General features: G+C 42.4%; 1 protein-coding gene across 1 annotated transcript; it reads right to left on the bottom strand.

Moving 5' to 3' along the window:
• Positions 1-26,715: 26,715 nt before the first annotated feature.
• Positions 26,716-64,809, bottom strand: LOC124038759 (uncharacterized protein DDB_G0287625-like). The gene is made up of 5 exons (XM_046354830.1): positions 64,486-64,809; positions 46,791-47,146; positions 28,345-28,459; positions 27,066-28,206; positions 26,716-26,720 (listed from the first exon to the last, which is right to left on the bottom strand). The coding sequence occupies exons 1-5, from the start codon at positions 64,807-64,809 to the stop codon at positions 26,716-26,718; spliced, it is 1,941 nt and encodes a 646-aa protein (XP_046210786.1).
• Positions 64,810-72,089: the final 7,280 nt, after the last annotated feature.

The raw sequence follows: 72,089 nt of genomic DNA, 5'->3' as shown, positions 1-72,089 counted from the left end.
CTTTCTGTCTATCCCTCTACCTCTTTCTGTCTATCCCTCTACCTCTTTCTGTCTATCCCTCTACCGCATTATGTCTATCCCTCTACCACATTATGTCTATCCCTCTACCTCTTTCTGTCTATCCCTCTACCTCTTTCTGTCTATCCCTCTACCTCTTTCTGTCTATCCCTCTACCTCTTTCTGTCTATCTCTACCGCATTATGTCTATCTCTCTACCGCATTATGTCTATCCCTCTACCTCTTTCTGTCTATCCCTCTACCTCTTTCTGTCTATCCCTCTACCTCTTTCTGTCTATCCCTCTACCTCTTTCTGTCTATCCCTCTACCTCTTTCTGTCTATCCCTCTACCTCTTTCTGTCTATCCCTCTACCTCTTTCTGTCTATCCCTCTACCTCTTTCTGTCTATCCCTCTACCTCTTTCTGTCTATCCCTCTACCTCTTTCTGTCTATCCCTCTACCGCATTATGTCTATCCCTCTACCACATTATGTCTATCCCTCTACCTCTTTCTGTCTATCCCTCTACCTCTTTCTGTCTATCCCTCTACCTCTTTCTGTCTATCCCTCTACCTCTTTCTGTCTATCCCTCTACCTCTTTCTGTCTATCTCTCTACCGCATTATGTCTATCTCTCTACCGCATTATGTCTATCCCTCTACCTCTTTCTGTCTATCCCTCTACCTCTTTCTGTCTATCCCTCTACCTCTTTCTGTCTATTCCTCTACCGCATTATGTCTATCCCTCTACCTCTTTCTGTCTATCCCTCTACCGCTTTCTGTTTATCCCTCTACCTCTTTCTGTCTATCCCTCTACCTCTTTCTGTCTATCCCTCTACCGCCTTCTGTCTATCCCTCTAACTCTTTCTGTCTATCCCTCTAACTATTTATGTCTATCACTCTTTCTGTCGATCCCTCTACCTCTTTCTGTCTATCCCTCTACCTCTTTCTGTCTATCCCTCTACCTCTTTCTGTCTATCCCTCTACCTCTTTCTGTCTATCCCTCTACCGCATTATGTCTATCCCTCTACCACATTATGTCTATCCCTCTACCTCTTTCTGTCTATCCCTCTACCTCTTTCTGTCTATCCCTCTACCTCTTTCTGTCTATCCCTCTACCGCATTATGTCTATCCCTCTACCACATTATGTCTATCCCTCTACCTCTTTCTGTCTATCCCTCTACCTCTTTCTGTCTATCCCTCTACCTCTTTCTGTCTATCCCTCTACCTCTTTCTGTCTATCCATCTACCACATTATGTCTATCCCTCTACCTCTTTCTGTCTATCCCTCTACCGCATTATGTCTATCCCTCTACCTCTTTCTGTCTATCCCTCTACCTCTTTCTGTCTATCCCTCTACCTCTTTCTGTCTATCCCTCTACTTTTTTGTCTATCCCTCTACCTCTTTCTGTCTATCACTCTCTACCTCTTTCTGTCTATCCCTCTACTTCTTTGTCTATCCCTCTACCTCTTTCTGTCTATCACTCTCTACCTCTTTCTGTCTACCCCCTCTACCTCTTTCTGTCTATCCCTCTCTACCTCTTTCTGTCTATCCCTCTCTACCTCATTCTGTCTATCCCTCTACCTCTTGGCTATCCCTCTCTACCTCTTTCTGTCTATCCCTCTAACTCTTTCTGTCTATCCCTCTAACTCTTTCTGTCTATCCCTCTACCTCTTTCTGTCTATCCCTCTACCTCTTTCTGTCTATCCCTCTCTACCTCTTTCTGTCTATCCCTCTCTACCTCTTTCTGTCTATCACTCTCTACCTCTTTCTGTCTACCCCCTCTACCTCTTTCTGTCTATCCCTCTCTACCTCATTCTGTCTATCCCTCTACCTCTTGGCTATCCCTCTCTACCTCTTTCTGTCTATCCCTCTACCTCTTTCTGTCTATCCCTCTAAGTCTTTCTGTCTATCTCTCTAACTCTTTCTGTCTATCCCTCTCTAACTCTTTCTGTCTATCCCTCTCTAACTCTTTCTGTCTATCCCTCTACCTCTTTCTGTCTTCCCTCTACCTCTTTATGTCTATACCTCTTTCTGTCTATCCCTCTACCTCTTACTGTCTATCCCTCTAACTCTTTCTGTCTATCTCTCTACCGCATTATGTCTATCACTCTACCTCTTTCTGTCTATCCCTCTACCTCTTTCTGTCTATCCCTCTACCTCTTTCTGTCTATCCCTCTACCTCTTTCTGTCTATCCCTCTACCTCTTTCTGTCTATCCCTCTACCTCTTTCTGTCTATCCCTCTACCTCTTTCTGTCTATCCCTCTACCGCATTATGTCTATCCCTCTACCACATTATGTCTATCCCTCTACCTCTTTCTGTCTATCCCTCTACCTCTTTCTGTCTATCCCTCTACCTCTTTCTGTCTATCCCTCTACCTCTTTCTGTCTATCTCTCTACCGCATTATGTCTATCTCTCTACCGCATTATGTCTATCCCTCTACCTCTTTCTGTCTATCCCTCTACCTCTTTCTGTCTATCCCTCTACCTCTTTCTGTCTATCCCTCTACCTCTTTCTGTCTATCCCTCTACCTCTTTCTGTCTATCCCTCTACCTCTTTCTGTCTATCCATCTACCGCATTATGTCTATCCCTCTACCTCTTTCTGTCTATCCCTCTACCGCATTATGTCTATCCCTCTACCTCTTTCTGTCTATCCCTCTACCTCTTTCTGTCTATCCCTCTACCTCTTTCTGTCTATCCCTCTACTTTTTTGTCTATCCCTCTACCTCTTTCTGTCTATCACTCTCTACCTCTTTCTGTCTATCCCTCTACTTCTTTGTCTATCCCTCTACCTCTTTCTGTCTATCACTCTCTACCTCTTTCTGTCTACCCCCTCTACCTCTTTCTGTCTATCCCTCTCTACCTCTTTCTGTCTATCCCTCTCTACCTCATTCTGTCTATCCCTCTACCTCTTGGCTATCCCTCTCTACCTCTTTCTGTCTATCCCTCTAACTCTTTCTGTCTATCCCTCTAACTCTTTCTGTCTATCCCTCTACCTCTTTCTGTCTATCCCTCTACCTCTTTCTGTCTATCCCTCTCTACCTCTTTCTGTCTATCCCTCTCTACCTCTTTCTGTCTATCACTCTCTACCTCTTTCTGTCTACCCCCTCTACCTCTTTCTGTCTATCCCTCTCTACCTCATTCTGTCTATCCCTCTACCTCTTGGCTATCCCTCTCTACCTCTTTCTGTCTATCCCTCTACCTCTTTCTGTCTATCCCTCTAAGTCTTTCTGTCTATCTCTCTAACTCTTTCTGTCTATCCCTCTCTAACTCTTTCTGTCTATCCCTCTACCTCTTTCTGTCTTCCCTCTACCTCTTTATGTCTATACCTCTTTCTGTCTATCCCTCTACCTCTTTCTGTCTATCCCTCTCTACCTCTTACTGTCTATCCCTCTAACTCTTTCTGTCTATCTCTCTACCGCATTATGTCTATCTCTCTACCGCATTATGTCTATCCCTCTACCTCTTTCTGTCTATCCCTCTACCTCTTTCTGTCTATCCCTCTACCTCTTTCTGTCTATCCCTCTACCTCTTTCTGTCTATCCCTCTACCTCTTTCTGTCTATCCATCTACCGCATTATGTCTATCCCTCTACCTCTTTCTGTCTATCCCTCTACCGCATTATGTCTATCCCTCTACCTCTTTCTGTCTATCCCTCTACCTCTTTCTGTCTATCCCTCTACCTCTTTCTGTCTATCCCTCTACTTTTTTGTCTATCCCTCTACCTCTTTCTGTCTATCACTCTCTACCTCTTTCTGTCTATCCCTCTACTTCTTTGTCTATCCCTCTACCTCTTTCTGTCTATCACTCTCTACCTCTTTCTGTCTACCCCCTCTACCTCTTTCTGTCTATCCCTCTCTACCTCTTTCTGTCTATCCCTCTCTACCTCTTTCTGTCTATCCCTCTCTACCTCTTGGCTATCCCTCTCTACCTCTTTCTGTCTATCCCTCTAACTCTTTCTGTCTATCCCTCTAACTCTTTCTGTCTATCCCTCTAACTCTTTCTGTCTATCCCTCTACCTCTTTCTGTCTATCCCTCTCTACCTCTTTCTGTCTATCACTCTCTACCTCTTTCTGTCTACCCCCTCTACCTCTTTCTGTCTATCCCTCTCTACCTCTTTCTGTCTATCCCTCTCTACCTCATTCTGTCTATCCCTCTACCTCTTGGCTATCCCTCTCTACCTCTTTCTGTCTATCCCTCTACCTCTTTCTGTCTATCCCTCTAACTCTTTCTGTCTATCTCTCTAACTCTTTCTGTCTATCCCTCTCTAACTCTTTCTGTCTATCCCTCTACCTCTTTCTGTCTTCCCTCTACCTCTTTCTGTCTATCCCTCTACCGCATTATGTCTATCCCTCTACCTCTTTCTGTCTATCCCTCTACCTCTTTCTGTCTATCTCTCTACCGCATTATGTCTATCTCTCTACCGCATTATGTCTATCCCTCTACCTCTTTCAGTCTATCCCTCTACCTCTTTCTGTCTATCCCTCTACCTCTTTCAGTCTATCCCTCTACCTCTTTCTGTCTATCCCTCTACCTCTTTCTGTCTATCACTCTCTACCTCTTTCTGTCTATCCCTCTACTTCTTTGTCTATCCCTCTACCTCTTTCTGTCTATCACTCTCTACCTCTTTCTGTCTACCCCCTCTACCTCTTTCTGTCTATCCCTCTCTACCTCTTTCTGTCTATCCCTCTCTACCTCTTTCTGTCTATCCCTCTCTACCTCTTGGCTATCCCTCTCTACCTCTTTCTGTCTATCCCTCTAACTCTTTCTGTCTATCCCTCTAACTCTTTCTGTCTATCCCTCTACCTCTTTCTGTCTATCCCTCTACCTCTTTCTGTCTATCCCTCTCTACCTCTTTCTGTCTATCACTCTACCTCTTTCTCTCTACCCCCTCTACCTCTTTCTGTCTATCCCTCTCTACCTCTTTCTGTCTATCCCTCTCTACCTCATTCTGTCTATCCCTCTACCTCTTGGCTATCCCTCTCTACCTCTTTCTGTCTATCCCTCTACCTCTTTCTGTCTATCCCTCTAACTCTTTCTGTCTATCTCTCTAACTCTTTCTGTCTATCCCTCTCTAACTCTTTCTGTCTATCCCTCTACCTCTTTCTGTCTTCCCTCTACCTCTTTCTGTCTATCCCTCTACCGCATTATGTCTATCTCTCTACCGCATTATGTCTATCCCTCTACCTCTTTCAGTCTATCCCTCTACTTCTTTGTCTATCCCTCTACTTCTTTGTCTATCACTCTCTACCTCTTTCTGTCTACCCCCTCTACCTCTTTCTGTCTATCCCTCTCTACCTCTTTCTGTCTATCCCTCTACCTCTTTCTGTCTATACATCTACCTCTTTCTGTCTATCCCTCTACCTCTTTCTGTCTATCCCTCTACTTCTTTCTGTCTATCCCTCTACCTCTTTCTGTCTATCCCTCTACCGCATTATGTCTATCCCTCTACCTCTTTCTGTCTATCCCTCTACCTCTTTCTGTCTATCCCTCTACCTCTTTCTGTCTATCCCTCTACTTTTTTCTCTATCCCTCTACCTCTTTCTGTCTATCACTCTCTACCTCTTTCTGTCTATCCCTCTACTTCTTTGTCTATCACTCTCTACCTCTTTCTGTCTACCCCCTCTACCTCTTTCTGTCTATCCCTCTCTACCTCTTTCTGTCTATCCCTCTACCTCTTTCTGTCTATCACTCTCTACCTCTTTCTGTCTATACCTCTCCCTCATTCTGTCTATCCCTCTACCTCTTTCTGTCTATCCCTCTCTACCTCTTTCTGTCTATCCCTCTAACTCTTTCTGTCTATCCCTCTACCTCATTCTGTCTATCCCTCTACCTCTATCTGTCGATCCCTCTACCTCTTTCTGTCTATCCCCCCTACCTCTTTCTATCTATCCCTCTACCTCTATCTGTCGATCCCTCTACCTCTTTCTGTCTATCCCCCCTACCTCTTTCTATCTATCCCTCTACCTCTTTCTGTCTATCACTCTCTACCTCTTTCTGTCTATCCCTCTACTTCTTTGTCTATCCCTCTACTTCTTTGTCTATCACTCTCTACCTCTTTCTGTCTACCCCCTCTACCTCTTTCTGTCTATCCCTCTCTACCTCTTTCTGTCTATCCCTCTACCTCTTTCTGTCTATCACTCTCTACCTCTTTCTGTCTATACCTCTCCCTCATTCTGTCTATCCCTCTACCTCTTTCTGTCTATCCCTCTCTACCTCTTTCTGTCTATCCCTCTAACTCTTTCTGTCTATCCCTCTACCTCATTCTGTCTATCCCTCTACCTCTATCTGTCGATCCCTCTACCTCTTTCTGTCTATCCCCCCTACCTCTTTCTATCTATCCCTCTACCTCTATCTGTCGATCCCTCTACCTCATTCTGTCTATCCCTCTACCTCTTGGCTATCCCTCTCTACCTCTTTCTGTCTATCCCTCTACCTCTTTCTGTCTATCCCTCTAAGTCTTTCTGTCTATCTCTCTAACTCTTTCTGTCTATCCCTCTCTAACTCTTTCTGTCTATCCCTCTACCTCTTTCTGTCTTCCCTCTACCTCTTTATGTCTATACCTCTTTCTGTCTATCCCTCTACCTCTTTCTGTCTATCCCTCTCTACCTCTTACTGTCTATCCCTCTAACTCTTTCTGTCTATCTCTCTACCGCATTATGTCTATCTCTCTACCGCATTATGTCTATCCCTCTACCTCTTTCTGTCTATCCCTCTACCTCTTTCTGTCTATCCCTCTACCTCTTTCTGTCTATCCCTCTACCTCTTTCTGTCTATCCCTCTACCTCTTTCTGTCTATCCATCTACCGCATTATGTCTATCCCTCTACCTCTTTCTGTCTATCCCTCTACCGCATTATGTCTATCCCTCTACCTCTTTCTGTCTATCCCTCTACCTCTTTCTGTCTATCCCTCTACCTCTTTCTGTCTATCCCCCTACTTTTTTGTCTATCCCTCTACCTCTTTCTGTCTATCACTCTCTACCTCTTTCTGTCTATCCCTCTACTTCTTTGTCTATCCCTCTACCTCTTTCTGTCTATCACTCTCTACCTCTTTCTGTCTACCCCCTCTACCTCTTTCTGTCTATCCCTCTCTACCTCTTTCTGTCTATCCCTCTCTACCTCTTTCTGTCTATCCCTCTCTACCTCTTGGCTATCCCTCTCTACCTCTTTCTGTCTATCCCTCTAACTCTTTCTGTCTATCCCTCTAACTCTTTCTGTCTATCCCTCTAACTCTTTCTGTCTATCCCTCTACCTCTTTCTGTCTATCCTCTCTACCTCTTTCTGTCTATCACTCTCTACCTCTTTCTGTCTACCCCCTCTACCTCTTTCTGTCTATCCCTCTCTACCTCTTTCTGTCTATCCCTCTCTACCTCATTCTGTCTATCCCTCTACCTCTTGGCTATCCCTCTCTACCTCTTTCTGTCTATCCCTCTACCTCTTTCTGTCTATCCCTCTAACTCTTTCTGTCTATCTCTCTAACTCTTTCTGTCTATCCCTCTCTAACTCTTTCTGTCTATCCCTCTACCTCTTTCTGTCTTCCCTCTACCTCTTTCTGTCTATCCCTCTACCGCATTATGTCTATCCCTCTACCTCTTTCTGTCTATCCCTCTACCTCTTTCTGTCTATCTCTCTACCGCATTATGTCTATCTCTCTACCGCATTATGTCTATCCCTCTACCTCTTTCAGTCTATCCCTCTACCTCTTTCTGTCTATCCCTCTACCTCTTTCAGTCTATCCCTCTACCTCTTTCTGTCTATCCCTCTACCTCTTTCTGTCTATCACTCTCTACCTCTTTCTGTCTATCCCTCTACTTCTTTGTCTATCCCTCTACCTCTTTCTGTCTATCACTCTCTACCTCTTTCTGTCTACCCCCTCTACCTCTTTCTGTCTATCCCTCTCTACCTCTTTCTGTCTATCCCTCTCTACCTCTTTCTGTCTATCCCTCTCTACCTCTTGGCTATCCCTCTCTACCTCTTTCTGTCTATCCCTCTAACTCTTTCTGTCTATCCCTCTAACTCTTTCTGTCTATCCCTCTACCTCTTTCTGTCTATCCCTCTACCTCTTTCTGTCTATCCCTCTCTACCTCTTTCTGTCTATCACTCTACCTCTTTCTCTCTACCCCCTCTACCTCTTTCTGTCTATCCCTCTCTACCTCTTTCTGTCTATCCCTCTCTACCTCATTCTGTCTATCCCTCTACCTCTTGGCTATCCCTCTCTACCTCTTTCTGTCTATCCCTCTACCTCTTTCTGTCTATCCCTCTAACTCTTTCTGTCTATCTCTCTAACTCTTTCTGTCTATCCCTCTCTAACTCTTTCTGTCTATCCCTCTACCTCTTTCTGTCTTCCCTCTACCTCTTTCTGTCTATCCCTCTACCGCATTATGTCTATCTCTCTACCGCATTATGTCTATCCCTCTACCTCTTTCAGTCTATCCCTCTACTTCTTTGTCTATCCCTCTACTTCTTTGTCTATCTACCTCTTTCTCTCTACCTCTTTCTGTCTATCCCTCTCTACCTCTTTCTGTCTATCCCTCTACCTCTTTCTGTCTATCTATACATCTACCTCTTTCTGTCTATCCCTCTACCTCTTTCTGTCTTTACTTCTTTCTGTCTATCCCTCTACCTCTTTCTGTCTATCCCATTATGTCTATCCCTCTTTCTGTCTATCCCTCTACCTCTTTCTGTCTATCCCTCTACCTCTTTCTGTCTATCCCTCCCTCTACCTCTTTCTGTCTATCCTCTCTACCTCTTTCTGTCTATCCCTCTACTTCTTTGTCTATCACTCTCTACCTCTTTCTGTCTACCCCCTCTACCTCTTTCTGTCTATCCCTCTCTACCTCTTTCTGTCTATCCCTCTACCTCTTTCTGTCTATCACTCTCTACCTCTTTCTGTCTATACCTCTCCCTCATTCTGTCTATCCCTCTACCTCTTTCTGTCTATCCCTCTCTACCTCTTTCTGTCTATCCCTCTAACTCTTTCTGTCTATCCCTCTACCTCATTCTGTCTATCCCTCTACCTCTATCTGTCGATCCCTCTACCTCTTTCTGTCTATCCCCCCTACCTCTTTCTATCTATCCCTCTACCTCTATCTGTCGATCCCTCTACCTCTTTCTGTCTATCCCCCTACCTCTTTCTATCTATCCCTCTACCTCTTTCTGTCTATCACTCTCTACCTCTTTCTGTCTATCCCTCTACTTCTTTGTCTATCCCTCTACTTCTTTGTCTATCACTCTCTACCTCTTTCTGTCTACCCCCTCTACCTCTTTCTGTCTATCCCCTCTACCTCTTTCTGTCTATCCCTCTACCTCTTTCTGTCTATCACTCTCTACCTCTTTCTGTCTATACCTCTCCCTCATTCTGTCTATCCCTCTACCTCTTTCTGTCTATCCCTCTCTACCTCTTTCTGTCTATCCCTCTAACTCTTTCTGTCTATCCCTCTACCTCATTCTGTCTATCCCTCTACCTCTATCTGTCGATCCCTCTACCTCTTTCTGTCTATCCCCCCTACCTCTTTCTATCTATCCCTCTACCTCTATCTGTCGATCCCTCTACCTCTTTCTGTCTATCCCCCCTACCTCTTTCTATCTATCCCTCTACCTCTATCTGTCGATCCCTCTACCTCTTTCTGTCTATCCCTCTACCTCATTCTGTCTATCCCTCTACCTCTATCTGTCGATCCCTCTACCTCTTTCTGTCTATCCCCCCTACCTCTTTCTATCTATCCCTCTACCTCTATCTGTCTATCCCTCTACCTCTTTCTGTCTTCCCTCTACCTCTTTCTGTCTATCCCTCTACCGCATTATGTCTATCTCTCTACCGCATTATGTCTATCCCTCTACCTCTTTCAGTCTATCCCTCTACTTCTTTTGTCTATCCCTCTCTACTTTTTGTCTATCCTCTCTACCTCTTTCTGTCTATCCCTCTACCTCTTTCTGTCTATCCCTCTCTACCTCTTTCTGTCTATCCCTCTACCTCTTTCTGTCTATACATCTACCTCTTTCTGTCTATCCCTCTACCTCTTTGTCTATCCTCTCTACCTCTTTCTGTCTATCCCTCTAACTCTTTCTGTCTATCCCTCTAACTCTTTCTGTCTATCCCTCTACCTCTTTCTGTCTATCCCTCTACCTCTTTCTGTCTATCCCTCTCTACCTCTTTCTGTCTATCCCTCTACCTCTTTCTGTCTATCCCTCTACCTCTTTCTGTCTATCCCTCTCTACCTCTTTCTGTCTATCCCTCTACTTCTTTGTCTATCCCTCTACCTCTTTCTGTCCCCTCTACCTCTTTCTGTCTATCCCTCTACCTCTTTCTGTCTATCCCTCTAACTCTTTCTGTCTATCTCTCTAACTCTTTCTGTCTATACCTCTCTAACTCTTTCTGTCTATCCCTCTACCTCTTTCTGTCTTCCCTCTACCTCTTTCTGTCTATCCCTCTACCTCTTTCTGTCTATCTCTCTACCTCTTTCTGTCTATCCCTCTACCTCTTTCTGTCTATCCCTCTACCTCTTTCTGTCTATCCCTCTACCTCTTTCTGTCTATCCCTCTACCTCTTTCTGTCTATCCCTCTACCTCTTTCTGTCTATCCCTCTCTACCTCTTTCTGTCTATCCCTCTACCTCTTTCTGTCTATCCCTCTACCTCTTTCTGTCTATCCCTCTAACTCTTTCTGTCTATCCCTCTAACTCTTTCTGTCTATCCCTCTACCTCTTTCTGTCTATCCTTCTACCTCTTTCTGTCTATACTACCTCTTTCTGTCTATCCTCTCTACCTCTTTCTGTCTATCCCTCTCTACCTCTTTCTGTCTATCCCTCTAACTCTTTCTGTCTATCTCTCTACCTCATTCTGTCTATCCTCTACCTCTTTCTGTCTATCCTCTCTACCTCTTTCTGTCTATCCCTCTACCTCTTTCTGTCTATCCCTCTACCTCTTTCTGTCTATCCCTCTAACTCTTTCTGTCTATCCCCTCTACCTCTTTCTGTCTATCCCTCTACCTCTTTCTGTCTATCCATCTACCTCTTTCTGTCTATCCCTCTACCTCTTTCTGTCTATCCCTCTACCTCAGTCTGTCTATCCCTCTACCTCTTTCTGTCTATCCCTCTACCTCTTTCTGTCTATCCCTCTACCTCTTTCTGTCTATCCCTCTACTCTTTTTGTCTATCCCTCTACCTCTTTCTGTCTATCCTCTCTACCTCTTTCTGTCTATCCCTCTACTTCTTTTGTCTATCCCTCTACCTCTTTCTGTCTATCACTCTCTACCTCTTTCTGTCTATCCCTCTACCTCTTTCTGTCTATCCCTCTACCTCTTTCTGTCTATCCATCTACCGCATTATGTCTATCCCTCTACCTCTTTCTGTCTATCCCTCTACCTCTTTATGTCTATCTCTCTACCTCTTTCTGTCTATCCCTCTACCTCTTTCAGTCTATCCCTCTACCTCTTTCTGTCTATCCCTCTACCTCTTTCAGTCTATCCCTCTACCTCTTTCTGTCTATCCCTCTACCTCTTTCTGTCTATCACCTCTACCTCTTTCTGTCTATCCCTCTACTTCTTTGTCTATCCTCTACCTCTTTCTGTCTATCACTCTCTACCTCTTTCTGTCTACCCCCTCTACCTCTTTCTGTCTATCCCTCTCTACCTCTTTCTGTCTATCCCTCTCTACCTCTTGGCTATCCCTCTCTACCTCTTTCTGTCTATCCCTCTAACTCTTTCTGTCTATCCCTCTAACTCTTTCTGTCTATCCCTCTAACTCTTTCTGTCTATCCCTCTCTAACTCTTTATGTCTATCCCTCTACCTCTTTCTGTCTATCCCTCTACCTCTTTCTGTCTATCCCTCTACCGCATTATGTCTATCTCTCTACCGCATTATGTCTATCCCTCTACCTCTTTCAGTCTATCCCTCTACCTCTTTCTGTCTATCCCTCTACCTCTTTCAGTCTATCCCTCTACCTCTTTCTGTCTATCCCTCTACCTCTTTCTGTCTATCCCTCTCTACCTCTTTCTGTCTATCCCTCTACCTCTTTCTGTCTATCCTCTCTACCTCTTTCTGTCTATCCCTCTACCTCTTGGCTATCCCTCTCTACCTCTTTCTGTCTATCCCTCTAACTCTTTCTGTCTATCCCTCTAACTCTTTCTGTCTATCCCTCTACCTCTTTCTGTCTATCCCTCTACCTCTTTCTGTCTATCCCTCTCTACCTCTTTCTGTCTATCACTCTCTACCTCTTTCTGTCTACCCCCTCTACCTCTTTCTGTCTATCCCTCTCTACCTCTTTCTGTCTATCCCTCTCTACCTCATTCTGTCTATCCCTCTACCTCTTGGCTATCCCTCTCTACCTCTTTCTGTCTATCCCTCTACCTCTTTCTGTCTATCCCTCTAACTCTTTCTGTCTATCTCTCTAACTCTTTCTGTCTATCCCTCTCTAACTCTTTCTGTCTATCCCTCTACCTCTTTCTGTCTTCCCTCTACCTCTTTCTGTCTATCCCTCTACCGCATTATGTCTATCTCTCTACCGCATTATGTCTATCCCTCTACCTCTTTCAGTCTATCCCTCTACCTCTTTCTGTCTATCCCTCTACCTCTTTCTGTCTATCCCTCTACCTCATTCTGTCTATCCCTCTACCTCTTGGCTATCCCTCTCTACCTCTTTCTGTCTATCCCTCTACCTCTTTCTGTCTATCCCTCTAAGTCTGTCTGTCTATCTCTCTAACTCTTTCTGTCTATCCCTCTCTAACTCTTTCTGTCTATCCCTCTACCTCTTTCTGTCTTCCTTCTACCTCTTTATGTCTATACCTCTTTCTGTCTATCCCTCTACCTCTTTCTGTCTATCCCTCTACCTCTTTCTGTCTATCCCTCTAACTCTTTCTGTCTATCTCTCTACCGCATTATGTCTATCTCTCTACCTCTTTCTGTCTATCCCTCTACCTCTTTCTGTCTATCCCTCTACCTCTTTCTGTCTATCCCTCTACCTCTTTCTGTCTATCCCTCTACCTCTTTCTGTCTATCCCTCTACCTCTTTCTGTCTATCCCTCTACCTCTTTCTGTCTATCCATCTACCTCTTTCTGTCTATCCCTCTACCTCTTTCTGTCTATCCCTCTACCTCATTATGTCTATCCCTCTACCTCTTTCTGTCTATCCCCTCTACCTCTTTCTGTCTATCCCTCTACCTCTTTCTGTCTATCCCTCTACTTTTTGTCTATCCCTCTACCTCTTTCTGTCTATCACTCTCTAACTCTTTCTGTCTATCCCTCTACTTCTTTGTCTATCCCTCTACCTCTTTCTGTCTATCACTCTCTACCTCTTTCTGTCTACCCCCTCTACCTCTTTCTGTCTATCCCTCTCTACCTCTTTCTGTCTATCCCTCTCTACCTCTTTCTGTCTATCCCTCTCTACCTCTTGGCTATCCCTCTCTACCTCTTTCTGTCTATCCCTCTAACTCTTTCTGTCTATCCCTCTAACTCTTTCTGTCTATCCCTCTAACTCTTTCTGTCTATCCCTCTACCTCTTTCTGTCTATCCCTCTCTACCTCTTTCTGTCTATCCTCTCTACCTCTTTCTGTCTTCCCTCTACCTCTTTATGTCTATCCCTCTCTACCTCTTTCTGTCTATCCCTCTCTACCTCATTCTGTCTATCCCTCTACCTCTTGGCTATCCCTCTCTACCTCTTTCTGTCTATCCCTCTACCTCTTTCTGTCTATCCCTCTAACTCTTTCTGTCTATCTCTCTAACTCTTTCTGTCTATCCCTCTCTAACTCTTTCTGTCTATCCCTCTACCTCTTTCTGTCTCTACCTCCTGTCTACCTCTTTATGTCTATCCCTCTACCTCTTTCTGTCTATCCCTCTACCTCTTTCTGTCTATCCCTCTCTACCTCTTACTGTCTATCCCTCTAACTCTTTCTGTCTATCCCTCTAACTCTTTCTGACTATCCCTCTACCTCTTTATGTCTTCCCTCTAACTCTTTCTGTCTATCCCTCTAACTCTTTCTGACTATCCCTCTACCTCTTTCTGTCTATCCCTCTAACTCTTTCTGTCTATCTCTCTAACTCTTTCTGTCTATCCCTCTCTAACTCTTTCTGTCTATCCCTCTACCTCTTTCTGTCTTCCCTCTACCTCTTTCTGTCTATACCTCTTTCTGTCTCTCCCTCTACCTCTTTCTGTCTTCCCTCTACCTCTTTCTGTCTATACCTCTTTCTGTCTCTCCCTCTACCTCTTTCTGTCTCTCCCTCTACCTCTTTCTGTCTATCCCTCTCTACCTCTTACTGTCTATCCCTCTAACTCTTTCTGTCTATCCCTCTAACTCTTTCTGACTATCCCTCTACCTCTTTCTGTCTATCCCTCTCTAACTCTTTCTGTCTATCCCTCTAACTCTTTCTGTCTATCCCTCTACCTCTTTCTGTCTATACCTCTTCTTTCTGTCTATCCCTCTACCTCTTTCTGTCTATCTCCCTCTCTACCTCTTTCTGTCTATCCCTCTAACTCTTTCTGTCTATCCCTCTACCTCTTTCTGTCTATCCCTCTAACTCTTTTTCTGTCTCTACCTCTTTCTGTCTATCCCTCTACCTCTTTCTGTCTATCCCTCTCTACCTCTTACTGTCTATCCCTCTAACTCTTTCTGTCTATCCCTCTAACTCTTTCTGACTATCCCTCTACCTCTTTCTGTCTATCCCTCTAACTCTTTCTGTCTATACCTCTACCTCATTCTGTCTATCCCTCTACCTCTTTCTGTCTATCCCTCTCTAACTCTTTCTGTCTATCCCTCTAACTCTTTCTGTCTTCCCTCTACCTCTTTCTGTCTATACCTATTTCTGTCTATCCCTCTACCTCTTTCTGTCTATCCCTCTCTACCTCTTTCTGTCTATCCCTCTAACTCTTTCTGTCTATCCCTCTACCGCTTTCTGTCTTCCCTCTAACTCTTTCTGTCTATACCTCTTTCTGTCTATCCCTCTACCTCTTTCTGTCTATCCCTCTACCTCTTTCTGTCTATCCCTCTCTACCTCTTTCTGTCTATCCCTCTAACTCTTTCTGTCTATCCCTCTACCTCTTTCTGTCTATCCCTCTAACTCTTTCTGTCTATCCCTCTACCACTTTCTGTCTATCCCTCTACCTCTTTCTGTCTATCCCTCTACCGCTTTCTGTTTATCCATCTACCTCTTTCTGTCTATCCCTCTACCGCTTTCTGTCTATCCCTCTAACTCTTTCTGTCTATCCCTCTAACTCTTTATGTCTATCCCTCTACCTCTTTCTGTCTATCCCTCTACCTCTTTCTGTCTATCCCTCTACCTCTTTCTGTCTATCCCTCTACCTCTTTCTGTCTATCCCTCTACCTCATTCTGTCTATCCCTCTACCACATTATGTCTATCCCTCTACCTCTTTCTGTCTATCCCTCTACCTCTTTCTGTCTATCCCTCTACCTCTTTCTGTCTATCCCTCTACCTCTTTATGTCTATCCCTCTACCTCATTCTGTCTATCCCTCTACCTCTTTCTGTCTATCCCTCTACCTCTTTCTGTCTATCCCTCTACCTCTTTCTGTCTATCCCTCTACCTCATTATGTCTATCCCTCTACCACATTATGTCTATCCCTCTACCTCTTTCTGTCTATCCCTCTACCTCTTTCTGTCTATCCCTCTACCTCTTTCTGTCTATCTCTCTACCGCATTATGTCTATCCCTCTACCGCATTTGTCTATCCCTCTACCTCTTTCTGTCTATCCCTCTACCTCTTTCTGTCTATCCCTCTACCTCTTTCTGTCTATCCCTCTACCTCTTTCTGTCTATCCCTCTACCTCTTTCTGTCTATCCCTCTACTTCTTTCTGTCTATCCCTCTACCTCTTTCTGTCTATCCCTCTACCGCATTATGTCTATCCCTCTACCACATTATGTCTATCCCTCTACCTCTTTCTGTCTATCCCTCTACCTCTTTCTGTCTATCCCTCTACCTCTTTCTGTCTATCCCTCTACCTCTTTCTGTCTATCCCTCTACCTCTTTCTGTCTATCCCTCTACCTCTTTCTGTCTATCCCTCTACCTCTTTCTGTCTATCCCTCTACCTCTTTCTGTCTATCCCTCTACCTCTTTCTGTCTATCCCTCTACCTCTTTCTGTCTATCCCTCTACCTCATTCTGTCTATCCCTCTACCACATTATGTCTATCCCTCTACCTCTTTCTGTCTATCCCTCTACCTCTTTCTGTCTATCCCTCTACCTCTTTCTGTCTATCCCTCTACCGCATTATGTCTATCCCTCTACCTCTTTCTGTCTATCCCTCTACCTCTTTCTGTCTATCCCTCTACCTCTTTCTGTCTATCCCTCTACTTTTTTGTCTATCCCTCTACCTCTTTCTGTCTATCACTCTCTACCTCTTTCTGTCTATCCCTCTACTTCTTTGTCTATCCCTCTACTTCTTTGTCTATCACTCTCTACCTCTTTCTGTCTACCCCCTCTACCTCTTTCTGTCTATCCCTCTCTACCTCTTTCTGTCTATCCCTCTACCTCTTTCTGTCTATACCTCTACCTCTTTCTGTCTATCCCTCTACCTCTTTCTGTCTATCCCTCTCTACCTCTTTCTGTCTATCCCTCTAACTCTTTCTGTCTATCCCTCTACCTCATTCTGTCTATCCCTCTACCTCTATCTGTCGATCCCTCTACCTCTTTCTGTCTATCCCCCCTACCTCTTTCTATCTATCCCTCTACCTCTATCTGTCGATCCCTCTACCTCTTTCTGTCTATCCCCCTCTACCTCTTTCTGTCTATCCCTCTATCTTATCCCCTCTTTCTATCTATCCCTCTACCTCTTTCTGTCTATCCCTCTAACTCTTTCTGTCTATCCCTCTACCTCATTCTGTCTATCCCCCCTACCTCTATCTGTCGATCCCTCTACCTCTATCTATCCCTCTTTACCTCTTTCTGTCTATCCCTCTAACTCTTTCTGTCTATCCCTCTACCTCTTTCTGTCTATCCCCCCTACCTCTTTCTATCTATCCCTCTACCTCTATCTGTCGATCCCTCTACCTCTTTCTGTCTATCCCCCTCTACCTCTTTCTGTCTATCCCTCCTTACCTCTTTCTATCTATCCCTCTTTACCTCTTTCTGTCTATCCCTCTACCTCTTTCTGTCTATCCCTCCTTACCTCTTTCTATCTATCCCTCTTTACCTCTTTCTGTCTATCCCTCTACCTCTTTCTGTCTATCCCTCTACCTCATTCTGTCTATCCCTCTAACTCTTTCTGTCTATCCCTCTACCTCATTCTGTCTATCCCTCTACCTCTATCTGTCGATCCCTCTACCTCTTTCTGTCTATCCCCCCTACCTCTTTCTATCTATCCCTCTACCTCTATCTGTCGATCCCTCTACCTCTTTCTGTCTATCCCCCTACCTCTTTCTATCTATCCCTCTACCTCTTCTGTCTATCCCTCTACCTCTTTCTGTCTATCCCCCTCTACCTCTTTCTGTCTATCCCTCTACCTCTTTCTGTCTATCCCTCTACCTCTATCTATCGATCCCTCTACCTCTTTCTGTCTATCCCCCTCTACCTCTTTCTGTCTATCCCCCTCTACCTCTTTCTGTCTATCCCTCTACCTTATTCTGTCTATTCCTCTAACTCTTTCTGTCTATCCCTCTACCTCTTTCTGTCTATCCCCCTCTACCTCTTTCTGTCTATCCCCTCTACCTCTTTCTGTCTATCCCTCTACCTTATTCTGTCTATTCCTCTAACTCTTTCTATCTATCCCTGTAACTCTTTCTGTCTATCCCCCCTACCTCTTTCTATCTATCCCTCTAACTCTTTCTATCTATCCCTCTAACTCTTTCTGTCTATCCCTCTACCTCATTCTGTCTATCCCTCTACCTCTATCTGTCGATCCCTCTACCTCTTTCTGTCTATCCCCCCTACCTCTTTCTATCTATCCCTCTACCTCTATCTGTCGATCCCTCTACCTCTTTCTATCTATCCCCCTCTACCTCTTTCTGTCTATCCCTCTACCTTATTCTGTCTATTCCTCTAACTCTTTCTGTCTATCCCTCTACCTTATTCTGTCTATTCCTCTACCTCTTTCTGTCTTCCCTCTAACTCTTTCTGTCTATACCTTTCTGTCTATCCCTCTACCTCTTTCTGTCTATCCCTCTAACTCTTTCTGTCTATCTCTCTAACTCTTTCTGTCTATCCCTGCTAACTCTTTCTGTCTATCCATCTACCTCTTTCTGTCTATCCCTCTACCTCTTTCTGTCTATCACTCGCTACCTCTTTCTGTCTATAACTCTCCCTCATTCTGTCTATCCATCTACTTCTTTCTCTCTATCCCTCTACCTCTTTCTGTCTATCCCTCTACCTCATTCTGTCTATCCCTCTACCTCTATCTGTCGATCCCTCTACCTCATTCTGTGTATCCCTCTACCTCTTTCTGTCTATCCCTCTCTACCTTTTTCTGTCTATCACTCTACCTTTTTCTGTCTATCCCTCTAACTCTTTCAGTCTATCCATCTACCTCTTTCTGTCTATCCCTCTACCTCTTTCTGTCTATCCCCCTCTACCTCATTCTGTCTATCCCTCTACCTCTTTCTGTCTATCACACTCGACCTCTTTCTGTCTATACCTCTACCTCATCTGTCTATCCCTCTACCTCTTTCTGTCTATCCCCCTCTACCTCTTTCTGTCTATCCCTCTACCTCTTTCTGTCGATCCCTCTACCTCTTTCTATCTATCCCCCTCTACCTCTTTCTGTCTATCCCTCCTTACCTCTTTCTGTCTATCCCTCTACCTTTTCTGTCTATTCCTCTAACTCTTTCTGTCTATACCTTTTACTCTTTCTGTCTATCCTCTACCTCTTTCTGTCTATCCCTCTACCTCTTTCTGTCTATCACTCTCTACCTCTTTCTGTCTATACCTCTCCCTCATTCTGTCTATCCCTCTACCTCTTTCTGTCTATCCCTCTCTACCTCTTTCTGTCTATCCCTCTAACTCTTTCTGTCTATCCCTCTACCTCATTCTGTCTATCCCTCTACCTCTATCTGTCGATCCCTCTACCTCTTTCTGTCTATCCCCCTCTACCTCTTTCTGTCTATCCCTCCTTACCTCTTTCTGTCTATCCCTCTACCTTATTCTGTCTATTCCTATAACTCTTTCTGTCTATACCTTTTAACTCTTTCAGTCTATCCATCTACCTCTTTCTGTCTATCCCTCTACCTCTTTCTGTCTATCACTCTCTACCTCTTTCTGTCTATACCTCTCCCTCATTCTGTCTATCCCTCTACCTCTTTCTGTCTATCCTCTCTACCTCTTTCTGTCTATCCCTCTAACTCTTTCTGTCTATCCCTCTACCTCATTCTGTCTATCCCTCTACCTCTTCTGTCTATCCCTCTACCTCTTTCTGTCTATCCCCCTACCTCTTTCTATCTATCCCCCTCTTCCTCTTTCTGTCTATCCCTCTTTACCTCTTTCTGTCTATCCCTCTACCTTATTCTGTCTATTCCTCTAACTCTTTCTGTCTATCCCTCTACCTCTTTCTGTCTATCCATCTACCTCTTTCTGTCTATCCCTCTCTACCTCGTTCTGTCTATCCCTCTAACTCTTTCTGTCTATCTCTTTTAACTCTTTCTGTCTATCTCTTTTAACTCTTTCAGTCTATCCACTCTACCTCTTTCTGTCTATACCTCTACCTCATTCTGTCTATCCCTCTACCTCTTTCTGTCTATCCCTCTCTACCTTTCTTTCTGTCTATCCTTCTACCTTTTTCTGTCTATCCCTCTACCTCTTTCTGTCTTCCCTCTACCTCTTTCTGTCTATCCCCCTCTACCTCTTTCTGTCTATCCCTCTACCTCTTTCTGTCTATCCCCTCTACCTCTTTCTGTCTATCCCTCTACCTCTTTCTGTCTTCCCTCTAACTCTTTCTGTCTATACCTCTACCTTCTGTCTATCCCTCTACCTCTTTCTGTCTATCCCTCTAACTCTTTCTGTCTATCCCTCTACCTCTTTCTGTCTATCCCTCTACCTCTTTCTGTCTATCCCTCTCTACCTCTTTCTGCCTATACCTCTTTCTGTCTATCCCTCTACCTCTTTCTGTCTTCCCTCTACCTCTTTCTGTCTATACCTCTACCTCTTTCTGTCTATACCTCTACCTCTTTCTGTCTATACCTCTACCTCTTTCTGTCTATCCCTCTCTACCTCTTTCTGTCTATACCTCTCCCTCATTCTGTCTATCCCTCTACCTCTTTCTGTCTATCCCTCTCTACCTCTTTCTGTCTATCCCTCTAACTCTTTCTGTCTATCCCTCTACCTCATTCTGTCTATCCCTCTACCTCTATCTGTCGATCCCTCTACCTCTTTCTGTCTATCCCCCTCTACCTCTTTCTGTCTATCCCTCCTTACCTCTTTCTGTCTATCCCTCTACCTTATTCTGTCTATTCCTATAACTCTTTCTGTCTATACCTTTTAACTCTTTCAGTCTATCCATCTACCTCTTTCTGTCTATCCCTCTACCTCTTTCTGTCTATCACTCTCTACCTCTTTCTGTCTATACCTCTCCCTCATTCTGTCTATCCCTCTACCTCTTTCTGTCTATCCCTCTCTACCTCTTTCTGTCTATCCCTCTAACTCTTTCTGTCTATCCCTCTACCTCATTCTGTCTATCCCTCTACCTCTATCTGTCGATCCCTCTACCTCTTTCTGTCTATCCCCCTACCTCTTTCTATCTATCCCCCTCTTCCTCTTTCTGTCTATCCCTCTTTACCTCTTTCTGTCTATCCCTCTACCTTATTCTGTCTATTCCTCTAACTCTTTCTGTCTATCCCTCTACCTCTTTCTGTCTATCCATCTACCTCTTTCTGTCTATCCCTCTCTACCTCGTTCTGTCTATCCCTCTAACTCTTTCTGTCTATCTCTTTTAACTCTTTCTGTCTATCTCTTTTAACTCTTTCAGTCTATCACACTCTACCTCTTTCTGTCTATACCTCTACCTCATTCTGTCTATCCCTCTACCTCTTTCTGTCTATCCCTCTCTACCTTTTTCTGTCTATCCTTCTACCTTTTTCTGTCTATCCCTCTACCTCTTTCTGTCTTCCCTCTACCTCTTTCTGTCTATCCCCCTCTACCTCTTTCTGTCTATCCCTCTACCTCTTTCTGTCTATCCCTCTCTACCTCTTTCTGTCTATCCCTCTACCTCTTTCTGTCTTCCCTCTAACTCTTTCTGTCTATACCTCTTTCTGTCTATCCCTCTACCTCTTTCTGTCTATCCCTCTAACTCTTTCTGTCTATCCCTCTACCTCTTTCTGTCTATCCCTCTACCTCTTTCTGTCTATCCCTCTCTACCTCTTTCTGCCTATACCTCTTTCTGTCTATCCCTCTACCTCTTTCTGTCTTCCCTCTACCTCTTTCTGTCTATACCTCTACCTCTTTCTGTCTATACCTCTACCTCTTTCTGTCTATACCTCTACCTCTTTCTGTCTATCCCTCTACCTCTTTCTGTCTATCCCTCTACCTCTTTCTGTCTATCCCCCTCTACCTCTTTCTGTCTATCACTCTCTACCTCTTTCTGTCTATCCCTCTACCTCTTTCTGTGTATCACTCTCTCCCTGTTCTCGGCTCTCTTCAGAGTGAGCTGCTTGGCCTACTCTGATATTTGGCTTCATCCTTCACCACTCTCTCCCTCCTTTCCTCCCTCGCTTCCTTGCACCATGTCTCCTTCACTCTCTCTTTTTCCTCTCTCCACAGACATGTTCATTCTTCATCTCTCTCCATCTTGCTATCTTCTCTCCTCTCTCTTTCTCTCCTTCTACCTGTTTACTCAGGCCAACTGTGCATTTCTAAATCATCTCATCTCCTCTCTTCTCTCCTCTCCCATACTCTCCTCTTCCCCTCCCCAGTAGTGACCCTGAAATTTTGTAAATACTGTATGTTAAAGCAAGCCTTAGGAGATTGACTGTGATGAATTACCTACACACTCAACTATCACACACTTTAATAAATCACATTTGGATTGTATATTAACCTAACTCGGAAGCGACATTAACTGCTGGGGCAATAATAATGCTGATAAATCATGACGGTGTCCAAAATGGTACCTTATTCCCTATTTATTGGACTTTGTAGGGAATATAATGCCATTTGGGACACAGATACTGATAAATCATATTTGATAAGATAAAATACTGCTGCCATGTTGCCATATCCAGGTCTCCATTGAGGGCCCAATGTAATGTTTCTGCATGTCATTTGACATTAAGCCAGTATCTGAAGATTGCTGGTGTAATGAACTTCGTCTGCTGTTAGAAGAAAGTCAGACCGAAATTCAGTGTGTAGGTTACTCATGACTTTTAATGAAGCTAATACGGTACATGAAATAACGAAGAAGAAAACAACAAACGAATGAAACTAATACAGCCTATCTGGTGACAAACACTAAGACAGGTACAATCGCCCACGAAATACAACGCGCACTCAGGCTGCCTAAATACGGTTCCCAATCCGAGACAACGAGAATCAGCTGACTCCAATTAGGAATCGCCTCAGGCAGCCAAGCCTAACTAGACACACCCCTACTAATACACACTCCTAATTAATACAAACCCCAATACGAAATACAACATATAAACCCATGTCACACCCTGGCCTACCCAAACATATAACAAAAACACAAGATACAATGACCAAGGCGTGACAGAACCCCCCTAAGGTGCGGACTCCGGGACGCACCTCAAGAGCATAGGGAGGGTCCGGGTGGGCGTCTGTCCATGGTGGCGGTTCTGGCTCGGGACGTGGACCCCACTCCATAAATGTCCTAGTTCCTCCCCTTCGCGTCCTAGGATGATCCACCTTCTCCGCCGACCATGGCCTAATAGTCCTCACCCTGATCCCCACATAACTGAGGGGCAGCTCGGGACAGAGGGGCAGCTCGGGACAGAGGGGCAGCTCGGGACAGAGGGGCAGCTCGGGACAGAGGGGCAGCTCGGGACAGAGGGGCAGCTCGGGACAGAGGGGCAGCTCGGGACAGAGGGGCAACTCGGGACAGAGGGGCAACTCGGGATAGAGGGGCAACTCGGGATAGAGGGGCAGCCCGGTACTGAGGGGAAGCTCGGTACTGAGGGGAAGCTCGGTACTGAGAGGAAGCTCAGTACTGAGAGGGAGCCCAGTACAGAGAGGGAGCCTAGTACTGAGAGAAAGCTCAGTACTGAGAGGAAGCTCAGGCAGGTAGTAGGCTCCGGTAAATCCAGGCTGGCTGGTGGACCTGGATGATTAAGGTTGTCTGGCCGATCTAGAAGATCTTGGTAGACTGGCACTTCTGGCGGATCCTGGCAGACTGGCACTTCTGGTGGATCCTGGCAGACTGGTGACGCTGGGCTGACTGGCGGCGCTGGGCAGACTGGGAGCACTGGTGGCGCTGAACAGACAGGAGACTCCGGCAGCGCAGGAGAGGAGAAAAGCTCTGGCTGAGCTGAACAGGCGGGAGACTCCGATAGCGCAGGAGAAGAGAACAGCTCTGGTTGCGCTAAACAAGCGGGAGACTCCGGCAGCGCAGGAGGGGAGAAAAGCACTGGCTGCGCTGAACAGGCGAGGCGCACTGGAGGCCTGGTGCGTGGTGCTGGAACTGGTGGTACTGGCGCGAGGACACGCACAGGAAGCCTGGTGCGGGGAGCTGCTACCGGAGGACTGGTGTGTAGAGGTGGCTCTGGATAGACCGGACCGTGCAGGCGCACTGGAGCTCTTGAGCACCGAGCCTGCCCAAGCTTACCTGGCTCGATGCCCACTCTAGCCCGGCCAATAGGAAGGGCTGGTATGAGTCGCAGCTGGCTCTGCACCCGCACTGGAAACACCGTGCGCTCCATAGCATAACACGGTGCCTGCCCGGTCTCTCTAGCCCAACGGTGAGCACAGGGAGTATGCGCAGGTTTCCTACCTGGCATAACTATTCTCCCTTCTAGCTCCCCCCCAATAATTTTTTTGGGCTGTTTTACCGGTTTCCAACCACGTCGCCGTGCTGCCTCCTCATACATACGCCTCTCCGCTTTAGCTGCCTCTATTTCCTCCTTGGGACGGCGATATTCTCCCGGCTGCTCCCAGGGTCCTTGACCGTCTAATTCCTCCTCCCATGTCCAAATCTCCAAATGATGCATTCTCTCCCATTGCAACTACTCTTCACGATTAACAGGGAGAGTATGCTCAGGTCTGTTTCCTGACTCAGCCACTCTCTCTCTGCGCTTTCCCCTGTTACCTTCAGTTTTCGCTCTGTATAGCAATGCTTTCCTTCTCGATTCCATACGTGTATAGCCCTCTTCGCATTGCTGTAGGGAATCCCAGGCGGGCTCTTGCACTCGCTCTGGGTCGGCTGCCCACCTGTCGATTTCTTCCCACGTCGTATAATCCCTGCTTCTGCCGTCCATATCGTCCTCCTTTAGCTCCTGCCAGTTCACACGCTGCTCTGTCTGTGAATACAGGTGGGCGATTCTGTAATGAACTTCGTCTGCTGTTAGAAGAAAGTCTATCCCTCTAACTCTTTCTGTCTATCCCTCTACCTCTATCTGTCGATCCCTCTACCTCTTTCTGTCTATCCCTCTACCTCTTTCTGTCTATCCCCCTCTACCTCTTTCTGTCTATCACTCTCTACCTCTTTCTGTCTATCCCTCTACCTCTTTCTGTGTATCACTCTCTCCCTGTTCTCGGCTCTCTTCAGAGTGAGCTGCTTGGCCTACTCTGATATTTGGCTTCATCCTTCACCACTCTCTCCCTCCTTTCCTCCCTCGCTTCCTTGCACCATGTCTCCTTCACTCTCTCTTTTTCCTCTCTCCACAGACATGTTCATTCTTCATCTCTCTCCATCTTGCTATCTTCTCTCCTCTCTCTTTCTCTCGAGCCGACAAGGTGAAAACCCTTAACCCTAATTTTCCTCCAGGGGTGCTGTCCTACTATGGCTGGACCTGTAAAACAACACATTTCATTGCACCCATCCGGTGTATGTGACATCCGATGTATGGGCCCTGGTCATTAGTAATCCCCTAATGTATGGAATAAGGTGCCTTTTGGGACGCAACACCAGCTCACAGCAAAATAAATCGATATAGTGCCAAATCATTTTTGGGGTGACTTTTTGGTGCTGTATTTGAATTTTCTATAAAGAACCATGCTCATAAGGTTCTATATGGAACCTTTATGGTGCTATAAAGAAAAATGTCCTACGTTTCTATAAAAAAACATTAATAAAAGGTTCTATACAGCACCAAAAAAAGGTTCCGCTATGGTTACAACCCTTTTTGGGGCTATATAGAACCCTTTTTTATGGTTCTTTATAGAACCTTTTGGAGAATCTCAAAGGTACTTTATAGATTGTTTTGAAGAACCTTATAGTTTTTTTTATTCTAGTCAGCCAAATTATATATTTAAAATTACATAGTTGTTATTATTGTGATAATTGGAAAGTTTAATCGGGTGTGCTCTTTTAGCATGTAAAACGACACCCTTAAAGCCAAGTTATGCTTGATCCGAAAATGTGGTCGGAAGTGTGACGCAATTGCGGAGCCTCCGGAGGCATGCAGAGGCCAAATCGAGCTCCGTACCGCATCGCTGTGCGCCTCCCAAATGTTGTAACAATGCGGATGGCTCCGTATAGTTCCGCATTGACATAATTGGTTGACGGTAGGTGGACGGTCCTATATAAACACAAAAAATATCAGCCAACAGAGCACATGGGCATATCTGTCTGTCTGTCTGTCTGTCTGTCTGTCTGTCTGTCTGTCTGTCTGTCTGTCTGTCTGTCTGTCTGTCTGTCTGTCTGTCTGTCTGTCTGTCTGTCTGTCTGTCTGTCTGTCTGTCTGTCTGTCTGTCTGTCTGTCTGTCTGTCTGTCTGTCTGTCTGTCTGTCTGTCTGTCTGTCTGTCTGTCTGCATGATAACAATATGATCTCACCCTGCAGCCTTATCTCACCCTTTCCTGCAGCCTTATCTCACCCTTTCCTGCAGCCTTCTCACCCTTTCCCGCAGCCTTACCTCTCCCTCTCCTGCAGCCTTACCTCACCCTCTCCTGCAGCCTTACCTCACCCTCTCCTGCAGCCTTACCTCACTCTCTCCTGTTGCCTTACCTCACCCTCTCCTACCTCCCCTCCAAATCCCATAGATAATGCCCAACTCAAACACACACAAGAAGTTATTGTCTCACTATGCAAGATACTGTTCATCCCAAATGGTACCCTTTTCCATATATCCCTAAAATTCAAATCTAGACCTTTTTTTCTCTTCATTGTTCCCCTCTAACCAGGGACTCATTTAGACCTGGGATACCATGTTTGTGCAATTTATTATCAGGTAGAACAGAAAACCAGCAGCAGTCCGGACTGTGTAGGGTAAGAGTTGAATACCCCTGCCCTATATAGTGCACTACTTTTCACCAGGGCCCATATAAATAGTGTGCTAGGGAACTCACAATAGAGGGGTAGTTTGGCCCAACATCATGGGGTAGATGAGGAGCACTTCAACTTCCTGGATCTCCACCAATCATGGTCCTCCGCGTAAATAAGGTCTATTGTGTTGCCTGTGATTGGTTCAATCCCTGTTGTGTTTCTGGAAAGGTTGCTCTACTTTTCCACCCTCGTGTCATCAGCTTCTTCTTATTACTATTTTCTTCCTGTTTTCTTCTGTCCATCCAGATCCTGTAGATAAGAAGGAATGAACAGCAGAAGGAGGGACAATCAACCAGCCAACTGTGAAGAAAGAAAGGACCACCACATCAGTACCTGTGCCCGTATGCCCTCTTAAACTGGGGGACCGGAGGCACAAGAACGAGTCATTCACCATGACATAACTCATGCCCCTATTTTACATGACTTTTTAATTACTTTTTGAATCTTTATTATAATGAAATGATGTCATCTGTCATCAATGAAATCCATCATCAATCAATCTTTATCTCAGAATCTGTCATTCATTAAATGATTCATCGATCAAATTTGAATATGGATGTAAAAAAAGAAACGTGATAGAGGACTGTAACATATCAAACGGATGCGATACTTGGCAGTCTGTCAGATCTAACTACTACTACTCCTACTGCTACTCCTGCTACTACTACTACTACTACTCATATTCCAGCTCCTGCTACTACTTCTACTCCTGCTACTACTCCTACTCCTGCTACTACTCCTATTCCTGCTCCTGCTACTACTCTTGCTCTTACTCCTATTCCTACTCCTGCTACTACTCCTACTCCTGCTACTACTCCTACTCCTACTCCTGCTACTACTCTTACTCTTACTCTTACTCCTATTCCTACTCCTGCTACTACTCCTACTCCTGCTACTACTCCTACTCCTACTCCTGCTACTACTCCTACTCCTGCTACTACTCCTACTCCTACTCCTGCTACTACTCCTACTCCTGCTACTACTCCTACTCCTACTCCTGCTACTACTACTACTACTCCTACTCCTACTCCTGCTACTACTACTACTACTTCTCCTATTCCTGCTACTACTACTATTCCTACTCCTACTCCTACTACTACTACTTCTCCTACTACTACTACTTCTCCTACTCCTACTCCTGCTACTACTCCTACTCCTACTCCTGCTACTACTCTTGCTCTTACTCCTATTCCTACTCCTGCTACTACTCCTACTCCTGCTACTACTCCTACTCCTACTCCTGCTACTACTCTTGCTCTTACTCCTATTCCTACTCCTGCTACTACTCCTACTCCTGCTACTACTACTTCTCCTATTCCTGCTCCTGCTACTACTACTACTCCTGCTACTACTCCTACTCCTACTCCTACTCCTACTCCTGCTACTACTACTACTACTTCTCCTTTTCCTGCTACTACTACTACTCATACTCCTACTCCTACTACTACTACTACTACTACTTCTCCTATTCCTGCTCCTGCTACTACTCCTACTCCTGCTACTTATCCTATTCCTGCTCCTGCTACTACTACTACTACTCATGCTACTACTCCTACTCCTGCTACTACTCATATTCCTGCTACTACTACTACTACTACTCCTATTCCTGCTACTACAACTACAACCCCTACTACTACTCCTACTACTACAACTACAACTCCTACTACTACTCCTGTTACTACTACTACTACTCCTACTACTACTACTCCTGTTACTACTACTACTACTCCTACTACTACTCCTACTACTACTACTACTCCTACTACTACTCCTGTTACTACTACTCCTGTTACTACTACTACTACTATTTCTACTACTACTCCTGTTACTACTACTACTACTCCTACTACTACTACTCCTGTTACTACTACTACTACTCCTAATACTACTCCTGCTACTACTACTCCTACTACTCATATTCCTGCTCCTGCTACTACTCCTACTCCTGCTACTACTCCGATTCCTGCTACTACTACTACTCCTGCTCCTGCTACTACTCCTGCTACTACTCCTATTCCTGCTCCTACTACTACTCCTACTCCTGCTACTACTCCTATTCCTGCTCCTACTACTACTCATACTCCTGCTACTATTCCTATTCCTGCTCCTACTACTACTCCTACTCCTGCTACTACTCCTATTCCTGCTCCTACTACTACTCCTACTCCTGCTACTACTCCTATTCCTGCTCCTACTACTACTCCTACTCCTGCTACTACTCCTATTCCTGCTCCTGCTACTACTACTACTACTCCTGCTACTACTACTACTACTACTACTCCTACTCCTATTCCTATTCCTGCTCCTGCTACTACTCCTATTCCTGCTCCTGCTCCTGCTCCTACTCCTACTACTACCACTCTTACTCCTGCTACTACTCCTATTCCTGCTACTACTACTACCTCTCCTACTCCTACTACTACTAGTACTACTACTCCTACTACTACTCCTCCTCCTATTCCTACTCTTACTACTCCTCTTCCTATTCCTATTCCTACTACTACTACTCATATTCCTACTCCTTCTACTACTCCTACTACTACTCCTACTACTACTACAACTCCTATTCCTACTACTACTACCACTACTACTACAGTACTACTACTACTACTACTAGCCATGCCCATATTAGCCATATAGTGCCAGAGGAATAAACCTTCTGTTGGAAAAGAGTCTAACCTTCCATTATAGAGGCATATATTGAGAATATTAATAATATCCTAAATATAATATCTCTGCTCCATTCCATCTAGAACAAATCAAATCAAATCAAATCAAATTTATTTATATAGCCCTTCGTACATCAGCTGATATCTCAAAGTGCTGTACAGAAACCCAGCCTAAAACCCCAAACAGCAAACAATGCAGGTGTAAAAGCACGTGGGACAATGTGGGAACAATGTGGGATCGTTCCATCTAACCTTACATTCCATCTAGAACATTGTGGGAGTGTTCCATCTAACCTTACATTCCATCTAGAACATTGTGGGAGCGTTCCATCTAACCTTAAATTCCATCTAGAACATTTTGGGAGCGTTCCATCTAACCTTAAATTCCATCTAGAACATTGTGGGAGCGTTCCATCTAACCTTAAATTCCATCTAGAACATTGTGGGAGCATTCCTTCTAACCTTAAATTCCATCTAGAACATTGTGGGAGCGTTCCATCTAACCTTAAATTCCATCTAGAACATTGTGGGAGCGTTCCATCTAACCTTAAATTCCATCTAGAACATTGTGGGAGCGTTCCATCTAACCTTACATTCCATCTAGAGTCTAGAACATTCTGGGAGCGTTCCATCTAACCTTAAATTCCATCTAGAGTCTAGAACATTCTGGGAGCATGGGACTGTAAAAATATCAGAACGCCACATTCACCAACCCCAAATAGCTGCACCAGCTCCAGTTTGCAGACGTTAACATTACAGGTTGGGGGTTCCGTATACCACCACCATCCTCTGTTTCTAACAAGCACCATAGAACCGACACAGCACCTTGTCTGTCTGTCTGTCTATCACTAGCTTTGACAGTCTGACATTCAGCAGTGGAAAACAAGACGGAACATGACATCTTCTAGCATTTACTATGCTTCTGTTGATTGCTGCGTGTATGACTGACATGGTCTTTGAAAATATCTTTGACATAGAGGAGGCACATTGCAACATCATGGACTCACACACAGGAATACATCACAGCATTATACCAAGTTCAGAGTGTCTGCCATATCTTCTTGTCACACATTTCTTGCTGTTTCAGCACCGATAGCTAGTCATGATTAGGGTTGCAAAGGTAGGGTATATTATTGGAAACTTTCTACGTTTACCAGTAAACTACTAGGATGTTGGTATCTTTCAAGGATTTTATGTAATCTATCACAAGACTTCTAGTGCCCCTTTCTAGTGAACCTTTCTAGTGGCCCTACTTTAGATTATCACCGATGTCCAATTACCTCTGGTCTTATCACATGTAAAATATTTGACATAACTAAATAAGGTGATGAAAAAAATATGACAAAGCTGCAAAACATTATCCTAAATATAAACCACAAAGATGAATACCATTGGTTTAAAAATAAGTAAATAAATTGAGTGTAATTCTTTTTACTTTGTCAATATATATATGGTGTCAATATTTTTTGCTTTAAACTGGTGACAGTTGTGAAGAAAAGTGAATAGTTGGAAGAGTTGCAGAGTTAATTGAAAATAATGGCATTGTTCATTAGATGCTTTTTTCATTAATCAGGCTTTTTTGTCTTGGACCATATGGTCTATCTACTAGAAACTCATGGACAATATGGACACAGATATAACAATAAATACTATATATCAATTTATATATACTTTTATTTATATATACATATATGTATATTAAAGTTATTCAAGTATAAAGTACCAAAGTTAAGATAAATTGCCATACATTTTCTGTTAATTACCCAAATTACTGAAGATTCTGATAACTTTGGTAAATTACAGGTAGCTTTGCAACCCTAGTCTTGATGTCAGCTACTAATACCTTGACACACGCACTCAAACACACAGAGGCAGACACACACACACACTTCAAAAGAATTTCATCTCCATCACTCAGCCCTAACAGCTTTGCTTTCATCAGTGAGATAATGCTTGATCATGTCTGATGTTAACATACACACACACAGATAGAGAGAGAGAGAGAGACACACACACATACACACACACAGATAGAGAGAGAGAGAGAGAGACACACACACATACACACACACAAGCTCTGACAATGTCTGATGTTAACATACACACAGAGAGAGAGAGAGAGAGAGAGAGAGAGAGAGAGAGAGAGAGAGAGAGAGAGAGAGACACACACACATACACACACACAAGCTCTGACAATGTCTGATGTTCAGAGAGCAGCATCTGTAGCTGCAGACAAAGTCTGTATCCAAAATGACACCCCCTTCCCTATAAAGTGCAGTACTTTTCACTAGAGCCATATGAGCCCTGGTCAAAAGTAGTGCACTGTATAGGGAAGGTGGGTGCCACTTGAGACATAGACAAGCTCATTAAAGAGCTCTTTATCAGCACCAACAAGCACTTTGAACTACAGGATGTCTGGTGTCTTTTAATCTTTCAACAGATTGATTATGGTTCCTTCCTCTGTCGTTTCGTTCCAATGCATGTCAGAATCGCTTAGAACTTCACAAACATGGGTTGTGTCCTGAATGGCACCGTATTCCTTAAATAGTTCACTCTATGGGCTCCGGTCAAAAGTAGTGCATTATATAGGGAATAGGGTGCCATTTGGGATGGAATCCTAAAACAGTCAGCCAGTTTAATAGTCCTCTCTCTCTCTTTTCTCTACTTATCGTCTTTTAACTAGTTTGTCAATAATTGTATCAAATGAGTTTGCCTTATTTCACATTGTCAAACGTCTTCTTCATTATCTGTTTCTAACAGATACTTGGGTGTATCGCTTGCAAATGATTTGTAATTGTGAGTATTTACCTACTGTAACGTGATGGCTGATATGTTTTGTTCTATTGATTCACTCTGTTACTCTCTGGGTTTCCGAAAATTGAGCCAAAAGCATTTCATTTTGTTTTCCGATGTTGTTATCAATTATACATTCACAAATGATTCATTTTTAGTGGTTCCATGCTATACAGTACATCCAATGAATAACAGTAAAGTACAGTACAATGAAACTATAAATTACCATATGAATTGGAGTACAGTACTATTATGAATGAAAATGATGCCTTCATAATTTGGTGTTTTGCTTTGCTTAACAATAATGAGATGAACTAATAAAGTTTAAAGGGGGATGGTCATGCCTCTTGTCTCTCCTTTCTGTTTCTGAGGAAAAGGGGATAGATACCTAGTCATTTGTACAACTGACTGCATTCAACTGAAATGTGTCTTCCACATTTAACCCAACCCCTCTGAATCAGAGAGGTCCGGAGGGCTGCTTTAATCGACATCCACAGCACCCGGGGAATAGTTAGTTATCTGCCTTTCTCAGGAGCAGAACAACAGATTTTTACCTTGTCAGCTCAGGGATTCAAACTAGCAACCTTTTCTGTTACTGGCCCAATGCCCCTAGCCGCCAGGCTACATGCCAAGGAATACAAATGCAAAATGTGGGAGGAAGATGAATTAGGGTGCCCAATTGACAGTCCTGTATCTTCAGAGTAACCAGGCCGTGCTTCTAGCCTGGCTTGAGGGAAAAACCATATGATTTCACAGGTGGAAAAGGTATTTGACGTGAAATCATGTCAAACCATATGTTTTGGGAAAATTTCACATGATATTTCTCAGAAAGTTTTACATGTGGATTTTCACTTGATGATATTTCACATGATTAACATTTCCACATGTATTTTTTAATGTGATTTCACAGGTGATGCTCTGCAAAGCGAGTCATTCGGATACACACAAACAGTGATTTTAACTTACATATTAGACACACAGTTACATTGTGTATGTTTATTTAAACAGTAATTATTATTCAACATGTCCACTCACCTGGGATTTGAACTCACAACCTTGTGGTTCACGGCATTCCTTCCTTCCTGCTACAGTACGTCCCCATGTCTGAGTAAATAACTACATTTAAATGTCCTCATTTTAAACTTACATAAAGTAAATCTCAGCATTTTTAAAATAAACTCAAAAACTATTATATAGGGGAGAAATTAATGACTTAAAAATCATACAATGTGATTTTCTGGATTTTTGTTTTAGATTCCGTCTCTCATAGTTGAAGTGTACCTATGATTAAAAAAAAATTACAGACCTCTACATGCTTTGTAAGTAGGAAAACCTGCAAAATCGGCGGTGTATCAAATACTTGTTCTCCCCACTGTATTTTTCATAGTGATTCAGGAGTAACATTAAAACAGAATAATATGGCCCACCAACATTAGACAACTATACAGACAACCCTCAAATTAAATCAATGATGAGAGAATAGTCAGATTAACTGATAACTAAAATAGCATTCAGAATGCACTCTTTTGCTAAGATGTGTATAGGAGCGCTACAGACTTGTGGTGCAGCAGGAAGTTCAGCATACCCCAAATCCAGAGATTGTGAGTTGTAAATCCCATTTGGGGTCAGTACTGGGCTCTATTCAATCAGATCCACATAGCAGGTGTTGGTAGTGGAACTTTGTTAAAACAGAAATGATACAAATCCTCATTATTGCATTTCATAATTTTTCAGGTATACCATAATTATCGTTCTGAACTTCTAACTGGAGTTGGGCGGGTGTGGCTTTATGACAATGATTGCAAGCGCAGCTACATGCCGATTTGACGGCTCCAACAGTTCAACCTCTAACACCACCAAAACATCCACAACGCTGGTGTCAGCTATGATCTGACTGATTTTAGGCCTAAGTGATCATGTCAAATGGAATCATATTTTCATTGATTAAAGATTTTTACACTATTTTAGCTGAACAGCATACCACTTACTATAAAACCCCCATATAATTTAATTCCCTTACAAAATAAACGTGATTATTATTAACACTGTGATTATTATTTGACCTTGCTGGTAATCTATGAACGTTTGAACATCTTGAAGAACAATCTGGCCTTAATGGCCATGTACTCTTATAATCTCCATTTGGCACAGCCAGGAGAGGACTGGCCACCCCTCAGAGCCTGGGTCCTCTCTAGGTTTCTTCCTAGTTTCCTGCCTTTCTAGGGAGTTTTTCCTAGCCACCGTGCTTCTACACCTGCATTGCTTGCTTTTTGGGGTTTTAGGCTGGGTTTCTGTATAGCACTTTGTGACATCTGCTGATGTTAAAAGGGCTTTATAAAAAAAATATAATTGATTGATTGATGTGAAGTTTGCAGTTGAAATCGTTTTTCACATGTGAAATAGATGTTTTCACATGTTGAGCTGAAATTTTCCATAGCTTTTTCACATGTGAAAAACTTTCACATGAAAATCTCCTGTAAGGGATTCTACAAAACAGAGCCCTATACTACAAATGTAGTTTAACTAGTTAGGGAGGTAACTTCGTTCAACTCTGAGTTCAACTTGGTATAACCCGTACCACGAAAGTGGCTCACCTTTTAGCCAGGTATATTTCTATGGCAAAAAAATCCTTCAGAACTAACATGCTCAGGGGCAGAGAAACAAACGACTTACTACATTTATCCTGAATGAAGTGTCTGAGCCCTGAGTTGAGGACCAATTAAATCGGATTCTATCCTTCTCACAAAGACTGAGTCATCATCCACTTCAGTTGTGTTTCTGTTTGTTAAAAAATAGTCATGTTAAAATACCTATCACATTACACATTTAGTCATGTTAAAATACCTATCACATTACACATTTAGTCATGTTAAAATACCTATCACATTTAGTCATGTTAAAATACCTATCACATTACACATTTAGTCATGTTAAAATACCTATCACATTACACATTTAGTCATGTTAAAAATACATTACACATTTAGTCACCTTCACATTACACATTTAGTCATGTTAAAATACCTATCACATTACACATTTAGTCATGTTAAAATACCTATCACATTACACATTTAGTCATGTTAAAATACCTGTCACATTACACATTTAGTCATGTTAAAATACCTGTCACATTACACATTTAGTCATGTTAAAATACCTGTCACATTACACATTTTAAAATACCTGTCACATTACACATTTAGTCATGTTAAAATACCTGTCACATTACACATTTAGTCATGTTAAAATACCTGTCACATTACACATTTAGTCATGTTAAAATACCTGTCACATTACACATTTAGTCATGTTAAAATACCTGTCACATTACACATTTAGTCATGTTAAAATACCTATCACATTACACATTTAGTCATGTTAAAATACCTCATGTTAAAATACCTATCACATTTAGTCATGTTAAAAAAATACATTTAGTCATGTCACATTACACATTTAGTCATGTTAAAATACCTGTCACATTACACATTTAGTCATGTTAAAATACCTGTCACATTACACATTTAGTCATGTTAAAATACCTATCACATTTAGTCATGTTAAAATACCTATCACATTTAGTCATGTTAAAATACCTATCACATTTAGTCATGTTAAAATACCTATCACATTTAGTCATGTTAAAATACCTATCACATTTAGTCATGTTAAAATACCTATCACATTTAGTCATGTTAAAATACCTATCACATTTAGTCATGTTAAAAAATACCATGTTAAAATACCTATCACATTTAGTCATGTTAAAAAATACCTATCACATTTAGTCATGTTAAAATACCTATCACATTTAGTCATGTTAAAATACCTATCACATTTAGTCATGTTAAAATACCTATCACATTTAGTCATGTTAAAATACCTATCACATTTAGTCATGTTAAAATACCTATCACATTTAGTCATGTTAAAATACCTATCACATTTAGTCATGTTAAAATACCTATCACATTTAGTCATGTTAAAATACCTATCACATTTAGTCATGTTAAAATACCTATCACATTTAGTCATGTTAAAATACCTATCACATTTAGTCATGTTAAAATACCTATCACATTTAGTCATGTTAAAATACCTATCACATTTAGTCATGTTAAAATACCTATCACATTTAGTCATGTTAAAATACCTATCACATTTAGTCATGTTAAAATACCTATCACATTTAGTCATGTTAAAATACCTATCACATTTAGTCATGTTAAAATACCTATCACATTTAGTCATGTTAAAATACCTATCACATTTAGTCATGTTAAAATACCTATCACATTTAGTCATGTTAAAATACCTATCACATTTAGTCATGTTAAAATACCTATCACATTTAGTCATGTTAAAATACCTATCACATTTAGTCATGTTAAAATACCTATGTTAAAATACCTACATTTAGTCACATTTAGTCATTTAGTCATGTTAAAATACCTATCACATTTAGTCATGTTAAAATACCTATCACATTTAGTCATGTTAAAATACCTATCACATTTAGTCATGTTAAAATACCTATCACATTTAGTCATGTTAAAATACCTATCACATTTAGTCATGTTAAAATACCTATCACATTTAGTCATGTTAAAATACCTATCACATTTAGTCATGTTAAAATACCTATCACATTTAGTCATGTTAAAATACCTATCACATTTAGTCATGTTAAAATACCTATCACATTTAGTCATGTTAAAATACCTATCACATTTAGTCATGTTAAAATACCTATCACATTTAGTCATGTTAAAATACCTATCACATTTAGTCATGTTAAAATACCTATCACATTTAGTCATGTTAAAATACCTATCACATTTAGTCATGTTAAAATACCTATCACATTTAGTCATGTTAAAATACCTATCACATTTAGTCATGTTAAAATACCTATCACATTTAGTCATGTTAAAATACCTATCACATTTCTAAATGTTAAAAAAAATAAAAAAAAATACCTATCACATTTAGTCATGTTAAAATACCTATCACATTTAGTCATGTTAAAATACCTATCACATTTAGTCATGTTAAAATACCTATCACATTTAGTCATGTTAAAATACCTATCACATTTAGTCATGTTAAAATACCTATCACATTTAGTCATGTTAAAATACCTATCACATTTAGTCATGTTAAAATACCTATCACATTTAGTCATGTTAAAATACCTATCACATTTAGTCATGTTAAAATACCTATCACATTTAGTCATGTTAAAATACCTATCACATTTAGTCATGTTAAAATACCTATCACATTTAGTCATGTTAAAATACCTATCACATTTAGTCATGTTAAAATACCTATCACATTTAGTCATGTTAAAATACCTATCACATTTAGTCATGTTAAAATACCTATCACATTTAGTCATGTGTAATGCCTTGTAAAACATTTGTATGACTTAATACAAGGATCTTATTGAACGGGAGTGGGAAAAAAGGTGCTGGTTTTCTCAGGGGTTCCTAAAATTTAAACAACACGAATGACAATTTCATACTCATGTCATAACACTAGCTAGCTAGCTGGCTAATCTTAGCTAGTCAGCTAACTTGCTAAATAGTGATTTTCGAAAATTAACTTTATGACAAAAAAATAAGCACCATCCTTTCTCTACATTAACTAACATATTCCTCTCAATTCTGCCTTTTTTCTTGACTCGTTATGACGTTATAAATACTTACATTTGCTTCCACCGTAATGTTTTGTCAGCCATCTTTGCTGAAGAAAGTCACCAGCGACAGGTGGCTCGCGTCAAATTCATCATTGGAACCACTCGATGTGATTGGTCATATAAAAATCTTGGGACCCAAATGCATAATGAGTGCTCTAACTCCCCCTTGTGGTGGTCTGGAGCAATGAAGCAGTCACATTGGGTACCTCTATGTCCTGCGGTGTAAGCTCGCAACTTTTAAAGGAGGAACCACTGTATGTATATTGAGCACACCAAAGACAGCATTAACGATAAGTAATCAAATAAAGACGGCACTTCTAAAAGCCTTTTTCACATAATAGAATTGGCAAGATAACTTTTCTTTCATTTTGATTTCGGCACAAGTTAAAATGTTGCTCTGACTTGCTCCCATGAATTGCTCATGACTTGCTCCCATGAATTGATGTTTCAGCATTGTCTAACCACATGCGGCATGCACGCGCAGGTACAAGCCTGCTAGAGACACACATGAATGAGCAATATCCACCACCGTAGTATGGATGAAGCCTGAGCTGGAATAGTAAGCTAACTGAAACTGGCTAGCTTTAGAAAACCCTAAGTAGATCTACCTTGCTTTGTAGCATACCCCTCAGGATCAGAAAAGGTGTTGTCGTGGTAGATATGCTAATATATGCATCAGGACTGCTTGCTGTGCGGTGTCAGAGAGAACAGACTGGAGTCTTTGACAATTTTTTGGTCTTCCTCTGACACTGCCTGGTATAGAGGTCCTGGATGGCAGGGAGCTCAGCCCGAGGGACGTCATTTTCCATACTCACTACCCACTGTAGCGCCTTGCGGTCAGATGCAAAGCAGTTGCCATACCAAGTGATGCAGCCAGTCAAAATGGTGCAGCTGTATAACTCTTTGAGGATATGAGGGCCCATAATAATTTTTTTCAGCTTCCTGAGGGCGAAGAGACGTTACCGTGCCCTCTTCACATTATTGTGCCCTCTTCACGTTGTCGTGCCCTCTTCAAGGAACTTGAAGCTCTCGACCTACTCCACTAGAGCCCCGTCGATGTGGATGAGGGCATGGTCAGCCCTCCATTTCCTAAAGTCCACGATCAGCTCCTTTGTCTTGCTGACGTTGAGGGAGAGGTTGTTGTCCTGGCACCACACTGCCAGGTCTCTGACCTCCTCCCTGTAGGCTGTCTCCACATCGTCGGTGACCAGGTTTACCACCGGTGTGTCGTCGGCAAACTCAATGATGGTATTGGAGTGATGGGCGGCCACACAGTCATATGGGTGAACAGGGAGTACAGGAGGGAACTAAGCATGCACCCCTGAGGGACCCCTATGTTGAGGGTCAGCGTAGTGGCTGTGTTGTTGCTACCCTCACCACCTGGGGCATCTGTGGATCTCATGGGGCGGTATGCAAATTGAAGTGGGCCCAGGGTGTCTGAGATGATGGTGTTGATGTGAGCCATAACCAGCCTTTCAAATCATTTCATGGCTACAGATGTGAGTGCTACAGGGCGATAGTCATTTAAACAGGTTACCTTGGTGTTCTTGGGAAAGGGACTATGGTGGTCTGCTTGAAACATTAAGGTCTTACAGCCCCAGGCAGGGAGACGGTTGAAATTGTCCGTTTAAACACTTGCTGGCTGTTCCGCGCATGCTCTGAGTACGCGTCCTGGTAAACCGTCTGGCCCTGCGGTCTTGTGAATGTTAACGTGTTTAAAGGTCTTACATCAGCTACAGAGAGTGTGATCACACAGTCAGAAACAACTGGTACTCTCATGCATTGTTCAGTGATGCTAGCCTCCAAGCGAGGATAGAAGGTATTTAGCTCATCTTGAAAGCTCGCGTTATTGGGCAGCTCGTGGCTGGGTATCCGTTTGTAATCTGTGATAGTTTGCAAGCCCTGCCACGTCCGACAAGCATCAGAGCCTGTGTAGTAGGACACGATCTTGGTCCTGTTTTGACGATTTGCCTTTTGATGGATTTCTTATAATTGTCTGGAGTCTTATGTCTTATGCCTTGAAAGCGGCAGCTCTAGCCTTTAGCTCAGTGCAGATTTTGCCTGTAATCGATGGCTTCTGTTTGGGACAACGTCGTCAATACACTTATTAATGAAGCCGGTGCCATCGGATGAATCCCGCAGCATATTCCAGTCTGTGCTAGCCAAACAGTCCTATAGCTTAGCATCCGCGTCATCGAACCACTTCCGTGTTGAGCACATCGCTGGTACTTCCTGTATGAGTTTTTGCTTGTAATTAGGAATCAGGAGGATAGAGTTATGGTCAGATTTGCCAAATGGAGGATGAGGGAGAGATTTGTATGCATCTCTGTGTGTGGAGTAAAGGTAATATAGAGTTTTTTCACCTCTAATTGCACAGGTGAAATGCTGGTAGAAATGGGGTAAAACAGATTTAAGTTTTCCTGCATTAAAGTCCCCGGTCACAAGGAGCGCCAAGTCTGGGTGAGCATTTTCTTATAGATATGTAGTTAAAATGTTACTGATAGTCTGTAGAGCATCTACAGATGGACTAGCAAAATAAAGTGTTACCTTCCAAATGTGATAACACCCTTTACAAGCACAAACGGCCAACTACAATGTTATTTATGTTTATAAGTAGAAAATAGCAGCAAATAACCTCGGACAACCTTATCAACCTCAACCGCATGGCATTTCCAGTGGCACACACACACACACACACACACACACACACACACACACACACACACACACACACACACACACACACACACACACACACACACACACACACACACACACACACACACACACACACACACACACACACACACACACACACACACACACACACACACACTCCGGCTGTACTGTAGTAATTACTGTGCTGATAACCTGTCCTCTGGGTCCTGGCTCTAGGCTGTGAGTTATGTCTTTAGTAGTAAATGATTTGTGGCCTAAGTGACTCTCGATCCACCAGTATAGCCTCATTTATAGCTGGCGCTAACATGGGTCCTTTGTACTGATCATGTCTACATTCTGATTTTGCCCACATTTCCAGAAATATGTCTACACATGGTATTAAAATGTGTCTACCGTGTGAGCATTGTGACCAGATTTCCAGGTCCCTCCCGGTTTGCAAATTATTTGACAGCTATTCTTTCAAAATAAAATGTATTTCTTCATTTTAGGACACATATTTATTCAATAAGTCAATAGTGCCACCTGTCAAAGATTTTAGAAGGTGGGATAGTGGTGATTTCAGTCAGGGATGGAAAACTTTGATTGGGGTGGAGGCCACAAAAACATCAGAATTCATCATGAGGGGTCGCAGTTGCTCGCGGATCTGCGTACTCACATTCAGAAACATATTCTATTCTTATTTACAAAATTATTGACACAACCGTGTTTTCAATACCTTTCAATAGCTCACCATTCGAGGATAACAACACTGAGCCTTTTTCTAAAATATTTTATGAGTTGGACAACACATTGAGAGGGATACAGAATCATTCCTGATCCTTGATATCCTTCATTAAACCAAAGGTTTTCAATGTGTTTTATGTCTGGAGACTAACCATTATTAGTGGATGTTGATGTGTGATTAGTGTTACTGTCTTGCTGGAAGATTGCAGCCAAGTTTCAGCCTCCTGGCAGAGGCAACCAGGTTTTTGGCTAAAATGTCCTGGCACATGGGTAACGTTCATGATGCCATGGAGAAATAGTCTAAGATCACTCCCAATGTGTTCAACTCATAAAACATTTTAGGCTAGGTACTGTTATCCTCGCATGGTGAGGTTTTGAAAGGTATTGAAAGCAGGGGTGTCAATAATTTTGTAAATAAGAATGGAATATATTTCTGAACACTTCTAAATTAATGTGGATGCTACCAAAATTATGGATAGTCCTGAATGAATTGTGAATCATACCACCCCTGTTATTGTAATGGGTATGATTTGATTACAATGAGGGTCTTGAGGGTATGATATTTGTGCATCTAACTTTCTCACATAATCATGATTCACAATGCATTCAGGACTATCCGTAATCATGGTAGCAGCCAGATTAATGTAGAAGTGTTTAGAAACATATGCTATTCTTATTTACAATACAAGTGACTCCAAATTACACAATACATTCTCCAAAACACAACCAAAACAAACTGCAAATGCATCCAACAAGTTTGTAGAGTCATAAGCTTGGTGTAGTCATTGCGTGCCAGGAATATGGAAACAAATTCTAAACTTTTAACTAAATGATATGCACTGTAAGTGAATTTCTCTCAAATAAATGACACCTTCAAATGGGGGGACTAGATACATAAAGGGAATTCATTTATAAACGATAAAACAGATATGTATGACACCTTCAAATGGGGGGACTAGATACATAAAGGGCATTCATTTATAAACGATAAAACAGATATGTATGACACCTTCAAATGGGGGACTAGATACATAAAGGGCATTCATTTATAAACGATAAAACAGATATGACACCTTATGACACCTTCAAATAAACGATAAAACAGATATGTATGGGGGACTAGATACATAAAGGGCATTCATTTATAAACGATAAAACAGATATGTATGACACCTTCAAATGGGGGGACTAGATACATAAAGGGCATTCATTTATAAACGATAAAACAGATATGTATGACACCTTCAAATGGGGGGACTAGATACATAAAGGGCATTCATTTATAAACGGTAAAACAGATATGTATGAAAATACCCTCAAATAAAATGTGACATTCTGTACTGTGGCTGATTTGATCTCAAATCTTAAATGCTGGAATATGGAGACAAATTAGTTTAAGTTTCCCTGTCCAAAGAAATATGTACACTCTTAGAAAAAAAAATATTTGTGGAGGGATAGGATTCTACCAAGGACCATTTTGATCTGAAGAACCCTTTTCGGAAGACAAGGGTTCTTTCAAAGGCAAAGGGTTCTACCTAGAACAATATTAGGAGAAGCACCTTCGGCAGTGATAACAGCTGGGTAAATCTCTAAGAGTTTTCTATACCTGGATTGTGCAATGTTTAGCCATTATTATTTTTTAAATTCTTCAAGTTCTATCAACTTGGTTGTTGATCATTGCTAGACAAACATTTTCAGGTCTTGTAGATTTAAGTCAAAACTTTAACTTGGCCACTCAGGAACATGTCTTCTTGGTAAGCAACTCCAGTGTAGACTTGGCCTTGTGTTAAAGGTTATTGTCCAGCTGAAAGGTGAATTAATCTCCCAGTGTCTGGTGGAAAGCAGACTGAACCTGGTTTTCCTGAAGGTGGTTAGCTCCATTCCAATTATTTTTATCCTGAAAAACTCACCAGTCCTTAACGATTACAAGCATACTCATAACATGATGCAGCCATCACTTTGCTTGAAAATGTGTAGAGTGGTTCTCAATAATGTGTTAGATTGGATTTGCCCCAAACACTGTGTTCAGGACAAAAAGTGAATTGCTTTGCCACATTTTTGCAGTATTACTTTACTGCCTTTTTGCAAACAGGATGCATGTTTTGGAATATTTTTATTCTGTACAGGCTTTCGTCTTTACACTTTACACTTCTTTACACTGTAAATTGGGTTAGTTTTGTGGAGTAACTACAATGTTGTTGATCCAGCTTCAGTTTTCTCCTATCACAGCCAATAAACTCTGTAACTGTTTTAAGGTCCCCATTGGCCTCATGGTGAAATTGCTGAGCGGCTTCCTTCCTCTTCGGCAACTGAGTTAGGAAGGACGCCTGTATCTTTGTAGTGACTGAGTGTGTTGATACACCATCCAAAGTGTAATTAATAACTTCACCATGCTCAAAGGGATATTCAATGTCTGTTTTTTGTGTGTATTTTTCTCCCCAATTTCATGGTATCCAATTGGTAGTAGTTACAGTCTTGTCTCATTGCTGCAACTCCCGTACGTACTCGGGAAAGGCAAAGGTCAAGAGCCATGCGTCCTCTGAAACACAACCCAACCACGCCACACTGCGGCTTGACACAATGCCCATCCACCCGGATGGGTGCCCAGCCCGCCACAGGAGTTGCTAGTACGCGATGAAACAAGGATATCCCTGTCGGCCAAACCCTCCCCTAACCCGGAAGATGCTGGGCAAATTGTGCGCCGCCCTATGGGCCTCCCGATCGTGGCCGGCTGCAACAGAGCCTGAACTCAAACCCAGAATCTCTAGTGGCACAGCTAGCATTTCGATGCAGTGCCGTAGACCACTGCACCACTCGGGAGGCCAATGTCTGTTTTTTAAATTATTGTCCATCTATAGGTGCCTTTCTTTCCAAGACATTGGAAAACCTCCTGTGTCTTTGTGATGGAATCTGTGTTTTAAATTCACTGCTTTACTGAGGGACCGTTCAGATAATTGTATGTGTGGGGTACAGAGATGAGGTATCATGTTAAACACTATTATTGCACACAGAGTGAGGCCATGCAACTTATTAAGTGACTTGTTAAGCAAATGTTGACTTCTGAAGTTATTTAGGGCTTGCCATAACAAAGGGTTTGAGTACTTATTGACTCAAGACATTTCAGCTTTTCATTTTAGTTAAAAAAATTGAAAAACATAATTACACTTTGACATTATGGGGTATTGTGTGTATGCCAGTGACAAAAAAAATCTTAATTGAATCCATTCAGGCTGTAACACAAAAATGTCAAGGGGTGTGAATACTTTCTGAATGCACTGTACATGGTAACATAATGTCTGTCAATGTCAACAGATTCTGGGATGTGACAACTAATGAGGAACTTTGTTCCCGTGTGATGATTTTACGTCACTGATCATTTGGACAAATCACACTTTCACAGGTGTTTGCACAGATTCGCCCGACAACGCTGCTCATTCTAGTATCTTTTGTCATAGATCTCCCCGCAGAGTCTAATCGGGCATCTGACGTAATTTTGCAAGATTTTAGTTCTGGGTTTCCGAGATTAACGATACCCTAACAATAAACATCCATATCTATAACATAGACCCATTATTTTCATGGTTTATTCCACCATGAAGGTTTTGGCCCTCTGTACTGCTTCCATAACAGCACTGCTACTGAAGTCGCTGGAGAACTGAACAGAAATAATGAGCTTACTGTGGCATTGTGTCACTCGCTAAGCCAAAATGCATGCAGAGAGACAGAAATTAAGAATGCTTGGTGCGTTCAAACTTGCACCATGTCACTATTTGTAGAATAAAATAGTATTAGATTAGGTGTTAGGGTAGCTTCAGCCAAATCACATGCAGAGGGAGGAATGCAGAATAATGGACAATTCATGAATGAAGTCCGCTTTCAAACCAGCACAATACCACTGTTTGCAGAATTATAAGTAGCATGTGTCGTACATTAGATGTTAGGTTTGACACAGTGACTGGCGCATTCATGACACTGACTATAAAAAGCTCTGTAGCTCAGCCTAATTGTTAGGTAGAGTCCTCAGAGTATCATTTGGTGTGATTGTTTGGATGAGCAGTGAAGGGGCCAAGGAGGGAGTGTGCAGCAGCAGGGAAGAGTGTGCAGGAGTAGAGGAGTAATCAGTTAACCCACTGTTCCTAGGCCGTCATTGAAAATAAGAATTTGTTCTTAACTGACTTGCCTAGTTAAATAAAGGTAAAATAAATAAATAAATAAATACGATTTTAAAATCAGGGGGTGATTCAGCACCCCTACTTCCCACGGCTATGTCTGCACACAATAATGTATCTCAAACTACCTGTTAAAGATGCTGATGTTGCGTAGTAAAACACATTTAAGATCAGTAATAGATGGTGGGATGGTGAGCTTTTTGACTCCACTGTCTTCTCTTCCTACTGTGAACGCAATGGTATTGGCAACGGAAAACAAGATTCAACAGCACAATAACCCTGAACCTAGTGCATTATCAAGTTAAGTTAAGTCAACAGTAAACATGTCGAATGTCCCCCACAAATGATGCAGCAGACCCCCCCCCCCCCAATTGAGATATGGTGTGTGACTAACACATTTCACTTATCGTGTGTGACCACAGATTATCCATTATATTGACTAGATAGTGTGGCCAGTCAAGTGGCCGGTCTAACAATGAAAATACATTTCTTATAAAATGTAAGGCAGTTAGCCCGGGTACCAGTCTTGACATTCAGGTAAATTTGACTACTGGTCCGAATGAGAAAATGACTGACCCGGGCCAAGATCACAGGAAAGCAAGTCATACATGCAGCATTTCAATCATGGGTGATTTCATGTTTCATTAGCAGTCTGAGGAAGTACCTTATATGATAGCCAACCAAACTGATTGTTTGGAAAACAAAAATAAAACCATTCACCCTCTCAATTATGACATGTAGCCTATTAAAAACAGTTTAATTGCAATATTCCCCTCAGGAAATTAGCCCAATAACATAATGATGAAAAGAAAAATATTTAGGGCCTGTATATGGTCCTATTTTAGCAATAAACATTATCACCTACCTGATGCAGCACAGTGGCTACATGGCTGAAGCATTATCACCTGTCTGATGCAGCATCGTGGATACATGACTAAGGCATTATCACCTGCCTGATGAAGCATATTGGCTACATGTCTGAAGCATTATCACCTGCCTGATGCAGCATCGAAGCTACATGGCTGAAACATTATCACCTGCCTGATGCAGCAGCATCGTAGCTACATTGCTGAAGCATTATCGCCTGTCTGGTGCAGCATCATGGCTGCATTGCTGAAGCATTATCACCTGTCTGATGCAGCATCATGGCTACATGGCTGAAGCATTATGACCTTTCTGATGCAGCATCATGGCTACACGGCTAAGGCATCATCACCTGCCTGATGCAGCATCATGGCTACATGGCTGAAGCATTACAACCTCCCTGATACAGCAGCATCTTGGCTACATGTCTGAAGCATTATCCCCTGTCTGATGCAGCGTCATGGTTACATAGCTGAATAATTATTACCTGTCTGATGCAGCATTGTTGCTACATGGCTGAAGCATGGGGTTGCTCCTCTGCATTTGTTACGTTCGTCATGGTAATCATACTCGGACCAAGGCGCAGCATACGTAGAGTTCCACATGTTTATTAAATGAAACTCACAAAAACAATAAACAGCAAATGAAACGTGCAGCAAATGCAGTGCTCCCAGGCAACTACACAAAACAAGATCCCACAACCAACAGTTGGGAAAGGCTGCCTATGTATGATCTGATTGGGAACCATACCAGGCCAACCTAGAAATAAAGAAACTAGAATGCCCACCCTAGTCACACCCCGACCTAACCCAGAATAGAGAATACAGGATCTCTAAGGTCAGGGCGTGACTGCCCCCCCGTGGATCGTCGCTGGAGGAACCGGACAGTGGATCGTCGCCGGAGGAACTGGACCGTGGATCGTCGCCGGAGGAACTGGACCGTAGATCGTCGCCGGAGGAACTGGACCGTAGATCGTAGCCGGAGGAACTGGACCGTGGATCGTCGCCGGAGGAACTGGACCGTAGATCGTCGCCGGAGGAACTGGACCATAGATCGTCGCCGGAGGAGCTGGACCGTAGATCGTCGCCGGAGGAACTGGACCGTAGATCGTCGCCGGAGGAACTGGACCGTAGATCATCGCCAGAGGAACTGGACCGTAGATCGTCGCCGGAGGCTCCGGACTGGGAACCGTGGCTGGAGGCTCCGGATTGGGAACCGTCGCTGGAGACTCTGGACTGCAGACCGTCGCTGGAGGCTCTGGACTGCAAACCGTAGCTGGAGTCCTGGTGCGTGGAGCTGGCACAATATGTCCTAGACAGATGACAACCTTCGCACGGAAAGTGCGGGGGGCTGGCACAGGATGTACTGGGCCGTGGAGGCGCTCTGGAGGTCTGGAGCGTAGAGCTGGCACAACGTGTCCTGGACAGATGACAACCTTCGCACGGCAAGTGCGGGGAGCTGGCACAGGACTCACCAGGCTGTGGAGGCGCACTGGAGAAACGGTGCACAGAACCGGCACACAAATGTACCGGAACAATGACACGCTCCTCAAAGCGAGTGCGGAGAGCTGGCACAGGACGTACTGGGCTATGGAGGCGCACTGGAGACCTGGTTCGTGGAGCCGGCACAGATGGTACCGGACAGGTGACACGCTCCTCAGGACGAATACTGGGAGCTGACACAGGTGACATCGGACGGCTAACACACTCCTCAGGGCGAATGTCTTGCCTCCCCAGCCAATTACTATTGACGGGACTGCAGTGGAGAAGGTAAAGCTTCAAGTCCATTGACTATCTGAAATGGTCCACCCACACAGACAGTGTTATCGCCTCTTCAATGTCAGGAGGCTGGAGAAATTTGTCTAAGACCCTTGCACAATTGAGAGCATCCTGTCAGGCTGTATCACTGCCTGGAACGGCAACTGCACTACCCTCAACCGCAGGGCTCTCCAGATGCATCACTGGGGGCACACTACCTGCCCTCCAGGACACCTACAGCACCCGATGTCACAGGAAGGCTAAAAAGGTCATCAAGGACATCAACCACCCGAGCCACGGCCTGTTCACCCGCTATCATCCAGAAGATGATATCAGTACAGGTGCATCAAAGCTGGGACCGAGAGACCGAAGAACAATTTCTCAAAGCCATCAGATTGTTAAATAGCCATCACTAGCCGGCTACCACCCGGTTACTCAATCCTGCACCTTAGAGGCTGCTGCTCTATATACATAGACATAGAATCACTGGCCACTTTAATAATGCATCACTGGCCACTTTAATAATGGAACACTAGTCACTTTAATAATGTTTACATACTGCTTTACTCATCTCATATGTATATACTGTATTCTATTCTACTGTATTTTAGTCAATGCCACTCCATCATTGCTCATCCTAATATTTATTTCTTAATTCCATTATTTTACTTTTAGATTGATGTGTATTGTTGTGAATTGTTAGATATTACTGCACTGTTGGAGCTAGGAACACAAGCAATTTGCTACACCTGCAATAACATCTGCTTAATATGTGTATGTGTCCAATACAATTAGATTGAATTAGATTTGTCGTTTTGCATGACGTGTACTTTGATGCTAATTAGCATTTCAAATCTGACAGTAAATAGAGTCGAATATATTGATATAAGAGGATAAATGTCCCCTTGTCTGTGGAAAATGTATATGATTATCAAAATGTCATGCCAGGGTCAGCCTACACAAAACACAGCCATTATTTTAGGTATTTCTAAAATCTACTATAGGAAAGATTTACGGTGGAAAAACGATTGGAACCATTTCCCTTATTTTTTTGTGTTGTTCTTTTTATAAATTTTACCCCCTTTTCTCCCCAATTTCATGGTATCCAATTGTTAGTAGTTACTATCTTGTCTCATCGCCACAACTCCCGTACGGGCTCGGAGAGACGAAGGTCAAAAGTCATGCATCCTCCGATACACAACCCAACCAAGCCGCACTGCTTCTTAACACAGCGCGCATCCAAACCGGAAGCCAGCCGCACCGATGTGTCGGAGGAAACACTGTGCACCTGGCGACCTGGTTAGCGTGCACTGTGCCCGGCCCGCCACAGGAGTCGCTGGTGTGTAATGAGACAAGGATATCCCTACCGGCCAAACCCCCCCTAACCCGGACAACGCAAGGCCAATTGTGCTTCGCCCCACGGACCTCCTGGTCACGGCTGGGCGCGAACCCAGAGTCTCTGGTGGCCCTAGACCACTGCGCAACAAGGGAGGCCCCCATTTCCCTTCTTGGCTGCTAGGCTTTATGCGTATTATGACACCTCCACTGTAGGGCTCCATTGAGCAGAAAATGGAGTTGAGAAATAAATCACTGAAAAGCTGGGATGGGGTCCTGCTTTTTTAAATAATTGCCATCAAAACTGTTGTATTTTCCCAAGATTGTATTTAGTAATGTTGCTCAGTGACGCAATGACTGGACTTATTACAACACACAGCTCCATAGTGTAGGCCTGTATAAAACTTTTCTTTGCTAATAATGACATTGCTGTGTCGGCCATTTGAATGCGCGTGCTGGTGTTCAACTATGAATTAATGGGCTTCCCTCCTCTGCTGAGCTGTGTCTGGTGCGAGTGTCCAGGATGTAGCCTACTGAGGCGGGGCTCGCTCAAGACAGAGAGGGAATGCTTTGACATTTTTGCCTCCGCTTGGAAACTAAATCCTGGATGATAACAAGTGTGAAGCGTCAGATATCAGGAAGATTAACCAGGATTAAATACAAATATATCAAATTAAAATAATTCTGTTTTGTATTTTGAAAATGTACTGACCCAAGCAGGCCATATGCAGGCTTGATTTAACTGACAGGTGAGCTGGTAAATGTTGCCTGGCAAGCGGACAGCCCTGAATGTCAAGACCTGCAGTCTCTTTAGCTAATTCACCTGTACTTCATGTCATGTGCCAAAGAAAAAACACCACCTGCTGGATGTCTATGGCCAGATGCATTATTGCCCCAAGTTTCGTCCAAAACGGGCCTGTATTTTTATTTTACCTTTATTTAACTAGGCAAGTGATGAGAATAAATTCTTATTTTCAATGACGGCCTAGGAACAGTGGGTTAACTGCACGTTCAGGGGCAGAACCTTGTCAGCTCTGGGATTTGAACAAGTCCACCACTCTGGCCACTAGGCTTCTATTGTCTGAGATATTGCCTTTGACTAACGGATTGACGGACATCGATCAACAGTCCCCTCCCCGATTTCATTGTTTAAAAAATATATATTTAACCTTTATATAACCAGGTAGGCTAGTTGAGAACAAGTTCTCATTTACAACTGCAACCTGGCCAAGATAAAGCAAAGCAGGTCGACACATACAACAACATAGAATGGAATGGAATAAACAAACATACAATCAATAATACAGTAGAAAAATCTATATACAGAATGTGCAAATGAGGTAAGATAAGAGGCAATAAATAAATTGTGGGGGACAATTAAGAAAATGAAACAGGAGAATGAGAAACATCGCGTGTTGATCTAGTTCTCTTTGTCTGTCATTAGAAGATGTCATAATACACATTTACTTTTGTTTTATTTAGACAACAAATTCATGCAACCTTTGGTCCAGTGGCAGCTTTTATCTTCAATGTATTTTCAAAGTGAGCCTAGTGATTCTGAAAGTCAATTTCCTTCCCAAAATTCCAGTAGCTTCCCTCAGCCCTTTGAAGCGGAGGGGATCTATACTGAATGGCATAAATTTTCATCCAAATTAGAATATTTATCTCAGCTTAGTTCAGCTACATGTTGCTGCCTTCCTTCTGCTTGCCTCTTGTGTGAGGGAGAAAGAGAGGGGCAATGCATTTTCATGGACAAACGAACTTCAGATAAAAAATAGCTTATCCCAGCTCTGGGATTTGGCTGATATGCTTTGTAGCAGGAATTACATTTTGATTGTGTTGTTCCAAACAGCGCAAGTACAGCTGGGACACTGTAGAGGGAGGGAGGTGGACTGGTGAGAGGGGGAGATAGAGAGAGAAAGAGGTGGGGAGAGAGAGGGTGTGAAGCGAGATAGAGAGAGAGAGAGAGTGGGGTAGAGAGAGAGAGAGCGAAAGAGAGAGAGAGAAGAGGGGGTGGAGTGAGAGAGAGAGAGAGAGAGCGAGAGAGAGCGAGAGAGAGAGAAAGAATGGAGGCAAAGTAGCTCATGTTTACACACATACACTGTACATTGTGTCAACAGTTCCCCAGTCCTCAATGCAAGAGAGGAACAGGCAGGAGAGTAAATTAAGATTTAGTGTCTCAGTGTTTCAGAGTATTAAGAATGATGATGGATCTACGTCCCAAATGGCATCCTATTCCCTTTATAGGGCTCTGGTCAAAAGTAGTGCACTATGAAGGGAATATGGTGCCATTTGGGACGCCGGCTAACTGACAAATGTATGATTATCAAACATGATTAAACATTCACATAGCCTACCAGTTACCATAACACTCTGTTATACTGTGACGCACTGGAAAATCAGTCATTTGAGGAAGCGTATCAGATTATTAAACACCATACTGTTAGGTGTGATTGAGACACTAGATTGTTGGAGATGAAGAAACGACTGCTCAATTGGTTCATTTTTGAATATTAACACATTTAGGCCTGCTGAAGTCGACAGTACAGTGGGCCTACATCAACTGTGAAGAGTGAAAGGTCTCTGTCAGGGTCAAGGGGACCTCTGCTCTCTTGAGAAGTGTGTTCTTTGACCCCTTCTCCATTAGTTAGGAAAATAAGTCAGTGTCCGTGAGTTGAAGTAAACACTGCTCTGTTTACATCTTCCTCTTCATCATCGTCTTCTTCAGAGAGTTGAGGTAAACACTGCTCTGTTTACATCTTCCTCTTCATCATCGTCTTCTTCAGAGAGTTGAGGTAAACACTGCTCTGTTTACATCTTCCTCTTCATCATCGTCTTCTTCAGAGAGTTGAGGTGAACATTGTTCTATTTGAAAGACTGCTCTTTGACAACTTCACTGTTATCAGAAGTCAACGTTGAAGAGAAGAACTCCCCCTATGTGATGATGATGTCCTTCAAAGATCACATCGACCACAGTGTTGCACTAAATTTAACCCCTGTCATTTAACACAACTGGACAAAAACTGAAAGAGTGCACCTTGCGCCTCACGACATGTAAAGAAAGACAAAAGTAACAGAGAGTACTCCACATGCCAGTTCACGTAGTCAGGTGGAACAAGACAATTAGCACATCTGACCTCTATTTGGTAGAGAACAAAAGCTTTGAAAGTTTAGTTCCATGAGGTAGACATTTGAGAAAGGTCTCTTCTCGAAAGTAATTTCCTGATCTTGTCAAAAAACTTTACTTTGGTAATCTTCTGATGTTTCATTTTCTTTGGGATCCACACAAACAGACAGCATCATTAGCTGAAAATAGTCTTCCCATTACGTGCAAGGTCAACGCTTTAAGCTCTGTAAACACAGATTCAAACATTTCTTTAGTTTTGTCCTGGATGTCTCATATAAAGAGCTTCATTCAACATGTTCGGTAGATAAACTGAAAGCACGTCTTTGTCCGAAATGACATCCTATTCCCTTTCAAAATAGTGCACTATATAAGGAATAGGTGCCATTTGGGACGAATCTGAACAGAGAGCATCATTAAATGGAAAATAAGCCCCCCATTACGTGAGGTAAATGCTTTTAACTCTGCAAACACAGACTGAAGTTTACTTTTCATCAGCTGTATCCTGGATGTCTCACATCATAATAAAAAGCTTCCTTATAATTTGAAACATCCTGCATGGAACATAGTTGCAGTATTCATTGACCTTTTTAATGAGAATCTTAATTCAACATGTTCTGCAGATAAACTGAAAGCATGGTTGCATGCCAAATTGCACTATATTCCCTTTAAAGTGCACTACTTTGACCAGGGATCATTGGGACTATTTATAGGGAATATGGTGACATTTGTGGGACACACAAACTAAGAGCATCATTAAAGACAATAGTCTCCCACGTTATAGATCAGATTTTAGCTCAGGCAAACACAAACGTCCGTTTTAATTATCTCTAGTAGTTCAATAACAAGGTTGTTCTTATCATCATCACCCGATTTCCTGAGAAAAAGCACAATAAGACATTAAGATTTAAAGGATGACTGCTTTTTTAAACTAATAACCCAAATATACTTTAAATAAGACACGGATGAAGAGTAACTGTGTTGTTGTCTCCTATTAGTGACACTCAGACAACACACGCACGCACACACACACACACACACTGCTTCACAAGTCATTAAGGTTTCCTTGTGTTGATTTTCTAACAGCCAGTTAAGAACCTAGTGCACTAATGAAAGAAAATGAAAAGCAACAGCTCTGAAAAGCATTCGGCGATTCAATTGGACATTAATAAATGCATTAGCCTTACTTGTGTTAAAGCATTATTATTTTGTTAACTTGGTGGAACAGAACTATGTAGAATATGCTAATGAATTCTGGCTTCCTGTTTAAAATAAATAAATAAAAGCTTTGCCTTTCTTGCACTAACATACGCAATTGTACCTTCTTAGTAGCACTGACTTTGCTGTTGCTGCTTTGTGGAAAAGTGTTACTTTCTGTGATATGTATTTACCTTTATTTAATCAGGGAGTCAGGGAGACCAGTGTTTCTTCTATGAGGTAACAACCAACCCTAGTTATTTCAACTGGAAATAACCCAGCCCTAGTTATTTCAACTGGAAATAACCCAGCCCTAGTTATTTCAACTGGAAACAACCCAGCCCTAGTTATTTCAACTGGAAACAACCCAGCCCTAGTTATTTCAACTGGAAATAACCCAGCCCTAGTTATTTAAACTGGAAACAACCCAGCCCTAGTTATTTCAACTGGAAACAACCCAGCCCTAGTTATTTCAACTGGAAACAACTCAACCCTAGTTATTTCAACTGGAAACAACTCAACCCTAGTGATTTCAACTGGAAACAACCCAACCCTAGTTATTTCAGCTAGAAACAACCCAACCCTAGTTATTTCAACTGGAAACAACCCAACCCTAGTTATTTCAACTGGAAACAACCCAGCCCTAGTTATTTCAGCTGGAAACAACCCAGCCCTAGTTATTTCAACTGGAAACAACCCAACCCTAGTTATTTCAACTGGAAACAACCCAACCCTAGTTATTTCAGCTGGAAACAACCCAACCCTAGTTATTTCAACTTCAACTGGAAACAACTCAACCCTAGTTATTTCAACTGGAAACAACCCAACCCTAGTTATTTCAACTGGAAACAACCCAACCCTAGTTATTTCAACTGGAAACAACCCAGCCCTAGTTATTTCAACTGGAAACAAGCCAACCCTAGTTATTTCAACTGGAAACGACACAACCCTAGTTATTTCAACTGGAAACGACACATGCCCGGTGTGAATCAGGTAAACCGATATACTTGAGGAAATACTGTATGTTTTGAACACACAAACATTGAACTCTTGCCTGATTTGAGGATAATAGAGTGCCACCGTTGCGGACCGCTAACAAGGACTGCCCAACCCCCCTTCTCCGTGGCTGACGTGAGTAAAACATTTAAACGTGTTAACCCTCGCAGGGCTGCTGGCCCAGACGGCATCCCTAGCCGCGTCCTCAGCATTTGTGCAGACCAGCTGGCTGGGGTGTTTACTGACATATTCAATCGCTCCCTATCCCAGTCTGTTGTCCCCACATGCTTCAAGATGGCCACCATTGTTCCTGTACCCAAGAAGGCAAAGATAACTGAACTAAATGACTACTGTCCCATAGCACTCACTTCTGTCATCATGAAGTGCTTTGAGAGACTAGTCAAGGATCATATAACCTTCACTTTACCGGCCATCCTAGACCCACTTCAGTTTTCATACCGCCCCAACAGATCCACAGACGATGGAATCGCCATCACACTGCACACTGCCCTATCCCTTCTGGACAAAAGGAATACCTATCTAAGGATGCTGTTCATTGACTACAGCTCAGCATTCAACACCCTAGTACCCTCCAAGCTCATCATCAAGCTGGAGGCCCTGGGTCTCAACCCCGCCGTGTGCAATTAGGTCCTGGACTTCCTGACGAGCCAGCCCCAGGTGGTGAATGTAGGAAACAACATCTCCATTTCGCTGATCCTCAACACTGGGGCCCCACAAAGGTGCTCAGCCCCCTCATGTACTCCCTGTTCATCCATGACTGCGTGGCCATGCACGCCTCCAACTCAATCATCAAGTTTGCAGACGACACAACAGTAGTGGGCTTGATTACCAACAACGACGAGACAGCCTATAGGGAGGAGATGAGGGCACTTGGAGTGTGGTGTCAGGAAAACAACCTCTCAACGTCAACAAAACAAAGGAGATGATCGTGGGCTTCAGGAAACAGCAGAAGGAGCACCTCCCCATCCACATCGAAGGGACAGCAGTGGAGAAATTGGAAAGTTTTAAGTTCCTTGGCGTACACATCACAGACAAACTGAAATCGTCCACCCAAACAGACAGTGTGGTGAAGAAGGTAGAACAGAGCCTCTTCAACCTCAGGAGGCTGAAGAAATGTGGCTTGTCTCCCAAAACCCTTACAAACATTTACAGATGTATAATCGAGAGCATCCTGTCGGGTTGTAATACAGCCTGGTACGGCAACTGCACCTCCCTCAACCACAAGGCGCTCCAGAGGGTAGTGGGGTCTGCACAACGCAACGGGGGCAAACTACCTGTCCTCCATGACACCTACAGCACCCGATGTCACAGGAAGGCCAAAAAAATCATCAAGGACATCAACCACCCGAGCCACTGCCTATTCACGCCGCTATCATCCAGAAGGTGAGGTTAGTCCTGGTGCAGAAAAATTGGGACCGAGAGACTGAAAAATAGCTTGTATCTCAAGGCCATCAGACTGCAAAACACCAATCACTAACTCAGAGGCTGCTGCCTACATTGAGACCCAATCACTGGCCACTTTAATAAATGGATCACAAGTCACTTCATACAATGCCACTTTAAATAATGCAACTTTTATCATGTTTACATATCTTACATTACTCATATCACATGTATATACTGTATTTTATACCATCTATTGCACCTTGCCTATGTCGCTCGGCCATCACTCATCCATATACTTACATGTACATATTCTCATTCACCCCTTTAGATGTGTGTGTACTAGGTGTTTGTTTGGAAATTGTTAGATTACTTGTTAGATATTACTGCACTGTCGGAACTAGAAGCACAAGCATTTCGCTACACTGGTGTTAACATCTGCTAACCATGTGTTTGTGACAAATAAACATTTGATTTGGTATGACCACGTTTTCTTTTCATAGAATCACATGATATCGATTTAATACATTTAATAAAAAATCGAATACAGTATAAAACAAATTAAACACAACACATATTGATAAACGTAAATATACTGAATGAGATAATTAAACACAAAAACACAGTCAACTAAACCAAACAAATAAACAATATTATTCATATGTGGTTGTGTCACCTAGTTATCTTAAAGGGATAGTTTGGGATTTGGCAATGAAACACTTTATCTACTTCCTCAGAGTCAGATGAACTCGTAAATACCATTTTTATGTACAGTTGACGTTTACATACAACGAAGCCAAATACATTTAAACTCAGTTTTTCACAATTCCTGACATTTAATCGTAGTAAAAATTCCCTGTCTTAGGTCAGTTAGGATCACCACTTTATGTTAAGAATGTGAAATGTCAGAATGGTTTATTTAAGCTTTTATCACATTCCCAGTGGGTCAGAAGTTTACATTGGGTCAAACATTTCAGGTAGCCTTCCACAAGGTTCCCACAATAAGTTGGGTGAATTTTGGCCCATTCCTCCTGACAGAGCTGGTGTAACTGAGTCAGGTTTGTAGGCCTCCTTGCTCACACACACTTTTTAGGTTCTGTCCACAAATTTTCTATAAGACGGAGGTCAGGGCTTTGTGATGGCCACACCAAAACCTTGACTTTGTTGTCCTTAAGCCATTTTGCCACAACTTTGGAAGTATGCTTGGGGTCATTGTCTATTTGGAAGACCCATTTGTGACCAAGCTATAACTTCCTGACTGATGTCTTGAGATGTTGCTTCAATATATCCACATCATTTTCCTGTCTCATGATACCATCTATTTTGTGAAGTGCACCAGTCCCTCCTGCAGCAAAGCACCCCCACAACATGATGCTGCCACCCCTGTGCTTCACGGTTGGGATGGTGTTCTTCAGCTTGCAAAGCCTCAAACATTTTTCCGCCAAACATAACGAAGGTCATTATGGCCCAGCAGTTCTATTTTTGTTTCATCAGACCAGAGGACATTTCTCCAAAACTAATGATCTTTGTCCCCCCCATGTGCAGTTGCAAACCATAGTCTGGCTTTTTATGGTGGTTGTGGAGCAGTGGCTTCTTCCTTGCAGAGCGGCCTTTCAGGTTATGTCGATATTGGACTCGTTTTACTGTGCATATAGATACATTTCTACCGGTTTCCTCCAGCATCTTCACAAGGTCCTTTGCTATTGTTCTGGGATTGATTTGCACTTTTCTCACCAAAGTACATTCATTTCTAGGAGACAGAACATGTCTCCTTCCTGAGCGGTATGATGACTGTGTGGTCCCATGGTGTTTAGACTTGCACACTATTGTTTGTACAGATGAACGTGGTACCTTCAGGTGTTTGGAAATTGCTCCCAAGGATGAACCAGATTTGTGGAGGTCTACAATTTATTTCTGAGGTCTTTTGATGATTTCTTTGGCTGATTTCTTTTGATTTTCCTATGGTGTCAAGCAAAGAGGCACAAAGTTTGACGGTAGGCTTTGAAATACATCCACAGGTACACCTCCAATTGACTCAAATTATGTAATTTAGCCTAATTGAAGCTTCTAAAGCCATGATATTGTTTTCGGGAATTTTTCAAGCTGTTTAAAGGCACAGTAAACTTAGTGTATGTAAACATCTGACCCAATGGAATTGAATGGAAGTGAAATAACCTGTCTGTAAACAATTGTTGGAAAAATTAGTATATGTCCTAACCGACTTGCCAAAGCTATAGTTTGTTAACAAGAAATTTGTGGAGTGGTTGAAAATGAGTTTTAATGACTCCAACTTAAGTGTATGTAAGCTTTCGATTTCAACTGAATCTGCGTGCAGTTAGAAGGACGTTGCAAACTAGCGTTAGTGTGATTGCAAACTAGCGTTAGTGTGATTGCTAACTAGCGTTAGTGTGATTGCTAACTAGCGTTAGTGTGATTGCTAACTAGCGTTAGTGTGATTGCTAACTATCATTTGCACAATGACTGGAAGTCTATGGGAACAGCCATCTTTCTAGCACTAGTTAATATTGGCTTGTGAAATGACCTCTAACTTCCTTCATAGTGGACACGGATAAATAAAAATGGTATCCACAAGTTCATCTGCCTCTGGGTGAAGCCTCATTGCCAAAATCCCAAACTATCCTTTTAAGATGAATACTCTAACTGTAAGTCCTTCTGGATAAGAGTGTCTTCTAGATTACTCTAATTTAAAGGGTACAGTCTGGGTTTCGACAACAAAAAAACATGACATCCTGGCCCTACCGCCACTGGTGTTTACATTGTCCCATCATATGTCGAGTGACGCGGTGGTCTAAAGCCTGAGGCATCACTACAGACACCCTGGTTTGAATCCAGGCTATATCACAACCGGCCGTAATTGGGAAGCGCACAATTGTCCCAGCGTTGTCCGAGTTTTATCGGTGTAGGTCGTCATTGTAAATAAGTATTTGTTCTTAACTGTCTTGCATAGTTAAATAAAGGTTAAATCAAAAATAAAACCTGTTGTCACGACTTCTGCCGAGGTTGGCTCTCCTGCCCGTTCGGGCGGTGCTCGGCGGTCGTCGTCACCGTCCTATTAGCCACTACCGATCCCTTTTCGTGTATCTGTTGGTTTTGTCTGATTGTTTTCACCTGTGTGTTAGTTAATTAGTATCTGTATATAATGTAGGTTGTCCCACCCTTGTTTTGTGCGGGATTGTTTGTTTTGTCGTTTCGTCTGTCTGTGTTTTTGTGTTTATTTATTCTCCGGTTTGTCTGTTATCCTGTTTTGGATCATTTCACCCTGTTTGTATTTTGGGTTGTCCGTGTTTATTTTTTGTTCACCGGAGAATAAACTACTTATCACTATTTGCTCTCTGCGCCTGATTCCACCCACCTTGACTAGACGTGACACCTGTATGTTATGTGTAGTAGGATCACAGCAGGATATATTGTATACAGAGACTCCACAGGAGAGTGTAATAGAAATATATATGTGTGTGTGGACATGTTTAACTACTCTTGTGGGGACTTTTGGCAAACAAACAAACATTTGACCAACTGGGGACATTTTGTTGGTCCCCAAGTGATCAAATGCCATTTCTAGGGGCTTTTAGATTTACGTTAAGGGTTAGGAGCTAGAGTTAGTTTTAGGGTTAGGGATAGGAGCTAGGTTTAGCTTTAGGATTAGGTTTAAGGTTAAGGTTAGAGTGAAGGTTAGGGTTAAGGTTAGGGTAAGGTTTAAGAAGGTTTCTGTTTATACTGGTACCAAACCATGGGTTGCACTGGCCTATTGCAACGTATTGCCCTGTTTCTATATTGTACATCATACCGGTCTGGAGAGGGTGAGAGATCATGAAAGGCTGAGAGTAAGGGTAAGAGTACGGGTTAGGGTTAGGGAAAATAGGATTTTGAATGGGACTGAATTGCTGAAGTGCGTGCGTACGTGTGCGTGTGTATCACAGTCTGATTGTTGGTTGGTGTGACGATACTGCCAGGAGGAATTAAATGTAGCTTTATCATTCATTAGTCTCCCAAATAACACATCTTTACAAAGAAGATCCAGGCTTAGCAGCACAGAGACAGATAGCCTTGATTGCATTTTGGATGTCTTCACACACGCACACACATAGAAAGGCCTTGGGGTCTTCCGATACACTCAAGCACTGTTGCTATAGCAGCAGACAGAAGACAGTGAGCCCCTGCATACGGTATATTCAGAGTGTAAAAGGTGAATGGGGTGTGTGTGTGTGTGTGTGTGTGTGTGTGTGTGTGTGTGTGTGTGTGTGTGTGTGTGTGTGTGTGTGTGTGTGTGTGTGTGTGTGTGTGTGTGTGTGTGTGTGTGTGTGTGTGTGTGTGTGTGTGTGTGTGTGTGTGTGTGTGTGTGTGTGTGTGTGTGTGTGTGTGTGTGTAGAGCAATTAACCAACATTTTGTTTTAGGGGGATTTAATTAAACAACTACTTGACCGACATCTGTTCAATTCCATTTTTTTAAACTCTGTTTATTTAGTTTTACACACAAGACAACACAAAACAATATAAATAATATACTAAACTAGAAAAAATACACAAAAAAATTTGCTCTAAAGATACCGTACTTTAGACAAGTTAAACACACCGGGCAGAAGGCTACAAAAGTTAAAGGGCAATCCGAGCAGACACCTCACCATTGTTCCTGTAAACAGACAAGGGATAGGGGTGGAGAAATGCAACCACTCACAGACAGTCATGGCCACAGACCGACCATCCACTGGACCAAAAATAAACTTAATAAACAATGCTTATATATATATATATATATATATATATATATATATATATATATATATATATATATATATATATATATATATATATATATATATATATATAATTTTATGCAAGCGTGAACAATGTTTTTAAATGAAAAAACAGGGCAAAAGAAGCTCACATTTTAGTCTCTGACCAGGGAAGAGGAACAAGGCATCCGCAGATCACAATCAATAAGCACATCCTCAATCTTAATGTCCACCCCCCCCAAAAAAAAACACTAAGAAATGCTCATCCAACCCACAAGTCACAGGGGAGTCAAATACAGACTTATTTTTGTTTTAATATGAATGCCTTCAGAGGATGGACTATTTAAAGTAAGACCTGAATGGAGCCCAAGCCTCATTAAACAGTTTGGGGTTCCCACGTGTATTGAATTAATTTTTTTCTAGTTTCAGAGAGCACAACACATCTCTCACCCAATATTTATAAGATGGGGGAGCTGCCATCTTCCAGTTCTGTAGTATTAGCCGTATAGCTAAAAGAGTTGTATAAGCAACAGTGTCTAACTGAATTCTTGACGGGGGTACCTATGGGCAGTACTCCAAAAAGGGCTGTAAGGGGAGACTGATCTATAACAGTGTCATATGTATCAGAGAAACATTTAAATATTCATTCCCAGAGACCTGACAGTTTATGACAGCCCCAAAACATATGCAACAGTGTTTCTGGTTCCGTTTTACATCAGCCACAGGTAGGATCAAAATCAGAGAATATTCTTCCAAGTTTGGCCCCAGACCAGTGGATACGGTGAACCACCTTGAATTGAATAAGGCTGTGTCTAGTGCTAAAAGAGGACGAATGCACCCTGTGCAGCACAGATTCCCAGATGTCTTCCCCAAGTTCCTCCCCCAAATCCTTTTTCCATCGAGTCTTTAAAGGCACCAAATAAGGGTTCTATAAGTCATTAATGATTGCATTTACATCTGAAATTGCACCCCTAGAAGCTTGTTCAGCTCAAATATGCTCTCCATAGCTGTATTCGCAGGCCTATGGGGAAATTCGGGGATGTTAGCTCTGACAAAGTTCCTAGTCTGGAGAAACTGGGATTGGGGAAGGTTAAACTTTTTCTGTAGCTGAGCAAAAGAGGCAAATGTATCATCAAAGAATAATTGGGCTAGTGAGGAGAGGCCTAGTGAGTGCCAGATGGCAAAAGTCCCATCTAAAGATGGAGGAAATTAAATGTTCTGATTGATTGGGCCTGATAGAGAAAAGCATCTGAGGCTAAAGGCTAAACGGAACTGATTCCAAATTTTAAGAGACTGCTTTACAATTGGGTTGATACACCTTTTGCCTAGGGACACTGGGAGAGACAAGCACAACACAGAAGAAAGTGCAGCAGGTTTACACGATTCAGACTCCATCTGAACCCAGAGTGGTCTATGGCCAGTAGGATCAGTCTGCAGCCAGTACAAAAGGGCTCTGAAATTTGCAGCCCAATAGTATGTCTGAAAATTTGGTAGAGCTAAACCACCCAATGCCTTAGGCTTCTGTAAATGTTTGCCATCCCAAATAAAATACATGAATGTTTGATCCAGTGAATTACTAAAAGATTTTGTAATAAAAATGTTTTAAACATTGAAATAAATATACAAATTTGGGCAACACATTTATTTTAATGACAGTAATCCTTCCAATAAGAGAAATAGGTAGCGAATTCCAAAAAGTAAAAGATTGTTTCAAACTGTCTGCTAGAGCAACAATGTTTTCCTGAAACAAATTTGAATATATCCTTGTCATTTTAACTCCCAAGTAAGTGAATCGATCCCAGACAATCCTAAACTGAAAACTTGTAAAAGAGCACTTTGAAGCAGCCTTATTTACAGGAAAAAGCTCACTCTTGCTTAGATTCAGCTTGTACCCTGAGATTGATCCAAACCTTTTAAGAACAGATAAGGCACGTGACTTTCTGCTCTAAGCCTGTACTGATTATTCCTTGAATGGCATCATTAGAGCGTAGTGCAATGGCGAGAGGCTCGATTGCCAAAGCAAACAACAAGGGGGAGAGTGGACAACCCTGTCTGAATCCGTGGTCCAAGGGAAAATAGTCAGAGGACAAGTTTTTAGTCCGTGACGAAGCCATGGGAGAAAAATAAAGAATCTTAATCTACGCAATGAATTTAGGGCCAAAGCCAAATCTATAAAGGGCAGCTGTTAGGTAGTCCCACTCAACGGGGTCAAAACATTTTCCGCATGAAGTGAGACCACCACCTCCGGGTCCCCTGACACTAGGGAGTACAGTATATTCATAAGGTGTGTAATATTGAAAAACAAATGCCTATTTCTCTCTAAGCCAGTCTGGTCAGAGTGTATATTCCCGCATTGATTACTTATTTTTGGACAAAAAACGTCTGCCTAACCTTCGGCGGTGTACTTACGAGAGTATTGTTATTTCTGACCATTCACCATAAGTGAAATGGGCAAATGGGCATCTAAATTGGGTATAGCAGATAAAAAGGAAGAAATTAAACTTGTGTCATCCTAATTGGAAGCATAAACACTAGCCAAAACAAGAGGGGTAGAAAACAGTTTACCGGTTACTATGACGTATCGTCCCTTAGAATCAGCAATAACCTCAGAAGCTACAAAGGGAGTAGATTTATCAAGCAAAATGGCAGCACCTCTTGATTTACTATGAAAGTTAGAGTGGAACACTTGACCAACCCAGTCCTTACGCATCCTAAAATGCTCACCAGTCCTCAAGTGAATCTCTTGTAGAAATGCAACATTTGCATTCAAACCCTTTAAGCATGTCATCACCCTTTTACGCTTCACAGGGTTGTTAACTCCTTTGATGTTCCACGAAATGTACTTGATCGCATTATTTTGGCCACCATGAGCACGCCCGTTATACAACCCTGTCATTAGAGCATAGAGTGGAAAAGCAATGAATACCCAAAATCCCCATAATAACTTGTCTCAGAGTAATACTGTACGGTGCAAAATACTTGGCAAAAGTACAGAAAAAAACTAAAAAGACAGAATGACAACATTAGAACTGAACAATTCAACCTCCTTCCTCCCCCCAACCACCTCCCCCCATCCCAGACAGTATCTCCCCAAACGAGGTACAAGCAATGTTCTCTTCTCACAGTATGTCTGTGAGAGTGAGGTGTTAAACCCAAACCCACAGTCCCGCTCTTTAAAGTCATGTTTTGTGTTAGTGGATCAAGCAGCAAAAAGAGAGAAAAATAAAAGTCAACGCCTTGTGCAAACAAAATTACAAAAGCGTCACTTGTAGGTGTATATAATAATATTCCCAGTCTTACAACAGACATTGAGAGAGAAAATAAATCAAATGTATAAAGGCTCTCAACCAAAAACCTAATTGAAGGTAGCAAATCGTAGTAAGACGATCAAAAAAATAAAATAATAATTGTCTAGTTTGACGATAAGACAACATACAGCCAAGACCAAAAAAGTATGTGTGTGCAACGTTGAATGTTTGCTGGGCAAAAATGACATTCAAAATCTTTAAAATTGAAGTGAAGACCCCTAAAAACGTGTAGCCCCGGGAACATTTACTGTTTACTGGGTCGGTACAAACATATGCAGTAAACAAATAACCAAAAATATTTTGAGTCACTGAGACACTATGTAAACAAACTGAATAGGTGAATGAGACAGCCTGGAAACAAAGGACTTAAGGAAAACCTCAAAATGACTGAATGCTTGTAAGGCAAGCACACTAGATGATTAAAACATTCAATTACATCAAATAAGCCTGAATGTGTTCGACAACTCCCCAACTATACAATAATAGTATTTTATAACTAAACATAATTGTGCCATAGGTGGGCTACTTACTATCCACAGTTAGCAATGCAACAGTTGCTGATCTATGAGCAAGTTCAATACTTCTTGATGTGATTTTGAATGTGAGCCATAGCCTCACCCGGAGAATCAAATGTGTAGTCTTTACCATCATGAGACGGGCTGGGAATCGCAGTCCATACATCACCCCTGGATGGTCCCGTAGTAGTCGTTTGACCTGTGCGAAAGCTGTGCGCTGCTTGGAAACAGTGGGGAAGTAGTCCTGGTAGATAGAGAAGCTCTGTCCTTGAAAGAGTGATATGGCGGGCTCCTCGGAGAATCTCTGAGAATCTCCATCTTCTCCTCGAAGGATGATGTCACGGGGCCTCTCACCATCCCGGGGCTTAGGGCGCAACGACTGATGGGCACGATCAATCAGGGGCTTCTCATCCAAGGCAAGAGCATCCTTCAGCAGCCTAAAAATGAAATCCATTGCGTGAGGCATTTCTGCTGACTCTGGGCCGATACCAGTCTCAGGTTATGGCGGCGAGAGAAACCCTCTAAACTCACACAACTCTCCTGCACCTTTTTCAGATCTGCAGCTAGGCCTTTCACTTCAGCCTCCAGGGAGGTAGTTAAGTTGGAGTCGTTGGTAGCGGAGGTCTCCAGGGATGTAGTTAAGTCAGAGACATTGGTAGTGGAGGTCTCCAGTGCTGCAATCGTTATAGTGTGCAACTCTGTTGTTGTTTTGAGTGATGTGATTGCTGGCACCATCTCATTTCGCAGGATGGTTAGATCTGCTTTTAAAGTATCAGAAACCTCCTGTATTTGGGCATCAATCATAGCAACTACCTCCGTTTTCATTTCAACTATCTCAGAGCGTAGTAGTTTGATGGCCTTGAGAATGTTAATTTCAGTGCCGCCAGGCCAAGCCGTACCCTAGGGTAAAGTGTGAGTCCCCGGGCCCTCAGACTCAGGAGAGGGCGGTGATAAGAGTGGGTCTTGTAGACCGGGTTTTCTCAAAGTCACTTTTTTGGCCTTATGTTTCATCGACATGCTGACATTCGAAAGCAAATGAGTCTTGGTTTTTACGGAAAGGGATCACCAAACTTCTATTTGAAAATAAATAAGGTTCTGCTGCAAAATTCACATAAACCTTAAGAATATTGGGGTAGGAAACGGAAAACACATCAGTCGCACATAGCACCCCACCAACCACCCCGGTTCAATTCCATTTTGTAAGTTTTTTTGTTAGCCCAACCTGCCATTTCTCTAGAGATATCAAATCATTCAGGCTCATGGTAATGGCTTGAGCGGAGTGAGAGGAAAGGTATCAAACACATGGTTTCTATGGTTTCTACATCTGGCCCTTCCTTGGACACTGTGTTAACAAACCTCCAAATGAGCTTCAATGCCATACAACACTCCTTCATGCTCTTCAACCGATCACTGCCCGCACCAACCCGCCCGACTAGCATCACTGCTCTGGACGGTTCTGTCTTAGAATATGTGGACAACTACAAATACCTAGGTGTCTGGTTAGACTGTAAACTCTCCTTCCAGACTCACATTAAGCATCTCCAATCCAAAATTAAATCTATAATTGGCTTCCTATTTCGCAAACAAAGCATCCTTCACTCATGCTGCCGAACATACCCTCGTAAAACTGACTATCCTACCGATCCTTTACTTTGGCGATGTCATTTACAAAATAGCCTCCAACACTCTACTCAGCAAATTGGATGTAATCTATCACAGTGCCATCCGTTTTGTCACCAAAGCTCATATACTACCCACCACTGCGACCTGTATGCTCTCGTTGGCTGGCCCTCGCTTCATATTCGTCGCCAAACCCATTGGTCACCATAGCAACACCCACCCGTAGCACACGCTCCAGCAGGTATATTTTACTGGTCACCCCCAAAGCCAATACCTCTTTGGCCGCCTTTCCTTCCAGTTATCTACTGCCAATGATTAGAACGCATTGCAAAAATCACTGAAGCTGGAGACTCAAATCTCCCTCACTAACTTTAAGAATCAGTGGTCAGATCACTGTACCTGTGCACAGCCCATCTGTAGATAGCCCACCCATCTACCTCATTCCATATTTTTATTGATTTTTTGCTATGTTGCACCCCAATATCTCTACTTGCACATCCTCATCTGCAAATGTATCACTGCTTTGCTTTATCTTGGATAGGTCACAGTTGTAAATGATAACTTGTTCTCAACTGGCCTACCTGGTTAAATAAAGGTGAAATAAAATGATTTTTATTTTTTATCCATTGGCTCCATTCCAGCCATTATTATGAGCCGTCCTCCCCTTACCAGCCTCGACTGTACTACATATTAATGAATGCTAGGTGTTTTATATTACTTGCACATCTAGAGGCCTAAACAAAGGCTTCCAAACTGGCTGTGATTACTGGGAAAAACAGATCAAATAGATGTTTGTAGGAAAAAGGGGGAGGCTTGCAAGCCGAAGAACACCATCCAAACCATGATAGACATGGGTGGCAGCATCATGTTGTGGGGGTGCTTTGCTGCAGGAGGGAGTGGTACACTTCACAAAATAGATGGCATTATGAGGGAGGAAAATTATGGGGATATATTGAAGCAACATCTCAAGACATCAGTCAGGAAGTTAAAGCTTGGTCACAAATGGGTCTTCCAAATGAACAATGACCCCAAGCATACTTCCAAAGTTGTGGTGAAATGGCTTAAGGACAACAAAGTCAAGGTATTGGAGTGGCCATCACAAAGCCTTGACCTCCGTCCTATAGAAAATGTGTGGGCAGAACTGAAAAAGCATGTGCGAGCAAGGAGGCCTACACAGCTGACTCAGTAGATCCAGCTCTGTCAGGAGGAATGGGCCAAAATTCACCCAACTTATTATGGGAAGCTTGTGGAAGACTACCTGAAACGTTTGGCCCAAGTTAAACAATTTAAAGGCAATGCTACCAAATGATACTAATTGAGTGTATGTAAACTTCTAACCCACTGGGAATGTGATGAAAAAAATAAAAGCTGAAGGAAATTATTCTCTCTACTAATATTCTGACATTTCACATTCTTAAAATAAAGTGGTGATCCTGATTGACCTAAGACAGGGAATTTTTACTAGGATTAAATGTCAGGAATTGTGAAAAACTGAGTTCAAATGTATTTGGCTAAGGTGTATGTAACCTTTCGACTTCAACTGTACATTTAATTGTTAGGGATCAGACAAGTAGGCGAGCAGTTAAAGCATTGGGCCAGTAAGCGAAAGGTCGCTTGTTCGAATACCTGAGCCCGCAAGGTGGAAAAATCTGCCGTTCTGCCCATGAGCAAAGCAGTTGACCCCCAACAATAACTGTACCCCAGAGCGCTGATTATGTTCATAAAGGCAGTTCCCCAGACCTCTCTGATTCACAGGGGTTGTGTTAAATGCAGAAGACATATTTAGATGGAATCCATTCAGTTATGGAACCGAACTAGATATACCCTTTCCCTACTAGTTGCTTTATGCAGACTGGAGGCTCTGTATGGCATGTGCAACAAATATAGCCTCTTACAAAACACACCTTAAAATATGTTAATGAGTCAAGAACAACAATACCATGCACCAACTAGTATTCGAAAGGTTTTTGGTACCCCAAAAATGTGATGTGGTGCTGTATTCTGTGGTGTGGTGGATTACAGTAAATTACTAGCAGCAATTGGCCATTAAGTTACTATAGATTTACAGGAGGTTTTGTAGAATTCTTAATTCTTATGGCTTAGATCCCTCTAACATGATTGATATGACAAGTGAAAGAGCAGGCAGCCAAATTCAAAACAACAGAAATCTCATAATTAAAATTCCTCAAACATAGAAGTATTTTACACCATTTTAAAGAGAAAGTTGTTGTTAATCCCACCACAGTGTCCGATTTCAAAAAGGCTTTACGACGAAAGCACACCAAACGATTATGTTAGGTCTTCACCTAGTCACAGAAAAACAAAGCCATTTTTCCAGCCAAAGAGAGGAGTCATAAAAAGCAGAAATATAGTTCAAATGAATCAGTAACCTTTGATGATCTTCATCGGATGACACTCATAGGACTTCATGTTACACAATACTGTATGTTTTGTTCGATAAAGTTCATATTTATATCCAAAAATCACAGTTTACATTGGCGCATTACGCTCAGTAATGTTTTTCTTCCAAAACATCAAGTGATTCTGCAGAGAGCCACATCAATTTACAGAAATACTCATCATAAATGTTGATGAAAATACAAGTGTTGTGCATGGAACTTCAGATAAACTTCTCCTTTATGCAGATTTCAAAAAAGCTTTACCGAAAAACTACACCATGCAATAATCTGAGTACGGCGCTCAGACACAAAAACAAGCCATACAGATATCCGCCATGTTGTGGAGTCAACAGAAGTCAGAAATAGCGTTATAAATATTCACTTACCTTATATGATCTTCATCAGAATGCACTCACAGGAATCCCAGTTCCACAATAAATGTTTGATTTGTTCGATAAAGTCCATAATTGATGTCCAAATACCTCATTTTTGTTTGCGTGTTCAGTACACAATCCAAACTCAGGAGGCGCGGGCAAGTCCAGGCGAAAGTTCAGACGAAAAGTCATAAGACAGTTCGTAGAAACATGTCAAATGAAGTACAGAATCAATCTTTAGGATGTTTTTATCATAAATCTTCAATAATGTTTCAACCAGAGAATTCCTTTGTCTGTAGAAATGCAATGGAACATGTGATCAGCTCATGGCACTCTGCCAGACCCCTGACTCAATCAGCTCTCATTCCCACCTCCTTCACAGTAGAAGCCTCAAACAAGGTTCTAAAGACTGTTGCCATCCAGTGGAAGCCTTAGGAAGTGCAATATGACCCCATAGACACTGTATATTCGATGGGCAATTACTTGAAAAACTACAAAACATAAGATTTCCTGATGTAATTTTTTCTCCGTTTTTTTCTGCCATATGAGTTCTGTTATAGTCACATACATCATTCAAACAGTTTTAGAAACTTCTGAGTGTTTTCTATCCAAATATACTAATAATATGCATATATTAGCAACTGGGCCTGAGTAACAGGCAGTTTACTCTGGGCACCTTATTCATCCAAGCTACTCAATACTGCCCCCAGCCAAAATATGTTAAAAAAACAGAATGTTACTTTATTATGTGTGGGTACAGTTCTCACTCACAGGTACAACAAATATAGACTCTTACAAGGCACGGCGTAAAATATGTTAATGAGCTCCAACAAGAACATTTTCCCACAATACACCATCATTTACAGTATGCTGCAGTAAATAAACACCAACATAGGTAATACAGTACTTTATTGTAAAGACATACAGTGTGTTGTTCATTTTTACAGAAGGCTTCTAATTACACTTAATAACAATTTTTCAGCATTTTACCCATAATGCACCAAAATAAAATCTAATTTTATTTGTCACATGCGCCAATACAACAGATGTTGCCCCTCCAGTGAAATGCTTACTTACAAGCCCTTAACCAACAACTCAGTTTTAAGAAAATACCTTAAAAAAGTAAGAGGTTCCGTTTTAGGACCACTATTGTTTTCATTATATATTTTACCTCTTGTGGATGTCATTCGAAAACATAATGTTAACTTTCACTGCTATGCAGATGACACACAGCTGTACATTTCAATGAAACATGGTGAAGCCCCAAAATTGCCCTTGCTAGAAGCATGTTTTTCAGACACAAGGAAGTGGATGGCTGCAAACGTTCTACTTTTAAACAGAGATGCTTGTTCTAGGTCCCAAGAAACAAAGGGATCTTCAGTTGAATCTGACAATTAATCTTAATGGTTGTACAGTCGTCTCAAATAAAACTGTGAAGGACCTCGGCGTTACTCTGGACCCTGATCTCTCTTTTGAAGCACATATCAAGACCATTTCAAGGACAGCTTTTTCCCCATCTACGTAACATTGCAAAAATCAGAAACTTTCTGTACAAAAATGATGCAGAAAAATTAATCAATGCTTTTGTCACTTCTCGGTTAGACTACTGCAATGCTCTACTTTCCGGCTACCCAGATAAAGCACTAAATAAACTTCAGTTAGTGCTAAATATGGCTGCTAGAATCCTGACTAGAACCAAAAAATTGGATCATATTACTCCAGTGCTAGCCTACCTACACTGGCTTCCTGTCAAAGCAAGTGCTGATTTCAAGGTTTTACTGCTAACCTACAAAGCATTACATGGGCTTGCTCCTACCTATCTCTCTGATTTGGTCCTGCCGTACATACTTACACGTACGCTACGGTCACAAGACACAGGCCTCCTAATTGTCCCTAGAATTTCTACAGCTGAGGCAGGGCTTTCTCCTATGGAGCTCCATTTTTATAGAACGGTCTGCCTACCCATGTCAGAGACGCAAATTCGGTCTCAACCTTTAAGTCTTTACTGAAGACTCATCTCTTCAGTGGGTCATATGATTGAGTGTAGTCTGGCCCAGGAGTGGGAAGGTGAACGGAAAGGCTCTGGAGCAACGAACCGCCCTTGCTGTCTCTGCCTGGCCGGTTCCCCTCTTTCCACTGGGTTGTGCCGTGGCGGAGATCTATACTCGGCCTTGTCTCAGGATGGTAAGTTGGTGGTTGAAGATATCCTTCTAGTGGTGTGGGGGCTGTGCTTTGGTAAAGTGGGTGGGGTTATATCCTTCCTGTTTGGCCCTGTCCGGGTGTGTCCTCAAATGGGGCCACAGTGTCTCCTGACTCCTGACGCTGCAGTAGTTTGTGTCGGGGGGCAAGGGTCAGTTTGTTATATCTGGAGTACTTCTCCTGTCCTATTCGGTGTCCTGTGTGAATTTAAGTGTGCTCTCTCTAATTCTCTCTTTTTCTCTTTATTTCTCTCTCTCGGAGGACCTGAGCCCTAGGACCATGCCTCAGGACTACCTGACATGATGACTCCTTGCTGTCCCCAGTCCACTTGGCCGTGCAGCTGCTCCAGTTTCAACTGTTCTGCCTTATTATTATTGGACCATGCTGGTCATTTATGAACATTTGAACATCTTGGCCATGTTCTGTTATAATCTCCACCCGGCACAGCCAGAAGAGGACTGGCCACCCCACATAGCCTGGTTCCTCTCTATGTTTCTTCCTAGGTTTTGGCCTTTCTATGGAGTTTTTCCTAGCCACTGTGCTTCTACACCTGCATTGCTTGCTGTTTGGGGTTTTAGGCTGTGTTTCTGTACAGCACTTTGAGATATCAGCTGATGTACGAAGGGCTATATAAATACATTTGATTTGATTTGATTTTGATTTGATTTGAGATAAGAAAAACAAATAATTAAAGAAGTAAATAACAGTAGCGGGGCTATATACAGGTGGTACAGGTTCCGAGTCAATGTGTCAATGTGCGGGGGCACCAGTGTCAAGGTAATTGAGGTAGGTATGTACATGCAGGTAGGGTTACTTAAGTGGCTATGCATAGATAATAAGAGAGAGTAGCAGCAGCGTTTGGTGCAAATAGTCTGGGTAGCCACTTGATTAACTGTTCAGGAGTCTTATGGCTTGGGGGTGAAAGCTGATTAGAAACCTCTTGAACATAGAATTGGTGCTCCAGTGCCGCTTGCCGTGTGGTAGCAGAGAGAACAGTTCATGACTAGAGTGGCTGGAGTCTTTGACAATTTTTAGGGCCTTCCTCTGATACCGCATGGTATAGATGTCCTGGATGGCAGAAAGCTTGGCCCTGGTGATGTACTGGGCCGTACGCATTACGCTCTGTAGTGCCTTGCAGTCGG

Source organism: Oncorhynchus gorbuscha, linkage group LG06, assembly GCF_021184085.1.
Source record: "Oncorhynchus gorbuscha isolate QuinsamMale2020 ecotype Even-year linkage group LG06, OgorEven_v1.0, whole genome shotgun sequence".
NCBI classification, from domain to species: Eukaryota; Metazoa; Chordata; class Actinopteri; order Salmoniformes; family Salmonidae; genus Oncorhynchus; species Oncorhynchus gorbuscha.
This window is presented reverse-complemented; position numbering and strand designations above follow the sequence as displayed.

Coding starts and splice junctions, on each gene's coding strand:
- LOC124038759 (XM_046354830.1), bottom strand. CDS start 64,809: ATGGATTTCATTTTTAGGCTGCTGAAGGATGCTCTTGCCTTGGATGAG. Junction 28,460..46,790: donor GCCCTGACCTTAGAGATCCT/GTATTCTCTATT, acceptor GAGCAGGAATAG/GAATAGTAGCAGGAGTATGA. Junction 28,207..28,344: donor GGAGTAGTAGCAGGAGCAGG/AGTAGTAGTAGT, acceptor AGTAGTAGTAGG/AGTAGTAGTAGTAGTAACAG.